Here is a 56428-nt window from a genome sequence, read left to right as displayed (position 1 = left end):
GTTTTTGAGTGGCCTTGCTTCACCACCCTCAGCAGCATGTGACAATGCTGAGCATTGCAATGGGCAGGGTGCGACCCCTATCATAGGGAAAACAAACAGAAAAGTTAGAAACTGGTCTATGGGCTGATTCCAGAGCAGCCCAGCTTCCTTTCCTTGACCTAGACAGGAAGTTTTACCATAGATGTTAGAGGACCCAATTCCATTGTCTGGTAGAAAAGAAAACTTCACATGCAGTGTTAGCTCCCCTGTGAGAAGTGAGATAAAGGCTAACTCCCAGTTTCAGAGGGCCTGGTCCAGCTCCCCACCTCCCCAAGCAAAAGTTTCTCACCCCAAGACCTCCACCCCTCAATTTTGGAAAGGCAAAGAATTAAAGCAGACATAGCACTGAGTTGGGAGTGGGGAATGCAAATTGCAGGTGGATCATTTTATGAGTAGAGTTTGATGCAGATTGGTCATTTTATGTTTGGAGATAGCCCTCATTTAGCTGATAAGGGGTGTGTGAGCTTGTGTGGTGGACATGATAGTGTGGGGTGGCTGGCCACACCTACCACTGCCATGCGGCCCCTAGACGGTTTTGGCCCCTGAGCCAATGAAAAAGTTAGTCATCCCTGGTCTACATGTTCAGTTAGTACAGTGGTAACTCGGGTTAAGTACTTAATTCGTTCCAGAGGTCCATTCTAAAACTGAAACTGTGCTTAACCTGAAGCACCACTTTAGCTAATGGGGCCTCCTGCTGCCGCCGTGCGATTTCTGTTCTCATCCTGAAGCAAAGTTCTTAACCCGAGGTACTATTTCTGGGTTAGCGTAGTCTGTAACCTGAAGCATATGTAACCTGAAGCGTATGTAACCCGAGGTACCACTGCATGTGGAGACAGGATTGTCGCCCCTGCCCTCACCTACAAGCTCCAAACATTCAAGTGGTGATGAGAAAGGGTTCTGCATGTGTACGATTGAATGCACACAAGCCCCCCTCGGGTGTTATGATTCAGAGTAAACCAAACACATGAGGTGGGCAGCAAGGAAAAGCACGCTACAGCTGCCCTTGCCCTAAACCTGTGGAGGGTAACTGGTCTGAAGTGGAGGGGTGGGGGGCGGGCCTTCAGCACTTGTGGAGGCTCCCTGAACATTGATTTTCCAGGTTTCTAAAGTGCATAAGGAGCCTCATGTATAGGCAATCACTGCAAATTGAGGGTAACCCAAATGACCAGGAAAGGGCAGAACTAGGCCTCTCAACGCTGCTGCCTGCCCCTTCATAACACATGAAGAGGGTTATTGCACCAGGTACATAAAGTGCCTATTTGTGCACAATAGCGCCTGTTGTTGCCTTCATCTGAACATGTGGAGGAGACCAGGGAGGCAGGCCAGCCAGCAGGGTCCTGCTCCTACTCTCAGAATACATAACAAAGGTGAAAACAGAGCTATTGTGAGGTGGAAGAATTATGATGTGGTGGCAGAGCTGAGTGTGCCATTTCATATTGCAGGCGGGGATGGCCCTTTAAAATGTTTCCTTAAAAAAAACACCACGCACACTTGCAAAAGTCTAGCACATCAGAGGAGGTCTAGCTCAGAGTGTTCCCAGCTGTACTCATTTGGGACTTGAAGGGGAGGAATTATTATTCTTTGACGCAAGGCAGCAATCCTGAAAGGCACCCACCACCACCTGCAGTCTGAAGTGGTACTGTCCATTATGCCACCTCAGATCTCTTGTTACTTCTGCCTCTGCAGACCCAAAGCCTAAACTGCTGCTCTTAGGGAACAACGTGGGAGTGGGGCAGTTTACCCCTGTCTTGGTGCCAGCAAAAATGTTTTCCTTTTTCTTTTTCAAGTGGATAGCATCCAAGGTACTGTATTCCATGATAAAGTCCCTGGAGCAGAGGTACAACACAAACACACCCACCCACCCACCCCGTGGTAAAAGGTAAAGGGATCCCTGACCGTTAGGTCCAGTCGCGGACGACTCTGGGGTTGCGGCGCTCATCTCGCTTTATTGGCCGAGGGAGCCTGTGTACAGCTTCCGGGTCATGTGGCCAGCAGGACTAAGCCGCTTCTGGCGAACCAGAGCAGTGCACGGAAACACTGTTTACCTTTCCACCGGAGCGGTACCTACCGTATTTATCTACTTGCACTTTGATGTGCTTTCCAACTGCTAGGTTGGCAGGAGGCAGGGACCGAGCAACGGGAGCTCACCTCGTTGTGGGGATTCGAACCACCGACCTTCCAATCGGCAAGCCCTAGGCTCAGTGGTTTAGACCACGGCGCCAAATTTAGGGGATAGTATGGCAGTTTTCATTTCATAGTGGTTAGAGTGTCTGATTATTAGCTGGGAGACCAGGATTCAAATCCACACTCGGCCGTGAAGCTCACCTTGGGCCAGTCACTGACTCTCAGCCTAACCTACCTCACAGGTTTGTTGTGGGGATTAAATCAGGGGTACAGCATGTATGCCACCTTGAGCTCCTTGGAGAAAAAGGTGTCATATATGAAGGAGAACTACCTGAAAATGATTTACAGATGGTATTTAACTCTGAATAGGCTTGCTAAGATATACAGTATAAGACTGAATCAGATAAGTGCGGGAGATGCAATGGGGTTGAGGGTACATTCATTCATATGTGGTGGGCCTGTAAAAGGGTAAAAGAGTATTGGGAAATAATTTATAATGAATTGAAAAAAATGTTTCAAAGCACTTCCAAAAAACAACAACAATCAAACAACCAGTCTTTTTGGGGGGGATAATTCAGACGGAAATTCACAGGTGTCAAAAAAGGTTATTTATGTATGCCACTACTGAGGCCCGTGTTTTGTTAGCCGAAAAATAGAAAATGAGCGAGGTCCCAACTAAAGAAGAATGGCAACTTCAACTGATGGAATATGTGCAGCTTACAGACAGTGCAGCTTATATAGAATAAGAGAACAAGAAGAATATATGTTTAAAGAAGATTGGAAAATGTTTATTGAATATATGGGAGGAAATTGTGTACACTTGAAATCATTGGCAGCATTAAGATAAATTCAACAGTGTAAATAAGTTTTGATGGATGTAATAATGCAATACTGAATAGTTTAGTAATTTATGTAAAATATGCAGGGATTTGTTATGCAAAATGAACCATGGAAAGAGAAGAAGGGAAGTCACTGATACATAAAGGTTGTTTAAATGAATAATCTAAATTGTAAAACAGTAAGTTTAATAAAAATTATATATATAAAAGAGAAAAAGGTGGCATATAAATGCAACTAAATTAGGAAGTTGTGATCAAGAACCCTGCTTCCCTTTTGCTTCAGATTTCTTGAGGACTACATACTTGCCTCAGACATCCTGGGATGGAGCCTGTGGCCAATGTACGTTCAAGTTGATAAGCGGGTTTCTAGTTAGGTAATCACAAGACAGGGGGACAAATTTTTAGGTTTTTAAGCTAATATAAGTAGATTTAAAATAATTATTTGGATATTTAAACTCTGACTCCTGCCCCATTTGTGGTACCTTCAAAACAAAGATTTAGTTGATCTATGTAGGCTTTCCCAAACTTGGGTCTCTAGCTGTTTTTGGACTACAACTCTCATCATCCCTAGCCAGCAGGACCAGTGGTCAGGGATAAGGGAGTTGTAGTCCAAAAAACAGCTGGAGACCCAAGTTTTGGAAAACCCTGATAGGATGGTGGAAGGAGGCAGGAAATCTGACCATTCGGTTAGTTGCCTTAAGCAACACATCAAAGGCCGGAGACCCTCTGGGACTCCAGTTCCCGTCATCTGTGACCACTGGGTCTAATGGGAGTCGAAGTCCACCAACAACTCGGATGAGTTGGGCATGTTTAGCCTGGGAGCTGGGCATGTTTAGCCTGGAGAAGAGGAGGTTAAGGGGTGATATGATAGCCATGTTCAAATATATAAAAGGATGTCACATAGAGGAGGGAGAAAGGTTGTTTTCTGCTGCTCCAGAGAAGCGGACACGGAGCAATGGATCCAAACTACAAGAAAGAAGATTCCACCTAAACATTAGGAAGAACTTCCTGACAGTAAGAGCTGTTCGACAGTGGAATTTGCTGCCAAAGGAGTGTGGTGGAGTCTCCTTCTTTGGAGGTCTTTAAGCAGAGGCTTGACAACCATATGTCAGGAGTGCTCTGATGGTGTTTCCTGCTTGGCAGGGGGTTGGACTCGATGGCCCTTGTGGTCTCTTCCAACTCTATGATTCTATGATCTCAGCTTCCTCACCCCTGCTATGCAGGGTGCATCTTAGTTATTTACTGCATAACATTTATACACCACTTGACTGCCAAAAAGTGGCTGGTGCAACCCAGCCAGATGGGCGGGTTACAAATATTGTCATCATCATCAAAACCCAACCGATCAAAGCGGTTTACAAAAAGATCGAGACACCCCAAAGACCATTTTTTTGGTGGCATGGCTTTCGCGGACTCTCCAAAGCTGATGCCGTGACATATTTTTTTAACCCTTTACGTGCCTCGAGACTTTTGGTTGAATCCCCCTCTTCCCGTTTCCCCTCCGGCCGGGCGCAACTGCAACTGGCTGCATTTACCCTCGGGTGAAAAAGCGTGCCGAGGATCGCGGCGCTGTAAGCGGGGCAAAAAAAGCCAACTCCAAAACCTGCATTTCCCTCCTTTCATGCCAGCCTTTATTGCTCGAGGCGCGCGGACACCCCACGGGCGAGTCTCCCTCTTTCTATAAATGGATAGCATTGCGTTCCCTTCCCCCCGGCGGCCTCCCCGCGCCTTCTCCGTCCGCCAGTGGGCGGGCTCGGCTCTCTCGCTCCTGCCCTTCTTCTCCCGCCCGGCGCCGAAGAAGGCGGTCCGCGGGGCGCCGGGCTCCTCCTCGCGGGCGGCGCGTCCTGGCGGGGCGGGCGGGCAGGATTAGCTCATCTCGGCCGCGGAGAGGCAGCACAGCGGCGGCAGCAGCAGCAGCAGCCAGAGCGGCGGCCCCTCGGTAGCCTCGTCCTCCTTCCCGCCCGCCTCGTTGCGCGCTGCTTCCCGGCGCCCTCTCCCTCGGGCGGCGGCTGTGCGCACACGGACCCGGGCGCGCAGCAGCTCGTCCCCCTCCAAGCCTCCGGCGTTTCCACCCCCGGCCGGCTCTATGGCTGTGTGCAATGGAGACGCCAAGGTCAGTGCCGCGGCGCCGGCGGCGGGAGGGACGGGGAGGCGAAGGGGGAAGAGCGAGCGAGGCAGGCGGGGAAGGGAGAGCGGCGCCGCGGCCCCTCCGCCTTCCGCCGGCCCTGCCGGGCGAGCTTCCTCCGGGGGGCTTTGTGTGTGGCGGCGGCGGCGGCGGCGCGTCGTGCCGGAGGCGGGAGCCATCTGGGGCGAAGGGCGAGCCCGGCTCCCCGCGCGGCTTCCACCTCCTTCTAGGGTGGCCCCCCACCCAGGCAAACACCCCCGCGGAGCTTCGCCTCTTCAGGAAACGACACCCCTCTCCCTCTCCATTTGCGCGGCGTCCCCCTTTTGCTTCGCGCCGGGCACATGGGGAGAAAAGGCGCGGGGGGAGGGGAGGAAGAGGAAGGGAGGGTGGCTGGCACCCGCTTCCCCCAGCGCGGGCACCCGGGAAGGAAGGAGCTCGCCGAGCGCCCGGCCCCCAAAGTCCGCGGTAGTCCCTCCCCTTCCCCTCCAGGCGCGTTCCCGCTGCCACTTGCCCCACATGGGCTGTTTTTGCTGCTGCTGCGGCTGCTGCCTCCTTGCCTGGCAGAACGAGCCCCCCCCTTTCTCTTTTTCTTTCTTTTCTTGCCCCCCACCCACAGACCCCTATTACTGGTCAAAGGAAGGCAATCAGCTCCTATGCCACTGGCAGAGCGGGCTGGATTATTATTATTATTTGGGGGGGGGGGGAGGAGAGATAAAGAACTTTTGCCCAAGTCTGATTCTTTTCGAAAGACCTCTTCCCCCTATAAGCCTAAGCAATGTCAGCTGTTTGTTATGGGGCAGTTACCCGCCCCCCCGCTACCCCCCCTTTTAGTAGATGGGGATTTGTGTGTGGGGATTTGTACCTGACCGAAACAGTGTTTAAGAAGTGTGGTGGGCTCGGCCAGGGTAAAATAACAATACTTTTTTTTACTGCATCCTCGTACTTTTGCAGTTGCCTGTAAGTTCTCGTAACACCCTTAAAACTCTGCTTATGGGGATGGTCAAAGGCTTTGCGCTCGCGCTCTCTCTCTCTCTCTCTCTCTCACACACACACACACACACACACTTACTTTTGAGTGCATGCTTGTCTGTAAAGTGTGTCTAACCCATCTGAGAAACTTTGAGAACAGGGACGTTTTGAAAGCATACTCATTTTGAAATTTTAATTCTGGTACGGTAAGAAGTCTTGGAGGAATTGCTCTTTCCTTCCTTGTTGAGCATGGGTCAGGGGTGGGGTGGAGACAACTCTCCGGGTTCACCTTTGGAAAGTTTCACTCGTATGCCCAAATTGCTTCTATGTTGTCTGATGGTTGTTCCCCAGGGCACCCCAGACTTAACTTGAAAGCAACACTTCCCCCCTTTTTGATACAGCAAATATGTTACAAGTCTGTGTCTCTCACACAACCCTAATTCCCAAATAAGAGTTTCCAGAACTTCGAAGCTCTGTATAGATGGGCAAAGCTAGATTTGGTTCAAAAGCAATAAAGTTTATATTCTACCAAGCAGACCGAGGAATGATGCGCTGCAATATTAGGCTATTTCAGAGGATGCTAATGATGTGTACATTTAATAAATAATAAGCAGGAATTGTAGTTTATAAACATAAGTGGATTGGAATGGCTTAGGTCTGTTGAGTCAGACCTCATGGCCTTTTTTTCCTGTTAGAGAAAACTCCATACATTTGATTTAGTAGCAGAGACGTTACTAGATTGGTAATATGCTACTAGATGGTGGGGGGAAATAGCCAAAATCCTATTTGTCTAGACTGAATCAAATGGGCACAATCTCTTTCCCTTGAAATTCCCTTTTCTGGCTCTTCAAATAATCTGGGGAAGGGGAGTGTAGCAAGTTTCCTTACACTGAATTAAACCATTGGTCCTGCTAGTTCAGTATTGCACACACCAGGTCTGCAGGATTTCAGACATGGGTCTCTCCCAGGCCTACCTGGGACTTTCTGCATGCAAAGCAGATGCTCTACCACTGAGCAAATGTTTCAGATTAAAGGCATTAATGGTATGGAAGAGACATCGTTTATTTCATAATTTATAAAGTGTCCAGAGAATGCCCAAGCAGTGTGCAGAAATAGAAATATAAAACCCATTGCTAAATGACCTGGTTCCAGCTCTACGGTCCTATGATTTTATGAAGACCAAGAAACATTAAAAGTAACAGAAATAAAATAGACTGGTTTGAGAAAGCACAGGAGAAAAGAAAACAGATTAAAAAAACAGCACAGTGTTGGAAGTTGCTTCACTTTTGAGGCAGTGTTGGAAACTCAATATGAATAAGACGTAGCTCAGTTGGTTAGTGCGTGGTGCTGACAACCTCCAAGGTTGCCGGTTTAATCCCATAAGGGAGAGCAGCATATTCCTGTATTGCAGGGGGTTGGACTAGATGATCCTTAGGTTCCCTTCCAACTCCATGATTCTATGATATACCCTGTTCTATGAGATAAGCTAGGTGCCAAATGGCTCCTGAAACCGGGGATACAGCTGGCAAAATGTCTAGTTGCTATTTTGGGGCAAGACAGTTCTAAAGTCTTAGATGGACAGACTGTGATTGATTCTCAGTTAAACATCTGGCTAGTTCAGATGGTAACCTTGAGCTAGGTTAAGAGCTTTGAGAACTTAAAGAAGAAAAGCAACTTGATCCAGGGACAGTCCACATAAATATTGGCCTATTCCGACCTCTCTTTCTTTTCCTGCTGCTCAGGCTGCACAGAAAAAGCATTTTGGTTCCAGAAATTCATTTTCTGACTGTGCAGATAAAATATAACAGATAGAATTCTACAGGATGGGGTGTTAATGTGTGAAATCAGTCCAGATCCAAGGATCCCCAGGCATGCATCTTCAGATGGTGGAGATATCAGGCACCATCCTGGTACCCAGGCATCTTCACTTGGTCGCAAGTGGTCGAAAGCCAGGTGCAAAATGCACCTGGCTAATTTTGAACACTGTTTTGAGACAAGAGAATTCCAGAGAACTGGTGCAAAAACTTAAAGGACTTACCTGAGTCCCAGCAAGCTTCACCACACTCTTAACAAAGGTGTTGCATGTTCTTGATAGATTACCCCAGTGAGCATTTGTTCCAGAGGCTGGCATTGCCTTCTTGTAAATGCCTTGCTTGCCTTTATAGACTTGCAGTATTCTGATCTGGTGGGTCATTTTGTATGGTAGAGAACAGTGGCTGCCTAGCTGATGTAACCCACCTAATTTTGCAATGTGGGGGTGAATGAGTGAAATAAGCATGTATGAATAAGAGTGAGAGTGATCAGAATACGCAGCGCACAACCAGCTAACACCAACTGTGTCAACCGTAGCATTTTTATTGGACATGTTCTTAGTAATTCTGCTCTGTTTTCTCATTTCTCCGCAGAAGATTCGGCTACTTTTTTCTTTGCACTTCCAGTTCTTAAGTGTATACAGGTCGCAACACAAAAAACCTTTGCAGCCTGAGCTGTGAAAGTGTTTAGTTTTCAGAAAGTTTTCCCAGACTATGAACCTGTTATATTAGTAGATTTCTCTCCAGTCTCTTCATAAGGAAGCTTTGAACTCCTTGGTGCACAAATCTTCTGACGATTTTTGCCTTTGTTTCAGCCTGATTCTGTGCAGGGTTTTGTGAACCCATTGAAGTCAATGGGGGTTGTGTAACTCACTTTGTACAGGAATGCAGCCTGCCCTCCCTTTTAAAAACATGCATGTGTATAACATTTTAGAAAGCTTGTTTGCTGTTACCTGCATATGCCTGGTAATACTGGAGTTTTCTAAATGCTTTCTGGCAGGAGGAACGATGAGCAAGGTGTTCTCTATGGCATCTTTTATAAGGCTGCTGTGTTCACTGACACTGACTAGGGTTATCTAGTTAGAATGCTAGGGGACTGTCCCCCTTCTTTCAAAACTTTTCTAGGGGGTATGTCTTTCTAGATGGTTTCAGGTAGCAGTTTAGCTTTCTCCATGATGCCTCCACAGTTTCTTCTTTGTGGCTATGGAAAGTGGGTACCCATGTGGTATATAATATAGCCGTTCCCTAGCCTGGTACCTAACAGATGCTGTCAGACTACAACTTCCAACATCTGGGACCCTTAGTGATTCTGGCTGTGACTGTGGAGCTGGAATCACAACAGTACCTGTGAGGGTCACAGTTCCTCATCCCTGTCATAACATCCAAATCACAAACTCAGTGGCAGTTCTGGTGCCAGTTTGACATGGCTACAAGCCCTAGCATCCTTGAGCACTGACCATGCTGCCTAAGGCTGACAGGAGCTGCAGTCCAAGAGATCTGGAGGGTACCAGATTGGGGAAGCCTTGTATAATGTGTGCAGATGAAGACAGACTGTTCTCTCCCCCTCCCTTGTGTTAGGGAAACTGAATTATCCTTGATCAGCTGTAGTTTCCTGGGAGTCTATGCTCATAGGTGGGTGAGTGGGTACTGCTGCTCTTTTTGGGGAACTTGAACGTTATGATTTGGTCAGACTGAGCCCCCACCCCCTTTCCACATTCATCTTTGAATCAATTTCCCAATTACTTCCTCTTGCCAGTTCCACGTTGGGGACGTTTGTTATGACCAAGCCTTGTCAGGTACGAGGTTTGACAACTAACAGTCATCGTGATAAGTTAAACACATAGCTGTCACTAGGGAAAGTATAAGAAATATTCTCCACACGATGTAACCAGTGGATTTGCCTTGTAAAAAGTGAATGTGGCAGATGGGCTGTGGGAAGATGCATTAGATACTGAGAACTGCTCCTGTATGGATGACCTTCCATGTCCACCGCTAAGTTTCTCAACTTAGAAACAAAAGGGCAGGGGGACATTGGCATCTGTGAACTCAGAACAGCTCTCTGAATTGAGATGAGTGAGCGTATGTGTCAAGCATGTCGAACGGACTTCATTTAATGCTGGGAATCTGTTTGCCTTAAATTGTTAATTATCCCTAAGTATGCTGATTCTGAGAATGTTGTGGTCGGAAGGTCCAAATCAATCTTTAGTTGATCTTCAGAGCCCTGTGGTTGATAGTATGTAGAAATTGCACTTTTTATTTGGGCTTTCGTGTCTGCCTCTGCCACAGCAAAAGCTTTTTTAACATCACCTGGTCAAATGGCATTTAAATTTACTTGTGATACTCATTTTTCAGTGCAAAATAATCTTGGATGGTGGTGAATATGATCATTCCCATCCATCCTTCTCTGTAAGTACCTAGGGTGGATTACAGAGATGTAAAAATGCAACATTAAAACCAGTTAAAACAATCTAGAATCAGAAGATGAAGCTGGGTCCTAATATATATATATATATCTTAGGTGTCAAAAAGCCAGAGTAAAGGAAGCCTATGATGAAAACTGTACAATGAAGGCACCAGATGTGCCTTTCTGGGGAGGAAATTCCATAGTATAGGGGCAAGGTAAGGCGTATAGATTTGATTTATATTTATTTGATGCCTTTATTTCCCTTCTTCCTTTCCCAGCTACTTACATAGCTAGTTAGCATGCACATGCCACACATTCCACCCACCCACCAGTAATGTGCTTTTGCTACACCAGTCCTGGTGTTTTGAGTGTTTTGACATTAGAGCAAAGAAGGGGTTCCTTTTGCAGGGTAGGCTAGTATAGGATTGGGCTTTCATCTTTGTTTCAATTTGGGGTGTTCATGATCTCTAGAATTTGCACAGGAAACTGCCAGTAAAGCAAATCATGAGATGGCTTAAAAAAAATTTCATCATGTAATTGGTTTGTTTGGTTGATCAGTCACAGATAACTGCAGACTTCTCATGAATGAGATGATTTATTTCAGCGCGGACACTTGTGATTTGAATTAATCTACACAATCTGATATCTTGAAAAGGGAAGAAAAGGGCCTATTGTAGTTTTATTCTGACCTCCCTTGTCTCCCGTCACAGCCTTCTTTCCTGAATGAAGTTTTTCAATTCAAATGTTCTTAGCTTGTTAATGATTTCCCTTTTATCTAATTTCGGTTGTATTCGAAACTATGTGCCATGTAGAATCCTACTATTGCAGCTACTGACCACAGTACTCTGCATTCACTTAGAGTGAATCCACATGATGGTATTATGACAGGGGTCAGCAAACTTTTTCCGCAGGGGGCCGGTCCACTGTCCCTCAGACCTTGTGGAGGGCCGGACTATCTTATCTACCTACCTACCTATCTATTCCTATGCACACTGCAAGAGGGACAAGTACTCCTCCTCCTCACCCACCCCAGCCACCTTCTTGGTTTGCCGCCTGCCTCATTCGCCGAAGGGCTGGCGGTGTTGGCGCGAAATGAGCATCCTCCCCGCCTAGAGAAAGAAGGCGCTGTGCTTACTTTCCCAGGGGCTGCCGCCACCATCACCACTGCTGCTGCTTCTCGTGAAGCGGGTAGGCAGAGCGAGCTTGTCCACTTCACTCTCTGGCCCACAGGAGCACCAGGGTGGTGGTGGCGGTGGAAGAGGCTGAGTGGCGGAGGCTCTGCCAATCAAACCAGTTGTGGCGTTTGATTGGCAGAGATGTCCCCACACCGCGCTGAGGTAAAGTAGGAGCGGTGTTTGATTGGCAGAGCTGCCGCCGCTTGGCCTCTTCCTCCCGTTGCTATTGCCAGGAGTCTTAGCTTCGCGACAGGTTCTGGCTTCGCGGCGTGGGCCAGATTTAGGACCTGGGTGGGCCTGATCCTGCCCAGGGGCCGTAGTTTGCCGACCCCTGTATTATGACATGATTTAACCATTCACCGTTCAATCAGCCTGAGCAATAAGCAACTTTCCTTAACTCCAGTGCATGGCAAATACAACCCATGGTATTGACATCCTGAAAGCAGTTTGCCTTTATGAGACTTAAAAGTTTTGTTCCTTTGTTCTCCCTCCATGGACAATGGGCCGTTTCTGCGGTGGCTCCCTGTTTGTGGAATGCTCTCCCCAGGAAGGCTCGCCTGGTGCCTTCATTACATATCCTTGGGCAAACACATTCCTCTTCAGCCAGACCTTCTATGGCCTTTTCAACTGTGTGTGTCCGGGGTGTGTGTATTATTTTGATTGTTGTTACATTATTATTTTTTGTGTTTTTATACTGTAAACCACCTTGCGATCCTTGGATGAAGTTTAATAAATAAACACTAAATAAATAATAAACCTTAATTGCAGGGGAGAACCTCTGGCTCACAGAGCTAATTAGGCCTGCCAGGCCTCGGAGATTGGCCCATCAGGCAGTTTTTGGTAAACTGTAGCCACCGTCCTGGGCCTGACATACAGTACAGTATATGACATCAAGCGCAGGAATGTTCAAGCTGTGACTTTAACCTTCAAGCCAGGGGTACAGAGGAAGGTGGAGAATTGGGAGAGCACTCAAGTGTGCTTCCATATTTTTTTTAAAAAATAATAGTTCCACAATTCTCATCTCCTTAATGGCTAGGTGAAAAGTGGCACTTAATGGCAGGACAGCAGGGATTTCCTTTCTCTAATACTTCAGCGGCAAAAAAATCTAGTTAAAGTTTGGTCATGTGCCTCCAGTTGATATAACACTGGTGTTCTGTCATGGCTCACTTTACATTTTGCCAGTCTCATAATCGTGGCAAAGAGATCAGGTATACTCCTTGGTCTCTCCTCTTCCTCCTCCTCCTCCTCCTCCTCTTGTGTGTGTGTTTACAGCAATTCTGTACAACCCATTAAAAAGTTCTCTGGGCAGTTCACAAATAAAAGTTGAAACAACAAAGTATAAAAATAGAGCCCTTGCTAAAATTGAACCCTAGCCATAGTTTGTTTTATCCAGAATCTGAATTCAGTGGCTTCAAACTTCAAAGTTCAGAACTACCTATGTTAGAGTTCAGTTTGCTTAAGTTGTGATGTTAACCATAGTTAGCACGCAAGAGGATGGTAAAAAGAAAAGGACCCCTGGATGGTTAAGTCCAGTCAAAGGCGACTATGGGGTGTGGCGCTCATCTCGCTTTCAGGCCGAGGGAGTTGGTGTTTGTCCACAGAGAGCTTTCCAGGTCATGTGGCCAGCAGGACTAAACTGCTTCTGGCACAGCAGAACATCATGATGGAAGCCAGAGCTCACGGAAACGCCGTTTACCTTCCTGCCACAGTGGTACCTATTTATCTACTTGCACTGGCATGTTTTTGAACTGCTAGGTGGGCAGGAGTAGGGACCGAGCAACGAGAGCTCACCACCGTCGTGTGGATTTGAACCGCCGACCTTCTGATTGGCAAGCGGTTTAGACCATAGTGCCACCCATGTCCCGTGCAAGAGGGAGACCACAAGTGGGGAAGGAGGAGAGTAGAAGGGAGAACGGAGAGGAAAGAAAAGTTTCTGGAATATTGTCAGCCACCGTTAGTGCTACTTTATTAGGGGAAAGGAATGTAAACGGAAGTAGAAAAACAAGCTTTGCCCAATGCACCCCCCTGAAATGTTCCATTTGTGCTTGTATGGCAGAAGAGCCTTTTGTATTTTGTTTTGAAAACAGATGTAGTACATAAACACTGCAAACCTCTAAACCCCGAGGATATTGCTATATTTAATCCTCTGTTACTTTTGCATTTGGCAGTTATAGTCACACACACACACACGTTACAAGATTGCCTTAACACCCAGTCGAAATCTGTAATCTTGTATCCAGTTGCACTCTTATAAAATCAATTTGATTAGAGTGAGATGCATGCGACACATGACTGACTGCAGTATTTTAATGTGGTACCCATTCTGTACCTCTTCCTTAAGAGCATGCATGGAATGATGCATAGCAGCCTCAATTTCTTAAATCAATAATGATTGCTTACAGGACCACCTCTGGTATGCCCTGCGGAAGACCTTAAGGTCCACAAATGACACTTTGGAGGTCCCGAGCCTCATAGAGGTTAGATGGGTTTCAACTAGGGCCAGGGCCTTTTCAGCACTGGCCCCAACGTGGTGGAACGCTCTGTCACAAGAGACTAGGGCCCTGCGGGACTTGACATCTTTCCACAGGACCTGCAAGACCTTTGGTTCTGCCTGGCCTTTGGTTTGGACTCAGTCTGACCCTTATGTTTCCCTCCCCTTATGGTCTTGATTTATCGGCTACTTTAAAACGAGGCTGCATTTTAAATTGCATATTAACCTGTATTTTAAATTGTCCCCCCCATTATGTTTTTACTGTGATTTTTTTATTGGTGTTAGCCGCCCTGAGCCCGGCTCTGGCCGGGGACGACGGGGTATAAATAAAATTTATTATTATTATTATTCACAAATGACATACAATTAATTTTGTACAGTATAAAGGAAGTGTTCTGTCTGTGAGTTTTCTTCTGATTGCGGTCAGACTCTTAACTTTAAAAAATTACTAAAGCGTGTGTCAGGGCTGCGCAAAATCTGGTTTTCAACACTGTGATATATCACCAGCTAAATATTGTGTTATACTGATATATCACAATGTCTGAAATACGGATGGAGCTGTGTAGAGGCATTGACTGGCTTCACAGTTTTCCCTGCATCCTGATTTTTGCCAGTCACTGCTTTTGTGATTTGCTGCCCACTGCATGGAGCAGGGGACAGCTGAGCCAGAAGAGTTAACAGGGGCTTCAGGAATTGAGAGAAGCATTGACTGGCTTCACGGTTTTCCCCTCATTGTGGTTTTTGCATAGCACACACACATGTCATGATTCGTGATATATTGCCAGGTCAGAAATGATGAAACTGATATCACAATATGGACTTCAAACCAGTTTTGAAGCCCTAATGCATAGGTCATTCCAGTTCATACTGTGAAGGAGAGTAATATGGTATGGGCAGACCTATTTGTATGGAAGTAGCTCCATTTATTCCCTTCATGAGTGCAATTCATTTATTTATATTTACCTTTATACTTACCTTTAAAGCCCTATGCGGCCTAGGACCCTCGTACCTACGGGACCGCCTCTCCTGGTATGTCCCACAGAGGAACTTACAATCTTCAAACAAAAACATCTTGGAGGTCCCAGGCCACAGAGAGGTTAGGCTGGCCTCAACCAGAGCCAGGGCTTTTTCAGCTGTGGCTCCGATTTGCTGGAACGCTCTGTCACAAGAGACTAGGGCCCTGCGGGACTTGACATCTTTCCGCAGGGCCTGCAAGACAGAGCTGTTCCACCAAGCCTTTGGCCAGGGCACAGCCTGACTCCCTCCTTTGGCAATCTTCATAGAACTCTAGCCCAATGGTTGCCATCAATTTGATTTGAATTAATTTTATAATGAAATGATTTTAGAATGTTGTATTATTTTATTGTTGTTAGCCGCCCTGAGCCCGTCTTCGGCTGGGGAGGGCGGGATATAAATAAAAATTTATTATTATTATTATTATATCCATCTATCAGTCGCTTCCCTTGAAATACCTCAAAGCAGTTTCACAATAAAAACAATTGCACAATTTCATACACACACACACACACACACACATATTTATAACAATTATAAACAATTTCACATCCTACACCACCTGAATCTCTAAGCTACGCTTCCAGATACATCCACAAAGGTTGCTAAAATACGCATGTTATTAGCCCATCTGTCTCTGCAGCTAGTGCTAGTAATTTATTGTGACACATCCTTAGCCTGATTAGGGATGCAGTCTCATCTCATTTCTAAAATCTTCCCATCCTGTTCACCTGAAAGTACGTTTTTGCCCAAGCTGAGTGCTGTTACAGGCCTCCTCTTGGGTGACCCTTTCCCATAAAAGTGTTGCCGATTGCTAGATGCTGCTTCTAGCAGAAGCAATGGCAAAAAAGGAAGGATGGATTAGAGCCCTAGGAAGAGGTGCAAAATGACCAACATTGCATCCATATTCATTAATAAATAGTATCTGTTAAACTTGACTAATGCAACGTGTTTCTCCTAAATTTTCTATTTATTGCATATAATGCTACAGTCTAGGGTTGTTGTTATTGTTTTTTTTTTTAAAAAAATCCCATGCATTCTTAATTATTCCAAGAGACTTCCCAAAGCAAGAGCTTGCAAGTATCTTAAATAATTAACTTAGCTACTTACTTCTCATTTAAAAAGTAGTTTAATTTTCTGTTCTTGCTCTGCGCTGATAATCCGAGTGATAAAAGTGTTTATGTAAATAATGTTCACAGTTGGAGAATGCTGGAGAAGATCTCAAGGATGGTCTCTGCCGCTACGATGGAGCTGTAGTGATACTTGATGCTGGGGCGCAATATGGGAAAGTCATAGATCGCCGAGTCAGAGAACTGTTTGTCCAGTCGGAGATATTCCCTTTGGAAACACCTGCCTTTGCCATCAAAGAACAGGGATTCCGGTAAGATTTGTTCTGTTTTGTGTTTTACCTTTTAAGTTCTGAACTTCTTCTGGGAAGCCAGAAGGAGGACTTGCACGGTGCTTTTCTTTAGAACGAGTAACTTGACTGTCAAATCAATTTTCTGATATCAGCTTTGGAACATCACTTTGGAACACCTAGTGAGGGATGTACTGAGGAAAATGTACATGGTTTCTTCTCCAAACTTGGACCTCCAGCTCTTTTGGGACTACAATTCTCATGATCCCTGACCACTGGTCCTGTTAGCTAGGGATGATGGGAGCTGTAGTCCCAAAACAGCTGGAGGGCTAAATTTGGCCATCACTGCATTAGAGGGTGGAGATGTAGGATTGAATGTTTGAATGCTCCCCTTGCCAGGCAGAAGACCAGTACAGGATAGAAGTCTACTCTAGAACCTTCACTATAACCTATGTTTCTCCTATGTTTAGGGAGTGTTCCATAGAGGGGGCATTTAGTCATTCAGTTGCCAGGAATATTGTGTGATGATACAGACCATACAATATACTGCCCCACTTTTTTTTTTTTAAAGCAAATGCAGATTGGATCAGACATTCGACATATCAGATGTTAAAACACATGCAAAATCTTTCTGAAAGCGTTCTAGACTTGAGAGGGAGGGGATTTGGATAGCCAACCCATCAAGGACCACCCTGGAATGTCAGCATCCTGGAAGCGCCAGCATGGTGTAGTGGTTAGGAGCGATGGACTCATAATCTGGTGAACCGGGTTTGCTTCCCCGCTCCTCCACATGCAGCTGCTGGGTGACCTTGGGCTAGTCACACTTCTCTGAAGTCTCTCAGCCTCACTCACCTCACAGAGTGTTAGTTGTGGGGCAGGAAGGGAAAGGAGATTGTTAGCTGCTTTGAGACTCCTTAAGGGGAGTGAAAGGCGGGATATCAAGTCCAAACTCCTCCTCTTCTTCTTCTTCTTCTTCACATATGGCAAACACTGGGTCAGATTCAAATTCAGTGGTGGGATTCCTGGCTTGACCCATTTCAGATCAGAAGACCTGTGAGCTTTCCCTCTACTGAGACACTGTGATTGTGGGAAGTAAGGGCTGAATGGAACAGAAAGATCAAGTTGGGTATTATCACTGTGCTGAGGACAAGCTCACTTGAAACCTTTCTGCTGTTTCTCCCCCAGTAGTATTAAGGTGGAATCCATCAGGATTCCTTAATAGAGAGATGAGGGGTAAAGACAACAAGCAATTTGCTTATTGCACCCTCTGGACCTTTCAGTTGAGGAGCAAGCAATTGCTTTTCAAGCAGCTATTTGAACAGTCACACACTTAGACCAGGGGCAGCTCACCTGTGGCCCTACAGACGCTGTTGGACTCCAACTCCCATCAGCCCCAGCCAGTGGCCAAGGATGGTGGAAGCAACCTTGACTTAGAACTTCCGGTGCCACAATTGTGGCCTAACAAGATTCATAGGAGAAATGGCACCCAGTCAATATCAAAGCAAGCATTGATGGTAAAAATCAGATGAGTGGTACAGCAGCCATAAGAAAATATTATTTTAGTGCCTAAGATAAAACTATTGGTGGCTAACTTTTGGTCCCCCGGGTGTTGCTGGTCTACAACTCTCATAATCTCTGACTATTGAATATGCTGGCTAGAGCTGATGAGGTTTGGGAGTCCAACAACAAATAAAGGCCTGCAGGTTATTCGCCTCTAGAATTTGCCAATGAGAATGAATTCAAACACACTTGTAGGATTGAATGCAGAAGGTAACAGCTTAAACCTCCTAGATTTCAAGTCCATTAACCCCCCATAAAAAGCTTTTCTTATCAGAATGTTAAAAATGCAGTAGCAGCAGAGACAACAGGTGCACACTTGTTTTCCTAAACCTACCAGTTCTGTGGCACAGTCTTTAAATGCTATTGTTGCAGCTGGTTGCTTGTTTTTTTGTTTAAAACCAGAGCTCTGTCTTCTGTTAAATGGAAGGAGGGAGCCTCTGTCAACAGAGTGAGTGGCAGGAGTTGAACGGGTAGATGATGTGCGGACATTTCATAGTTCAACAAGGCTGTCAACAGGAAAGTAATCCTCATAAATGTCTCCCAGAGAGGTCTGGAAATCCAGCCAGTTCCTTGAGGTCCTGAAGTGATCATGAAGTGGGTTAGGATGTTATAAACCAGGGGTAGTGGGATGTGGCAGGATAACAACCACATACTCCTTCCTCCCACTTCCTTTCCATTCTTGTTTGAAACACCCAGCCCCTATCTAGATAGTCTGTCTTCACAACAGGAGCAAAGGTTCGCAAGGAATCTGTTCCTGCATAAGATAATGGGCTTCCCATGACAACACTGTCTTCTCTAAATTTCCTGTTCAGATTATTCTTTGCCTGATGCATAGATTGCCTGCATCTTGCTCTAAAACATGCCTGTTTTCCTTTGGAAAGATTGTGACAACAGAAACATTCACAACTTAAGCTCAATCCACGGAAGAGAAGGCCCCCTCTGTATGCCGATTCTCCTCAGGGAATATTACTTTTCCATTTTTGTTGCAAAGTCAAATAAACAACTTGTGATTTCCTTGAGCTGAAGCTGTATAAAACACACACTCCGTTTCCGCATTCCAGTGAAAAAACTTGGGAGATTAGTCTCTCTCTCTCCCCCCGCTTCACTTCTGCTTATTTTTGTAGATGACAGTAGACATAATAATGGTCTGTCTGAACATTCATAGTTTGTATGAACGGCACAGGGACTTTGGTTCAGAAATCCAGCAAATGGCGCTCGCAGATTGATTACAAATTCCCACATTAAAAACAAACTGATTAGTTGGCTATCTGCTCAGCTTAGTTGTAGCCCATCCTTATCCCAAGAAACCTATTTTAAGTGTAAAACGTTGAGCTGAGCAGGAATCGTAGTGATGAGTCTCACGTGAATTACACCCCCTCCCCATCTGAATGGCTTCTGTCCCAGAAGAAATGTACCACAATTCTCCCGCTCCTTAAAACCTATATGTTTCTTTAACAGAGACTCTCAGGAGGTAGGAATAGGCTTAGAGCCTTCAAGAAGTGCCTTAAGTAATTAGGGCACCTCCTTAAGGCTCTAAGGGCCAATTTGTGCAATCAAAGGATCAAGTGGCTTAAAGTCCATCAGGTTGCATGCTTTGAAGTTGGCCCGTGAGGATGCTAAGTTAACTCTTTCCCTTGACAGGGTTTTTTTTAAAATAAAAAATCTGCATAGCAGAGAGAGATTTCCTTCCCCTGCTGCAACACAAGGGGGAGAATATTTGAATATGTAACATCCCCACCCTTCTGTGTTCACACATGCTGTAGTGGTGCTGTCCACAAAAAAACTTTGCTGTTTGTATTGTCGACCCCTAAGAAAAAGAAAAGAGCATTAAAAAAGAGCCTCAAGCCAAAAAGGCTTCAGCTGAAAAGTTTGCCCAAGCCTACAAATAAAGTGCCTATTGCAGCACGGAAGTTCGATATCAGAATGATAGTTCATCTCCTCACTTATTTCCAGGCGTTTAAAGTCAACTTGGTTAACAAAGTGTTCCGTAATTTCCAGAAATCTAAAAAAAAAAAAATCATTAATACAGTGGAAAGCGTTCTGTAAATTGGCTTCATATGTAAAACTTTTACAAAGAGCTGTTTTCCAAGTTTTTACTACATTTGTGAACTCTTTTTGGTAGCTTTTAGATATATAATATCCTTTCCTGTCTTTTAAGTATTTCTAGATAATATTTAGGATTCGGTTCTGGAGTTTTTCCAGAGACAGGAAGATTTGCTGTTCTAAAATAGCTGCTGAGAATGCCCCTTTATGCCATCAGTGTCCAAAATTAATGCTGAGCTAGTGTCATATAACAGTGTTACACATGGGAGACCAGAGTTCGAATCCCACTCAGCCATGTAACTCACTAGGTGACATTGGGCCTAACCTACCTCACAGGGACACACACACACACGTTTATGGTATGCTGTCCTGAGGGTCAACCCTGACACTGTTTTGTTGTTTGGCAAATACATTTTTGTTTCCCTGGGCTTTTAGGCAACACCTGTGTTCTTGTACAGCTACCGTATTTTTCCGTGTAGAAGACTAGGTTTTCCCCCTAAAAAATAATGTCCAAAATTTGGGGGTGTCTTCTACATGGATAGATTCCCCCCATTTTCTTAAATTGGAGTCCCCCAAAATAGATGGAAAAATGTGGTAAATCTAACTATGTTTGTGATTTTTATTGTATATTTTTTAAACTTTGGTTTTAAATTACATATATATATATATATATATATATATACACATATATATATGATATACCATATTTTTCAATGTATAACACACCCCGGGTATAAGACGCCCCCTCTTTTTTGGGACTAAAAATTGAGAAAATGGGGGGGGGGGGGAGATTGCCCAGAGTTGTTGAGCTTTTTTCCAGAGGGGATTGCCCAGACTTGGTTTTTTTTGGGGGGTGCCATAAATCGCTCACCCGCAGGGCCGCAACAGCCAAATGCACACACATCAACGAAACCACCAATCATCTGCACGAATAAAGGACTATACTGTTGTATAATACTGTGAAAATGCTAATAAACTATAGGGTGTTTTTTTAAAAAACGTTTTCACAACACTTATAAGAATTATTCTTTGTAAGAATTAACAAAGAAGCCTCAGATTCTTGAATCAAAAATACCCCTCAACCTTTAAACTAGGAGATGTGAGTCATTGGCATATAGCATAATTTTTGTTTTTGCTGAATGCTGAAATTTAGAAAGGCAGAAATCTAACGATAGGGTGGTTCTTATTTGCTTCTAATTTTTTAAAAGCTGCGCTAATGAAAATCTTTTTTAAAAAAGTCTTTTTAATGTCAGTCTTGAGAATTCACTGTTCCAGTAAAGCACGGCTTGCTCATTTTATAGATCAGGATGCCACAACTTTCTTTATAAAGGTTTTTTGTTTTTGAAAGTAGGTATTAAAATGGAATTTTTTTAAATGTGGTTTAGTTCCAAAAAATCAATCTTTACTTCTTTATTTTTAAAAAAAATACCTGTTTCTTTTGCAGGGCTATTATCATATCCGGAGGACCAAATTCAGTTTATGCAGAAGACGCTCCCTGGTTCGACCCAGCAATATTTACGATAGGCAAACCAGTTCTTGGAATCTGCTATGGCATGCAGGTGCAAATATCATTCTATGGCTGTATGTTTTTGTAGCTCAGTTAAGAGCAAATTTCTGGCTTTTGTGTGTGTTGTATAGCTGCACAATGCATGAAAATTATGTTTGAAGTTGATTTAAGCAGATGCAGATAAGGACCCTTTTGAAAAAAATTGAGAAATGGTTGTGTATTAATTCCTTGCATTTCACGCACTGTGCAGTCCCAGGTGCAATCTATGCATGGATACAAGGATTTTGCAAGCACATCTGTTGTTCAAAGTGTACAGAAGCCTGCTGTGTGGTGATTCATGAGCCTTTTGAGGCCATCACTATTGAGGGGAAAACATGCATAATTTTAAAAACGAGGATGGCTGTGGTCTGTCAGGTATATTAAATGGGCTTGTATTGGTATTTAAGTTTGCTTTGATATTTAGCATTTACGCACATTAATCTGGGGGCTCTCATTAAGGCACTGTGAGAACTTTACATGCACAGACCTTAGGTTTACTTATAAAAAATAAGCGCTTTAGATATACGAAGTCCTGAATGTGAATATTGGGAGCCTGCTCTGTGGGCTCCCCATCCAGATAACAATATGAGAGGTGGTTTGGAGGGAAATGTTGCAAAAAACAAAACAGCAGCAAAAAGTTAAGAGGGCAGAAAATAAGCCCTGATGATAGGAAGACAAATGCATCAAAGCAGGACATTATCAACAGAGAGAGAAAAAGTTTGTTTTAATAATTTATTAAATGAGAACAAAGAGCAAGGCTGCCAAATATTTCAAGAGAGAGATTTCCATGCCCGAAGGGGTCGTGAGAGAGAATACCCAAGACAAGGAATAGCACAACGGAGAGTGGAAGCTTAGTAAGAAGATTAGTATCTGATGAATGGTGAGGCCAAGAAAAAGAATAGAGAGAAAACAACTAAGATGATAACAGGCCAAGACCGTGAAGAGGCTTGGAAGTCAGTAGCAGTCTCGGTTCAATAGAGGAAACCAGTGGAGAGAACCCTTAAGAGAGGTGCAATGCGATTAAAGCATGAAGAGAATAAAATGAAGCACTTGGGGAAGTGTTGAGAATAGAGATAATAGGTTTAAGTGGAGGGGTAGGAAGAAACAGTAAGCAAATGATTGCAATAATCAACGTAAAATAGAAGAGGGAGTTTGTTAGAATAGGTAGCTAGAAAAGGATGACGTTTGGAAAGGCTAGACCTGACATACCTTAGCTGGAGCGAAAATTGGAGTGGCGTGAAGGAGTGACAAGGCCTAAGTTGTGACCAGCAGAATGAGTTGGCACGGAGGAAGAAGGTGTGAATACAAGAATCAAGAAGAGAGAAAGAGATCTTCTGGAATATAGGTCCTGAAATGGCAAGGAACAAGAGCACAGAAGAAGAGCAGCTGAGGAAAGAGGTAAATCTGAACTTAGAAAGGCCAGGAGGATGACCGAGAGCTAGGAGAATTGCATACATTAAAAGGAGCATGAACTTCTAAAGCAAATGTGTCAGGTGATGGTGTGGTTGCTCGAGAACAAACAGGCAAGACTCCAACCTGTCTCTTCCAGGCTTTATTATTAATACAAACTATTTACAGTGTAGAGCGTCGCAAGTCCATGTCTGCTCAGTCGCTAGCAGAATCTGGGCATGGCCGGTCCTTGTACCTCCCCCAGCATAACAGTCGTGTGACCCCCATCCTTCTCCTCCCCTCTCTGCGCCCAAACCTCCTGCGCAGAGTGGGCACTGGCAAAGGGGGAATTGCCTCCCCTTCGCTTTGCTCAGGCTCAGTGTTGAAGCTCTCCCTAGCATCTCCTGGTCCCTGCGCCCCCTCCCCACTGGAGGCGGGGCTTTCCTCCTCGCCAGAGGAGGAACTGCTTCGCAAGATCTTTGGAGGCTCCCTGTAACACAACTGCCCTTCCACCTCTCGCCTCTGAGCTGATGGCAGTTCCCTGACAAAATGGGAGGAGGGGAAAGAGCAATTGGAACTGGCAAGACCATGAGAACCCTTGTGGTTTACCCAACCACGTGTCCTGCAGGATGGGTCTAGTGGGAAAAGTTTAATGAATCGTGAAATAGAGAGCAGGGGCTGAGCCTAGGGGTGTCAGCGAGAGAAGTCCAGGTTTCTGTGAGAGCAGCATGAATGAGGCTGAGAGGTCCAATGTGGCTGTGTTTCTCTTTTTGAAAAGAAAGTATTTTATACAATTCATTTTTCTACATCAGAAGTAAGTGATATGGAACCTGTTTGGGTTAGGACTATACAGTGGTACCTCGGTTTACAAACATAATCCGTTCCTGAAGTCCGTTCCTAAACCAAATCCATTCTTAAACCGAGACGCACTTTCCCTAATGAGGCCTCCCGCCACCAGTTCCCTTCTAACATTCAGCTTCTGTTCGTAGACCAAGGTAAAGTTCGCAAACCAAAACACTACTTCTGGTTTTGCAGAGTTCGTAAACCGAATAGTTCATAAACAGGACTGTTCGTAAACAGAGGTACTACTGTATTGCACTCCATAGTCATCTGCTTTGCCACTGTGAGAACAGAGTATTGCTGAATTTGATAAGCCTTTGGTCTGAACGAGATGGGCAGGTCCTGCGTTCTATTTAAGGGTGAAGTCTAAACCCCAGAAATCATTGGAAAGCCCTGACTAAATTTGGGGAAGCAAAAGCTGGTTTCTGTCTCTACAAATTCCAAAGTGTGTGTTGTGCCGGGAAGTGGAACTATCTCGGTGTTGTACTGCAGCACATTATTGTGCAAATCCAGGAACAACAACACCAGCCCCATGACTGAGCCTGAGTGAGCTTGCAAAAGACTGTGTACGGGGTCTGCTCGTCTCTGTGAAATCAAATACCGCTGCTTAAAAGTTTGCAGCAACAATGTGGAAACAGTCAAGCACGATGAATGCCATGTCAAAACAGAACTCCCTCAAATAGCAAGGCTTTGTGAGAGATCAAATACAGTATAGTGAGAAATAATAATAAAGCAAGTTTTCAGATTGCTCGCTGCAATAGTCATGCTTATACGCACAAGGAGTAGTCTGTCTTTGGCGAAGGCTGTAATCCAAGATAGAAACATCGGCCCCACTGGTTGAGTGGAACGGATAATCTTCTGCTATGATGCGATGCTGAAGGAATAATGAATGGCTTTCCCCCTATCTGTATGAACACTGTAATAAAAAAGCAGATACTCTAGTGCTTTATTAATACATATCACTAAAGGAGCTGGAAACCAGGAATAGCAGTGCCTTGCATGTTTCCATATGTCCAATGTAGTCATAGAATTGTAGAGTTGGAAGAGACCCTGAGGATCATCTAGTACAAACCCCTGCAGTGCAGGAATATGCAGCTGTCCCAATACAGGGGATCAAACTTGCAAGCTTGGCATCATCAGCACCATGATCTAACCAACTGAGCTATCCTGAAGGGCCGTGCACCTAGATCACTTTTATGATGGTTTGGACACCCCCCCCTGCCTGAATGCACCCGTTAATGGTGCCTAGTTATCGCAAACAGTAGATTAGGCGGTGAAGGTCCTGTGTGAGTGTCTGGAGGCGGGTGGAGGATGGATGGTGGCTAACAGATTGAGGTTGAATCCTGACAAGACAGAAGTACTGTTTTTGGGGGACAGGAGGCGGGCGGGTATGGAGGACTCCCTGGTCCTAAATGGGGTAACTGTGCCCCTGAAGGACCAGGTGCGCAGCCTGGGAGTCATTCTGGACTCACAGCTGTCCATGGAGGTGCAGGTCAATTCTGTGTCCAGGGCAGCTGTTTATCAGCTCCATCTGGTACACAGGCTGAGACCCTACCTGCCCGCAGACTGTCTTGCCAGAGTGGTGCATGCTCTACTTATCTCTCGCTTGGACTACTGCAATGCGCTCTATGTGGGGCTACCTTTGAAGGTGACCCAGAAACTACAACTAATCCAGAATGTGGCAGCTAGATTGGTGACTGGGAGCGGCCGCTGAGACCATATAACACCAGTGAGACCATATAACTCCCAGTACGTTTCTGAGCACAATTCAAAGTGTTGGTGCTGACCTTTAAAGCCCTAAACGGCCTCGGTCCAGTATACCTGAAGGAGTTTCTCCACCCCCATTGTTCTGCCCGGACACTGAGGTCCAGTGCCGAGGGCCTTCTGGCGGTTCCCTCGCTGCGAGAAGCCAAATTACAGGGAACCAGGCAGAGGGCCTTCTCGGTAGTGGCACCTGCCCTGTGGAACGCCCTCCCACCAGATGTCAAAGAGAAAAATAACTACCAAACTTTTAGAAGACATTTGAAGGCAGCCCTGTTTAGGGAAGTTTTTAATGTTTAATAGGTTATTGTATTTTAGTGTTTTGTTGTAAGCCGCCCAGAGTGGCTGGGGAAACTCAGCCAGATGGGCGGGGTATATATAATAAATTATTATTATATTATTATTAGGTGATAAATCTGTTTTAAGGTTATAGCGCTCTGACTCCAGATAGGGACTTACATGATTTCCGTTCCATCCAGGAAAATCCAGACCAGGCTTCCTCAACCTCGGCCCTCCAGACGTTTTGAGACTACAATTCTGACCATCCCTGACCACTGGTCCTGCTAGCTAGGGATCATGGGAGTTGTAGGCAAAAAACATCTGGAGGGCTGAGGCTGAGGAAGCCTGATCCAGACCCTGAGCATAGAACAGTAGATGTTCTTCCATGCATAGGGAATCAGAAGAATAGAGGAGCAATGCGTTCTGAGCTTTAGCCTTGAGCAGTATAATCCGAGGACAGGTGAGCCAATTCAGCTGTCAGTGAGATTAAGGCCTAAGCATTTACAAGCAATTGAAACTGGGTTCAGTGGCTATCCAGTGACACGAGATGCGGTTATCCACTAGATGTTTTCTTGTGATTGTAGCTTGAAGCAATTTTCACACCTCCAACCTTCAAACTGCTTATTAGACTCTGCAGAGGATTCTTTTAGGTGTGTGAATAATCTTTTTTTTTTATTAGAAATGGTTTTGCAAACAATAAAACAACAAGAAATACTGAATATGTGCTTGCTCCTGCCCATCTAGCAGTTCGAAAGCATGCCAAAAAGTGCAAGTAGATAAATTGGTACCGCTCCGGCGGGAAGGTAAACAGCGTTTCTCTGCGCTGCTCTGGTTCGCCAGAAGCGGCTTAGTCATGCTGGCCACATGGCCCGGAAGCTGTCTGCGGACAAACGCCGGCTCCCTTGGCCTATAGAGCGAGATGAGCGCCACAACCCCAGAGTCGTTTGCGACTGGACCTAACGGTCAGGGGTACCTTTATAATCAATTACCACAAACCCTTTTCAGAATGTTTCAGAGCCAGTACCTCTGTTAATACATTGTATTATTGGATTCAACCCCCCCATGTATGCTGAGAAACAGGCAAATGCACCTTTCCTTTGTGAAGGTTAACATAAGCAAAAAAAAAAAAAAAAAGAAAAAGAAAAAAAAAGAAAGAAAGAAAAGAAAAGAAAAGAAAAGGGAGTGGGTAGTCACACTTCCCAAAATTTACCTTGCTGATTTTTACCTGAAGCAAACCTACACTTTGGTGTTATTTCTTCAAAAGCAGTTTAGGTGGTTGTTAGGTGTTCCTCGAGGGGAAATCCCTGGGAAACGTCCAAAACATTCCTCTGCGGTAGAATAGGGTCCTGTGTTCAAATTTGAGCTCTGTTGGGAACACCTTTATTTCAGCCTTTGTCCTGAAATTGGGAATGGAACAGATTAGGAAACAATCCGAATCTGCACAGCAGGGTTGTGTTTTCAAGGAGCGTATAAGCTTTGTGCTCCAGACCAGTTCAGAATGTGCATTGCTGTGTGGAATTGATATTAGTGTTATGTAATATTCAAATACATCCCCTCAGTGTTTTGGCTGCTGTGGGCTCTAGGGGTGGGGCCAAGGGCAAAAGAACTAAATAGGGCATAGGAAAAAATTAGGGATGCATTTATTTGTATTGCCAAGTGAGCAAAGATGATGCTAAACAGTGCTCCATAGCCTGCTGAAGAATAATGTAAATTATCTCCCTTTGCCTTGGGAGGCTAATTAAAGAGGAGACATATAACTCTATCTTATCCTTTAGCGGAAATACTCTCAAGATTATAAAGATGCTGTGAACAGGCCTTCTGGGATGTTTTGCAGCCCTATTGATTGCGGGCCTGACAGAAAATTGCACTGGGCTCTGTGAGGTTTTCTCCCAAATAAGTGTTCTTATTTTCTTCTCTAGTCACTGCAGTTGGAGGCGAAATATGATAGGCTACATAACTGGCTCAATTAGCCAATCTCTCCCAGTCAAGGAAATTTGTCTAAACTTTATTTGCGTTTGCTGGTCTCCTGGTAACCCATTCTTCTAGGAATGTACAATTTTGCCATAATACAAAACATAATACAGTAAAATAATAAATGTGATAAAATGCAACAATGGTACAGGGGAGAAATGCAAATATATAGAAAGGGGTATGGTGATCCCAATGGAAGAGGGAAATAATATGATTGAATGCTCTCAGGGCAGATTAAAGCCAAATAAATTTTTAAAATAAAATTTAATGTTAAAAGAGGTAAACAGTGTTAAAGTGCATGGATGAGAAAAGAAAGAAAGAAAGAAAGAAAGAAAGAAAGAAAGAAGGCTTCACCTGGTGCTGAAAATATGTCACTATGGGTACCAGGTGAGGATTCTGCAGTGCGGGGCAGCTACTGAAAAGGCCCTGTCTCACTCACACTCTCTTGTTGCCTCTCTGTATTTAGGGTACAGAGGGCACTTTGAGAAGGGCAGAGGTTTTTCAGGGCTCTTTAAGTCAGGGTTTCCCACACTTCTGAGTTCCTTGACCCCTTGTCGAGCCTATAAAGCTTTCATTGACCCCAACCCCAAACTCTTTGGAATGTAAATAAAGGCAAGTGATATCAGTGTATAATCAACTTTTACTAATCATCAATCACCATGCCAGGGAGAGGCACTCTATACATGCCTATACCTTTCATTTCTGTGGCTCATACTTCCAGTTTCAAAATTAGTGCCCTATGCCTTGCAAAAAACCCTTTTCCACCCAGGCCCCTTTTCCACCACTAGGTCTTTATTCATCCACTACACGCAGCCCATTGACCCCAGGGGATCACTATCAACCATTTTGGGAAACCCTGCAAAGCAACAATATCTTATTAAACCTGGCTTATTTTTCTCTCAGAATTGAGCACGTATGTTGTTGGTAACTCTTTAAATTTGTGCTTATAATGCAAGCTAGATACCCGAAGAAAGGCAGAAACAGCTAATAAACCTTCTCTTTCCCCATCATTCCGTAGTTAGTAGGAATCCTTTGGAATTAAAAATAAAACAGAAGGAGAACCAGTCTATTGCTGTATAGTGGTGTAGAGGGGAGCAGCGCAGGCAAACATAAGAGAGGCTGGATTACGAATCCCATGGAAATTACTTGCAGTGTTGAATTTTAATATCCAAATTAGCTGTGGTTTTGTCGCTGGCTATGGGTTTCCATCATGCTGAATGAGTTGCCTGACCCCTGGCTAATTTTGTGTGTGGTGATGCTGGTGCAAAGTGGGAGGGGAGCCCAGCGTTGTTGATGGTTCAGTGTTGTTGATGGTAGGACTGGATTATGGGAGCTCACTGACTTTTTCTGATTTTGTCAGATGATGAATAAGGTGTTTGGAGGCACGGTACACAAAAAAGATGTCAGAGAAGATGGAGTCTTCAGCATTACACTGGATAACACATGTTCACTGTTCAGGTATGCAGATACTGGAAGGGGAAGCTAATTTGTGGGACAGCCTTGAGGTTTATAAAGGGCAGTTTTTAATGGAAACATGTAGGTTGAATTCAGCGTTTCACCAGCAGGACAAAGACTTACCCCTCCTCTCCTCCTCCTGCAGCCCCCTGTCCTCCTCCCCAATTATCATACTTTTCCGTGTATAAGACTAGGTTTTTTCTTTAAAAATTATGCTAAAAAGTGAGGGTCGTCTTATACAGGGATAGTGCATAGGGTGGACATTTGATTGGTTGCTGCTGCAGCTGTCAGCGGCTGTTGGGCATGTTATTGGTTGCTGCGTCAAGGGCTGGTGTTGATTGGCTGACGCTGCGGCAATTGGGCAAGCAATTGGCAGCTTCTGCTGGCGAGGGGACAGACAAGGGGCGGAATTTCCACTGCATGTGGGTGAGCGATTTTCAGCAACCCCCCCTAAAAAAAGCTCAACAACTCTGAGCCATCTCCCCCTGTGTTTTTCAATTTGAGTCCCCAAGAACAGGGGGCGTCTTATACATGGGGGTGTCTTATACACAGAAAAATACGGTACTCTGCTCTGGACATAATCTGTTCCTTTTGAACCATTTTGAAGAAATATGGAAAAATGTTAAATGGTGCAATAAATAAATAGAACTATTGCATACTTAATTTTGCATTAAGGGCTTTAAACAACAACAACAATATGCATTGTTTTAGTGATCATGTTTTTTCCTGTTTTTACTTAGGGGACTTCAGAAGGACGAGATTGTGCTCCTCACTCATGGAGATAGTGTAGATAAAGTAGCAGATGGATTCAAGGTTGTTGCACAGTCTGGAAATGTTATAGCAGGTTTGTATTTTCCTCATTGTTAACCATTGATTGGCTCATAAAGAACCTGTTAAGCAAAATGTGGAACAAAAACAATGCAAAGCTAATGGGCGATATCCAACATTAGCCATACTGAGAATGAACCCATTGAAATCAACAGACTTAAGTCCACTGAGTTCAGTGAGTCTAGTGCAATTTAGGAATCTCCCATATCTGTACATTCAAATGGCAAGCATTTCGCATCTTGGATTCCTAGCAAAGCTTAAGAATTTAAAAATGTGTATTGGCAAGGTCCAATTGAAACAGAAAAGTGTGGCCGTCATCTTAGTTTTCAGTGATAAATTGCAAGGAGTTAATTTTTTTAATAGTATTTTAAATTAGAGAAGTTTGGATACCACAGTGTTGTGATCACCTTGCAAAGGAATTCATGTGGGAAACAGCTTTGACCCAGATCACATCATGGGCAATCACAGTTGATGGTTGGGCACATTCAGGATAATTTGGGTGGTTCTGAGCCTGCCTGCTATCATGCGTGGGGGGCAAGCCACGATTCCTGGCTCAGTGTTATGTCCAGACAGAGGTTTATTTCACTTGGATCGTGATCAGTAAGCCAAGAGCAATCCTTAGTACAAAAAGAAAGTCTTATTCTGGTATTTTGTTCAGCATATACTGTTTGTTTCCTTGCCTCAGATTAACCACATTTAAGCCTCGCATAGCTGAATTCTCTGCTATGTGTTTTAGTTTTTTCTCTTTTGTTTTTATACTGGTTTTAAGGTATGCGTTCTTTATTGTTGTAAGTTGCTTTGTGTTAACTTTGTCAAAAAAGTGACTAATAGGTTAATAATAATAATAATAATAATAATGTGCATCTACACACAGAGTAACAATAGTATATGCTTAGATTTCCCCAGGAAGGATGGTGGTAGATACAAAATTTAACCATACTTTAACAAATACTTCCCTCTGGTTAGTTTTATTGTTGATTTGCAATTCACCACCCAAATATAAATGGTCTCTTGTCCATATTGATGTGATTCTTAAGTGTTCCGACTTTTCTTTTCTTTTCACACCCCAAGCTATAGCAAATGAATCTAAAAAACTCTACGGAGCCCAGTTCCATCCTGAAGTTAGCCTAACAGTGAATGGAAAAGCAATGCTGAAAAATTTCCTTTACGATATCGCCGGCTGCAGCGGCACCTTCACCGTTCAAAACAGAGAACTGGAGTGCATTCGAGACATAAAAGAAAAAGTAGGCTCGTCAAAAGTCCTGGTAAGATTTTGAAAGTTTGATTTCAATGCTCATTCCTCTTCATAAGAATAGCAGTTGCTTATAATGGAACTTACTGCTTCCTGTTTACATGGTTCAGCCCAGCCTTTGCCAGCCTGGGGCCCTTGGGATGTTTTGGACTACAACTCCCATCAGCCCCCTGTGCTGGCTGGAGCTGATGGGAGTTGTAGTCCAAAACACCTGGAGGGCATCAGGTCAGCAAAGGCTGCTTTAGCTTATGTCATTTTTTACGAAAAGAGTGGGATGCCATCTTACCATGTTTGGTGTACTGTGGCTTTGATACTTCAGTAAACTATGGAAAGGTAGTAAAGCAAATGAAATTCAGTGTGTAGATGAAGGCATTTTTCTGTTTACTGAAATTCATTTTAATGATTCTCACCCTGCCTTGCAGGTTTTACTCAGTGGAGGCGTGGACTCAACAGTGTGTACAGCTTTACTGAACCGTGCTTTAAATCAAGACCAGGTGATAGCAGTGCACATAGATAATGGATTCATGCGCAAGAGGGAAAGCCAGTCTGTGGAAGAAGCACTCAAAAAGTTGGGAATTCAAGTCAAAGGTAGAACAGCACTCCCTTCTTCACGAATACAAAAAATGGAAAAAAGCCCCTGAAGTTCCGGTTTCTTTCCATAATGCTAGTTTCTGCATTTGTAAGTTAGTTAGTTAGTTAGTTAGTTTTAACATTAATTTGTTTCAGACCATTAACTGCTTTTCAGTGTCTGTAGCCCAGAAAATGCAGATTCTTCTACAGCTATAGCTAGCCAACGTGGTGCCTTCCAATGTTGTTGGATTCCATCCCATTCAGCATGGCCAATGGCCAGGAGTGATGGGACCTCTCATCCAACTACTCTGGGAGTGCACCCCAATTTAGGATTTTATTTTTCTTGGAAAACATCTGCTGGAACTTCAAACCAACAGGACAGTCTGCTGATTAGAAATAAAAGATCTCTCGGCACGATGTTAGAAGCTACCCCCTCTGTCGCATATCCTTCTCCTGTTTTCAGGCTCACCCACGCTCCCTTTCTGCCCCATAAACTTCCCCTAGAATGCCTGTGTGGCTCAAACTTTCCCTTGCCCCCCCCCCCCTTTTCACAGCCGCAGAGACCATGTAACACCAGTCCTGAAAGGCCTACATTGGCTCCCAGTACGTTTCCGAGCACAATTCAAAGTGTTGGTGCTGACCTTTAAGGCCCTAAATGGCCTCAGCCCAGGATACCCGAAGGAGCGTCTCCACCCCCATTGTCCAGCCCAAGCACTGAGGTCCAGCACCGAGGGCCTTCTGGTGGTTCCCTCACTGCGCGAAGTGAGGTTGCAGGGAATCAGGCAGAGGGCCTACTCGGCAGTGGCGCCCGCCCTGTGGAATGCCCTCCCATCAGATGTCAAGGAAATAAACAACTACCTGACATTTAGAAGACATCTGAAGTTTGATGTTTTATTGTGTTTTTAATATTCTGTTGGGAGCCGCCCAGAGTGGCTGGGGAAACCCAACCAGATAGGTGGGGTATAAATAATAAATTATTATTATTATTGCCATATTTTCCCATGAAATGTTTGGTTTAATGCATTCTCCAGTGGCTCCGAGTTAGGATAGTCGTTTGTTCTGGGAAAATGCCTCCTCTTGGTTAATGGCCAAGTCCGGAAGCAAGAACAACACAGACTTTGTGAGGTAGTCCCTCTGCTCCCAGACCAGATGTTGTCAATACTCCTTGCCTGTAATCTCCGATTCTCCCGTGTCTTTATTGTAAGGTTTGCAGAACAGGGATCTGTCTCCTGGTTCTGTTGCTTTTTAAAGTGTCGTGTCAATAGTAGCGATAATATAACAAGACGACTCTTGTCATCTTTTGGGATTACTTACACACTGTCATGGAAGAAAGGGTACTCTCATTTCTCTGTCTTGTGGGTAATGACTGGCTACAGTTTACAATTTTGCCTTTTATTATGCCAATAAACAAGAGTCTGTAAAAGCCAGCGTTCAGTATGTTTTTAGATTCTACAGTTTAGTTGCCAAATTGTTTTTTTCTTTAGTACCCTGTGTTTAAACTGATCTGTCCCCCCCCCCCCCAATTTGATAAAGCTATAGTACAGGCATAGGCAAACTCGGCCCTCCAGATGTTTTGGGACTACAACTCCCATCATCCCTATCTAACAGGACCAGTGGCCAGGGATGGTGGGAATTGTAGTCTCAAAACATCTGGAGGGCCGAGTTTGCCTATGCCTGCTATAGTATAACTTGGGGGGGGGGGGAAGCAAAGGAAATGTTTTTGTTGGGGGGGGGAAGATGTTTTAGTTGGACATGGGTAAGGGAGTATCTGAGCATGCGAGTTCTCATATCATTTCAGAGTTTTTCTTAACAGCAAACCTTGTCTGTTTCTTCAGTGGTAAATGCAGCTCATTCGTTCTACAATGGCACAACAACTCTGCCCATCTCTGAGGAAGACAGAACTCCACGAAAAAGGATTAGCAAAACACTGAATATGACAACAAGTCCCGAGGAAAAACGCAAAATTATTGGTGACACCTTTGTGAAGGTATCTGTTCTAGAATTTAGGGAGAAACTTCGAATGTACCCTTTCCCCCTGCCCTAGTTTTCAAGAGGAGGATGTTGAATTTTCACAGTTTTAAAGTTTTACATTTGCTAGTTCTGTGTGTGTGTGTGTGTGTGTGTGTGTGCGCGCGCCCATTAGCTGATTTGGGCATTTTGCTTCCAAATTGCAATCTCTAGACATGGAGCTGAAAAAGCCTCTTTTCTGTTAATTCACCAGTTCCCAACATTTTTGGGATGCATTCTTGTTCAGAGATGTGCTCATAGCATGACCGAGACATCATCACAATGATACTACACCCCAAAGGGTCAACCTCCATCTCATTATGAAGACCTTGGGTTACCTCCTTTAGGATATATTTCAAGGGTAATGGCTAGTTAGAATATACTGTTCTTATTTTAATACGTCCTTATTTCACTTTTTCCTTGGGACTAGAGGCCTCTGGTTAAATGAATTGGTGGTAGCTCCAGATGTTTCACCCAGATGTTTCTAGTCAGTTTGGGTCTGCGGTACAGATTTGTAAGGAGATCCGAATAGGAATAACAAGATTGAGCCTTACTGGCTTGAGAAGTGCTGTTTTCCTTTTTTTCAAGGAAGTTCCACAGCTCCGGAATAGCCAGGAAGATCACTGAAATGGTGGCAGTAGTTGATTATTCGAGGGCTGCAGCTGCCTCCTCAACAGAGTACCTATAACTGGAGTCCAGCTTTTAATATAGATGAAATGCAATGGGTTTTAAAGTCCAGTAGAGGTTACCCACTGTCCTTTGCATTTTGTGTATGCTCAGAATGACCATGTTGTAATTCTGCACTGGCCAGCCCTTAAAGCATTTGTCCTCTAACCCTGACACTTAATTCACAAATAGCTATAAAGGAAATGCTTGCATCATTAGAAAGAGGTTGCTGCAGCAGCTGGAACAGACTCTTAAGAGTTTATTTATTGCTAGCTTGGCTAAAAAATAACGAATGCATTTTTGCTAACAGCTTGCATGGTGAAAAAAACTGTGGTAGAAACACAGTGTGTAAAATGCCAAACATTAATCTCAAACACACACACACACACACACACACACAAAACACTTATTGTTGTGCCAACAGAAACAATACATTTAGTACGTTGTAATAGTGTAATATCTACAGTTGAAAAAAATGTGAAGAAGGCTACATTGTCATACAGTTCAATGTTTCATCCCAGTGTTACAGAGTTTGTAGCTTTGGTAAAATCAGTTGTTACATTAACAATAAAAGGGGATGGATAAACGTTGGTAAATTAAATTTATGCTTCCTACTAAGTGGAAGGCCCGGAGCGTGAATATCTCCTTATCATGCAGAGAGGGCTGCAGTTCTCAAGGAAAAATGGAGCCTTGTAATAAAATTTGAGGACTTGATTACAGGGAAGCATCTTCTCCGCTTCTCTCTCCTCTTCTCCCACCCCCAAACCCCGTAGATTGCTAATGAAGTTATTGGAGAAATGAACCTGAAACCGGAAGAAGTCTTCCTCGCTCAGGGAACGTTGAGGCCCGACCTCATTGAAAGTGCTTCTGTGGTTGCCAGTGGCAAAGCAGAAGTCATCAAGACTCATCACAACGACACAGAGCTCATCAGAAAGCTGAGGGAAGAGGTAAATAGAAAGTTACGTCTAATTGTTCAGATGGGCCGGTTGACTGTGGTAAGCAACACAAGACCTGTTGCATTTCCTTCATGGCTTTGTATGTAGCGTTGAGCATTTTAGGCAGTATTTTCAAGTAACGCTTTTAGAAATTGGTGGTGGTCCTATCATGTATAAAGGCCTTCTCCCACCCCCAATACTAACCCAACATCTCATGGGTATTTGTATACAGGACAACTTACAAAGAGATTTTTATACTGGATAAATAGAACAACCATTTCAGATCCAGTCTATGATATAAATCAGAATTTGTTCTGGTTTAGTCACCAGGAGACCAAAAACAGCTAGACTGCATTAATTTTACGGAATACGTTTATGCCTTATCGCAGCAGTTTCTCAGCCCTCCCTACTAAGTGCTTTGAATCACTTCCCTGTTGCTTTGGCTCCTGCGACGATTTCATTGGGGTGGGAGAAGCGAGGTTTAAATTATAGTCCCAGTTGTATAGCGGCATCGTTGTATTAGATTTGTTTTCTCATTAGTTCTGTATTACTCCAAAGAGAGGGCCCGAATGCGAAATGTGCTGTTTTCCATTGCAGGGGAAGGTAATAGAACCACTGAAAGATTTCCATAAGGACGAAGTGAGAGTGCTTGGGAGAGAACTGGGTCTGCCGGAAGAGCTGGTCTCAAGACACCCATTCCCAGGTACAGGTGGTTTCTGTTCCAGGTTTTGAGGGAACTTTGAGCAACACATCCTTCACAGGGGCCTCCTCTCTCAGTAACTCTATCTCCCAGGGGGCTCTTGATGGTGGACCCCCTGCTCAACCATGGTGATCCTTGATGCTGCCCAGGGCATCATCGCATTAGCAGAATTCACCAAGAAGTGGATCCACCGGTGCCCTTCTGCAAAAGGAAAGATTTTCTGTTCATGGAAGTGTGTATACTGTGGTTGGAGCCTAACTGACAGACTATAGACAGTGTCAAAACTTTGCAATAGAAACTCTATTGTAGTCAAAAGCCTGCACAGTTTTAAGTGGAATCTTTTTAAAAACTATAATTTTTACTGAATTTGTATGCAATTCCAACACGGCGTATTTGTATGCTGCCTTTCCATAATTCAGCGGTGCTCATCGGGTCTCACAACATCAAAAGGTTAACCCGAATCACTAACAGTTGCAAGGCGTCACAAAGTTTAAATGGTCATGAGCAATAAACTTAGGGAAACGCCTCCTCTTATTAAATGAGCAATGAAATTTAACAAGCCACTGATAATTAAACCATAAACAGAAAACCTAGTTAACAGCAAAAATAATAACACCTCCAAAGCTAAATCTTGACCCCAGCAGCAGCCCTTAGACCAGGCATAGGCAAACTCTGCTTTCCAGATGTTTTGGGACTACAACTCCCATCATCCCTAGCTAACAGGACCAGTGGTCAGGGATGATGGGAGTTGTAGTCCCGAAACACCTGGAGGGTTGAGTTTGCCTATGCCTGCCTTAGACAATGCCCTCCCCACACAATAAGCCAGGCAAGCAGGGAGCAGGTCTTGCAGGATTCACTACATGATCGTCTTTCCAAACAATGCAGAGTAAACTATTCCAAGCTTGCCTTTCAGCTGAAGAATGCGAAGGGGTTTGGGCTATTTGGTGGGGAGGAGAAACGGAAGCCAAATATAGGGCAAGGGAGATCAAGGAAGTAGCACATGGAGCTGGGAGCAGGAGTGAGGATACAGCCCTTTTCTTTTTTTCAAGTGAAGCCTCACAATAAGAGTAAATAGTGCTTCAGACCTCACTGCTGCTTTTGCATATGCAAGCCAAGCGTGTTGCAGATAAATGGCAGCGTGGCCTAAACACTCATAAGTGCAGTCATGTACGTAGCATTGCTGAAATACAACTTGCCACTTATATGTTGGTAACCGATTCCACGGTGCTGTTCCAATACTGTTTTTTCAGGTCCTGGCCTTGCAATTAGGGTAATATGTGCCGAAGAACCGTATGTTTGCAAAGACTTCCCTGAAACGAACAACATTTTGAAAATCATAGCAGACTTTTCTGCGAGTGTTAAAAAGGTAATTAATTGTGACTAGAATTGAAGGGTATAAATTCCTATGTGGATTATAATAAGCCACTGTGATAGATAAGCTTGGCTTAATTGTCCCTTTATTTCAATTTCTTTAAGCCACTTGCTGAAGAACCCTCAAGACATTATTCTTTCTAGTGCACTTTCTTCCCATCCCTCCTGCTCCATATCCTCACCTTCCCTTCCTGTGTTTCCCATCAGATTATGCTGGCTTTTCCTGTCAGTTCTACTTAAGCCATTGTTTGCAGAGTAGGCACTCTTTTCTTTCTTCAAGAAAGTTCTCAAGATGAATCCCCTCCGCTCCCCATTTTATGTTTTCTGTCTTGGTTTCTACCCTTATGTTCTGATCCTTCATAGCCTAGCAATTTACAACGGGTTCCCTTCCCCAACCTCTTTTGTATTAGTTATATCAGATGTAGCTAGCATGGTGCCCTCCCAGTGTTGCTGGGACTACAACTCCCAGCATTCCTTGCCATTGGCTATGCTGGCTTGGATTGGTTGGAGTCGGAATCCAACAGCATTTGAAGAGCACCGTGTTATCTTGCATTTAGCACAGGAGTAGCCAAGTGCTTCCAACTGGGAATGTCTCTGATTCAGGGGTCAGCAAACTTTTTAAGCAAGGTCCCTCAGACCTTGTGGGGGGCCGGAATATATTTTGAAAATAAAAATAAAAATAAAAATGAATTAATTCCTATGCCCCACAAATATTTTTTTTTTTTTTTTTTTAAATAATGTTTATTAAAATTTTCAAAAATACAGAAAGTAAAAAGTTAAAATACATTCAGAACCTTATTTTCATATATCCACTTTCTGGGACTCCCCCCTTCCCCCACCCCTATCATATTCCTGTTTCATATTGTTGGCTCCACAAGCTCTCAATTCTGATTAAAAACTTAATTTGTTTAGACCATTGTTCGAATTTAAAATTTCTACACTCCTCATCAATACCCTTAATAAAAAGCCAAAAGTTTCTTTCCCAGGGCCCACCCCATTTTTATTCCACAATTTCCCTTTTTTTTTAATAATAAAGACTCCCCACATAATAAAAATATCAGAAATAAGAAATAAAAGATAGAATAGATGAAACAAAACCAGTTCAAAGAAAGAAATTGACAAGCCTTTGGATTTTAGTTCTCCCCCTCTGTCCCCGGTTTAATTTCCCCCTGACCACCAAACCATGTTATCCGCCTGGAATTCTTACAATCCATAAATCACCTATTTTCCCCCAACTCCTTGCTGGTTTTTTTTTTTGTTTGTTTGTTTTTTCCCTTACATAATCTATTTTTTAAAGCACTTAGCTTCAGATCTTTAATAAAGCTCCCCCCATTGTTCTTTCCAAATTGTAGTCCAGTTTCCTCTTGTTCCGCTGCTGAAACGTTCTAATTCAGAAGCTTAGTAAGTCTGCAGGGATTATTGTTATTCAGGAACAAAAACTTGCGTTCAGTCCCTTCCTTTCTTCAATAGAAAATTCTATTGTCTCCTTTAGCTGTACACCCTGTAGACAAAATATTATTTCCGTTTTGCAGCTTTCCCAGAAGATAACCAGTTCTATAAAATTCCAATGGTATTTTTCCACTTACAACCATCTTTGTAATGTCCCGAAACTCCTCTAGGGGAATTATTGTAACTTTGTTTTCTCTAGTCCAAAAGTCCGATTGTTATCCATGTTTTCGCCATTTTGTATCCAAGTTTTAAAAAGTTGTAGCAAATTGTAACAAATTTAGCCAGCAAAGTTCTCATAATAAAATCCTCTCTGCTTTCCGACTTTGACAGCTACTTTGACAGCTGTCAAAATCTCCGACTCTTTTCACCAGGCTCTCTCTTCAATCACCCCGGTTCCCAGGGGGGGGGTTACGTTTCTTCTCCCTCAATTCGTCCTCCAGCACAGTTCTTATAATTTCCCATCGTGGAATTCTTAGGTTTTATCAGCAATACAAATCTTTTTGGACCTTGGTTTCCCCGTCCTTGTCTTAGAAGGTTTACAATAGGGGGGGGGGACTGACTTCCTTTTTGGATCCCCCCCCCCGCTCGTGTCCAAATCGAAAGGAAATTCTTTTTTTTCCCTCCTTTTAAACCCAGTTTCCAAATTACTCACGGGTTGTTGTTAAAAAGTCCGAATTTTCAATGGAAGAAGTCAGCGCTCTCCGCCGGATGGCATGCGGCTGCGCTCGGCAGGGATAGCAGAGGACTCAAAGCACCACGCTTCTCCCCGGCACCCGATCCGTAGCCTTTAAAAAGGCTCCTTCACGAGTCGGGAGGGCGCTGACGGTGCCAGCCGAGTCTCCATGTCCACGGCCCTCGTGGCCGTGGTTTTTAAGGGTCCCCGCATCGCCGGTGCGGTAGGACCCAGCCCCTGCCGAGCAGGCTCCCTCCGGAGCTCGGAGGGAGTCCGCCATTCGGCGATGGCGCCAACCCGGAAGTCCTCCTATGCCCCACAAATAACCCAGAGATGCATTTCAAATAAAAGCACACATTCTACTCATGTAAGAACACCAGGCAGGCCCCACAAATTACCCAGAAATGTATTTTAAATAAAAGGACACATTCTACTCATGTAAAAAGACGCTGATTCCAGGACCATCCGCAGGCCGGATTTAGAAGGCGATTGGGCCGGATCCGCACTGGTCTAGCCACACACCTGGCCTCTTTGTTGAAGAACCCCTTATTTTCCAACCTCTGCCTTTATGCAAAACACTAGCTTCCAGTGAGACGTAGCTGAGTAATAATCTCAGGTGTTTTGATTGGACTTTTTCCCTTTGCTGTCCAGCCTCACACTCTGTTGCAGAGGGTCAAAGCGTGTACAACTGAGGAAGACCAGGAGAAACTGATGCAAATCACAAGTCTACATTCGTTGAATGCCTTTCTGTTGCCAATCAAAACTGTAGGAGTACAGGTGAGTGCGTTGACGCTGTGGTAATCATACGTAAAACTTGCATGGCTAGATTGCAGGTAACAAATTTAGCGTTTTTGGAGCCAAAATAGAGTACGTCCAAAATGGATTGGGATTAAGCAATGGAAGAGCTATTTTTAAAAAATATATGTGACAGCCTCTAAATGTCTAAATGGTCACTTTGGTAAGGCTTGGAAATACTGAAGCATTCTTAAGATTAAATAGCACCACTCACACTGTATTCCATCAGGTTCAGGCTTCCGTTGGAGAAGCAGCAGCTGGAGGCTCATACGTATATTCCTACCAATTTGCTCGCTGCAGACAAAATTCTGCTTTTACCTGTTCTGCTTTTATAAGACTCGTTTTACTGTCCTCCTTATACTGTCCTATTACTATTATTTTTGTGCTATTTTTCTATGCCACTTAGAGATACTTGAAATATGTTGGGGCTGAGAAATGCTTTTCAGTAAATAAGTAAACAAACAAACCAGTTCTGCTTTCCTGGGGCAGTTCAGGCACCTGTCAGACACAAAGCCAATTAAAGGCTCAGAACTGCATGCATTGTAGCTTTATTGGCTCTGGGAGATAGGCCAGTTGTCTGTTCTGGACAGAGTCACAATCCCTCTGAAAGAAGGGGCTCGCGGTTCAGGGCTGTGCTTGGATTCATCTTAGTTGCTTAGAAGCTCAAGTGGCTAGGAGTGCCTTTCGCCAGCTACATCCTTGAAACGGTCTTGCCTCACCCTGGTGATTCCTAGATTGGCAATTTGATCATTGCAATGCACCATGTGTGGAACACTTGGGCTTGGCCTGGATGCTCTGGCTGATTTAAGATGCCACAAGCTAGAGTTGATGAGGATGGGCTTTCACAAGCCCAGAACTCTGGTGCTTAAAAGCTTGTACAGTTGTACCTCATGTTACTTGTGAGTGTTCTGGTTTGTGAACGTTCTTTGGAACCCAAACGTCCGTCGGGTTCCTGCAGCCAGTCGCAAGCCGCGCCTTGGTTCCCAATTGTTTTGGAAGTTGAACGGACTTCTGGAATGGATTTCGTTTGACTTCTGAGGTACGACTGTACTGGCTACCCATGTGCTACCAGTAGGCAGGGTGATATATCAATACATCGTCCAAAATTGGTTTGAAGTCTGCATCATGATAACAGTTTCATAATGTATGATTTGGCAATATAGCGAGAATCACAGTGTGTGTGTGTGCGCGCATGCGCATGCACTATGTAAAAAATTCCAATATGGGGGAAACTGCGAAGCCGGCCATCACTTCTCTCATGGCTCCTGCTTCCTGTTGCTTATTACTGTAAAACAACAACAGTTAAAGGTAAGTAAAAATGCATCAGTTTTAGACCCCTAAGTAGTAGCAGCTGCCAGTACTCCGTTTCCCTCTACATAGTTGCATCCTTCTTTCAGACATCGTGATACAGGGGTACCTCGGTTTACGAGCTTAATCTGTTCTGGAAGTCGGTTCTTAAACCAAAACCGTTCTTAAACCGAGGCGCACTTTCCCTAATGAGGCCTCCCGCCGCCGGTGCCCTTTCACTGTTCAGATTCCGTTCTTAAACCAAGGTAAAGTTTGCAAACCAGGACACTACTTCCGGTTTTGCGGAGTTCGTAAACTGAATCGTTCGTAAACAGGACTGTTCTTAAACCAAGGTACCACTGTATAGGTATATCACAATGTTTAAAACGGGATATCGCTCAGCTCTACCTTACTAGTCCTTGTTGCAAGGCCCTTAACTTGGGTCCAGGGTACAGACCACTTGATGCTTTAAATTCCTGTCTGATCCCGGAGGTTTTCAGGGGAGTCATGTTTAGTGGTCTCCCATGACCGAGATGCAAGGCTCATATCTGCCAGAATCTGTGCATATTCAGCATTCTGTGCCTGGTTCTGTGAAGCTGCCCCTTGGCTGACATCAGGTAGGACCCCCCCCCCCAATTGAATTTAAGGCATTTTGGGTAGGCATAATTTCATCAGGCATTTCAAGTAAGCTTTTCTGAATTAATTTTTGCTAATTTAATCCTTTGTACCTCTTTCCCCACATCTCCATACACAGCAGTGTGCAAACTGGAGTGTCGAACGGTATATAACTTGTTGCAAGGAAAGAACTCGATGAGGTTTCAGCTAATGCAAATGTTTCAGCTGTCGATTTTGTTTTGCTGCTTTGCAGGGTGATTGCCGCTCCTACAGCTATGTATGTGGGATCTCCAGCAAAGATGCTCCACACTGGGAGTCCCTTATGTTCCTATCGAGACTCATCCCCCGCATGTGTCACAACATAAACCGGTATATATCTGCAGCATTTAAAAAAATACAGCTGCTGCTGATTTTGTTGTTTGCTTACATTATTGCTTTGGTAAATTTTTAACTTACACACAAGAAGTAAAAATGAAACTACCGTATAGAAGAACATGCTACTGCCTTTCTTGAGTGCTTATTATAAATTGGAGATGTAAAGCTTTTGGAAATTTTGAAGCCAGCGGGGCGGGGATCTTGTTTTAGGATTGCTGGGAATCGAAGTACATATGCAATACCTTCTTATCAAACCTAAACTTATTTTATTGCTTTAACCACATTAAATGCACCAGTTGCAACATATTTATCAAATAAAATTGTACTTTGGCATAGTCATAACATTTATGACAGAATTGCCTTGACTCAGAAGTAAGCCCCACTATGTTTAGTGGTGCTTACTTCTGTGTAAGCACACGTAGGCTTGCATGAATGTCGTCAACTGCTACCCTGAGTGTGTCTCTTTGAATACATGCGTAGGATTGCACTGTTAGTGTCACAGTGAATTGATGGGAGAGATGAAAAGGTTGACCTTAAGAGAGAGAGGCCACGTCAAAAGCTTTTGGTATCTTGAAACTTGTAGGCCAGAGACCATCAAAGGGAGGCCAGCAGCAATTCACAAGCAATAAAGGCTCTGTAAGCTTATCTCATGAAGATGGCAGGCACCCTTCTAGGTGGATCTGAGTATTGTATGTGTCAGTTACAGGGCACAGGAGCTAAAATGCTCTTCATACTACAAACTCAGAGTAAAGCCTTGTTTTTTAAAGAAGCATTCCACTCGATTCAAAAAGAGAAAATAATTCGTTCGAAAACCAAGGTACCACTGTATACTGGAAAGCTCAGTGTCAAGTGCTGCAGGCATGAGTGCTCTTAACAGTGGGGGCTTTTAAAGCAAGGGAAGGAAGGAAACTTTTGCTTTAGTATTGGAATAAAAAGACTGCACATATTCTGAATGTTAACATTTTCCAAACAGGATACCTGGCTTTTTAAATAAATGATGTAACGACTGCCTGTGGGAATTAAAGGCACTGTGCACCCAAGTTTTACATGGTTGGACAAAGCCAGAATTTATAATACTGTCTGCTATTCTGGTAGTTTATAGATGTATTGCTTATCTTTCCCTAACCTGGCACAAGAAGTTGGGGACTGAAACTCCTTTTAGCCCTAGCCAGCGAAGTGCTTGCATTATTCAGTTTGCAATAAATCACACACTCCAATGCTTCATTTTCTTCCCTCCGTAGAGTTGTCTATGTGTTTGGCCCACCTGTCAAAGAACCTCCCACAGACGTTACTCCCACTTTCCTGACAACAGGAGTCCTCAGCACATTGCGGCAAGCTGATTTTGAGGCTCATAATATTCTCAGGGAGTCTGGTTAGTATGTGCATTTGTTCAGTGGAAGGTCATTGCTTAGTTATTTGCTAAGAGGTCTGCTGCCCTTGAATTGCCATTGGCAAAGACCACTTAACAGTTCAGAATTTGTCAAGCAACCCAGATTTTGGTGCAAGACAATAAAGTAAAAGTTTGCATAACAGATGTTTATTTTGTAGAACCCTGGCTTCAGAAAGTTGAATTTTCTGGGACACTGCAATTTCTTGATTTTGTAGCAGAAAAACTGAATCACACGGAAGTGAATCACATGAAAGTTTTAAAAGAAACTACAGTGGTACCTCGGGTTAAGTACTTAATTCGTTCCGGAGGTCCGTACTTAACCTGAAACTGTTCTTAACCTGAAGCACCACTTTAACTAATGGGGCCTCCTGCTGCTGCCGCGCCGCCGGAGCATGATTTCTGTTCTCATCCTGAAGCAAAGTTCTTAACCTGAAGCACTATTTATGGGTTAGCGGAGTCTGTAACCTGAAGCGTATGTAACCTGAAGCGTATGTAACCCGAGGTACCACTGTAATTTGATGCATGCAGCTCTTAACCAAGAGCAGTTTCTGAATTGTACCATGGAGTACAGTCTGTCTTTATGCTGCTCTTTGTTTTCGTTTGTATCCTGCCCTTCCTTAGAGGAGCTCAGGATGGCAAAATGAGCTCCCTCCCCCTATTTTATCCTGACAACAACCCTGTGACATAGATTAGGCCAAGCTAGTGATTGGCCCAAGACTACGCAGTGAGCTTCACGACTGAATTGGGAGTAGGAATTCTGGTCTCCCAAGTCCTAGTCCAGCAATGTAATTGAGGGATGGGGGACCTGCCAACCTCTGGGTGTTGTTCAACCACAACTTTAGTCATTCCTGACGATCTGCTCTAATCAGTACACTACGCCGGCTCTCTCGGTCCATATAACGGTTTGTTAATTGCAATATTCTTGCTTTCTTATGCCAAGGTTATGCCGGAAAAATCAGCCAGATGCCAGTCATCTTGACACCGTTGCATTTTGACCGAGATCCCCTTCAGAAGCAGCCTTCCTGTCAAAGATCTGTGGTCATTCGGACCTTCATCACTAGTGATTTCATGACGGGTATTGCAGCGACTCCCGGCAATGAGATACCAGAAGAGGTAAAACTTTCAGAATAATCATTCGGAACTGCCTTTTCTTTCTTTGCTAATATGGAAACTGTGCTTGTTCCTTTATTCAAAATAGTTTAAAAGTTCTTTTTTGTAGCACAGAAATAAATCTGTGCTCTGGCCCTCAAACCGCTCCTGGGCGATGTATCAGTACATCGCCCAGGCCTACGCTGGACAGTTGTACCTTGTATCCTGAATGCCTTGCAAGTCTAATGTTTTGGCTCCCACACACCGCAAACCCGGAAAGTGAGTGTTCTGGTTTGCAAACGTTCTTTGGAACCCAAACGTCCAACAGGGCTTCCGTGGCTTCCGATTGGCTGCAGAACCTTCCTGCAACCAACCAGAAGCCGCGCTTTGGTTTCCGAATGTTTTGGAAGTCGAACGGACTTCCAGAACAGATTCCGTTCTACTTCCAAGGTATGACTGTAGTAAGTGTATGAGCTTCCTCTCCAAAATGTTTGCCTGATTTTTTTTTTTGTTTTTTTGCAAACAAAATAATACCAGGCTATATTTTAAAACTTTGATGCATCATTCCTACTCCTTTCTAGACAGTTGTGTAAAGTAGTCTAATGAATACCCTGTGCCTTACATTACAGCCCCGATTTATCCCTCATTCAGACCAGGGAGCCTGTCTACTTAACTGCTCTTCTCACTTTGTTTTGTTCCTAAATAAACGCAGGTTGTGTTGAAGATGGTGGCAGAGATTAAGAAGATTCCTGGCATCTCCCGGGTGATGTATGACTTGACTTCAAAACCACCAGGAACAACTGAGTGGGAATAATTATTCCCGCCCCCTCCTTGTATGAAAGTACTGTATGCAGTTTTAAATTATATCAGAAACCATTCCCAGTGTTGACATGCAGTACTGTGAAACAGAGTCGCTGGAGCTGCTGCTACATCATATGTGATTCTCTCTTCCCCCCCTTTCCTGGAGCATAATCTGCAAATTAAGAATGATGTTGGGGGCGGGGGGGGGCGGGGAGCAAGGTAAGTGGGCTGAGGATACGTACGGGTAAATAATTAGGGCAGTGTTGCCTACGTGCAGATAGATTCATATTGCTTTGCCTTTTTTTGGGTCTTACTGACTGTTTCTACTGTTACGTCATTTCAATGTCTCTTTTTATTTTTTATTTTCATTTTCTTTTGTATACTGTGTAAAAAGAGACCGTTTATTTACATTTACCAAAACCAATGTCGGAGCCTATTAAAATAATGGGTTGGGGGGGCGGGGCGGGAAAGCGACCAACAACTGCTTTTGAAACAGATTTATTATAAATAAATATTTTGCCAAATGGAGTAGTAGGTATTGTTGAGTTGTGGAATCAATGTATAATTTGTTTTGCTGCGTACTGTATGAATTCCTGTTCCATATCGTTTGGAGTATTAAGCCCATGGCAATAAGTGTTGACTTTTAAGGCAACAATAACACCTGACACTCAAATAATGACTGTGTCTCCCCTCCCCCTTGTTCTCCTGTCCCTCTTCTATAATGCTTTTTAAAGCAAGTTTTGTTTAAAAATGTAAAAGCATACATTTCCCCCACCGTGCAGTGATATCTATATTTAATGTACATTAAATCAGTTACAAGGGAGCCAAACATGAATTATGTATACAGTTGGAAATGCATCTTGCGGTTCAGGCAAAATCAAAGGGAGGAACAATCCACCTTGCAGCCATCAAAATCTTATCTGCCCTTTCTCAGTTTTTGTCTTTGTCTTTATGCCAAATTATCATTCATACCATTGGGCTTATATTTTATATGAGGCTGCTTTGGAAAAGCAAGGGGGAATAATTGCTCTCTGTGTACTCCTTTCCAAGCCAGTGTGGTGTTGTGGTTAAGAGCGGTAGTCTCATAATCTGGTGAACTGGGTTCGCGTCTCCGCTCCTCCACATGCAGCTGCTGGGTGACCTTGGGCTAGTCACACTTCTCTGAAGTCTCTCAGCCTCACTCACCTCACAGAGCGTTTGCTGTGGGAAGGGAAAGGAGATTGTTAGCTGCTTTGAGACTCCTTAGGGTAGTGATAAAGCGGGATATCAAATCCAAACTCCTCCTCTTCTAAAATGTACTGATTCGTATGTGATTGGGTTTTGGAGGCAACTTGGCCAATCTAGATATAAATTAGTTTGTGCATTTCTTGAAAAATAAACCACCAATAAGTCAGAAAGGTACCATATTTTTCGCTCTAAAAAGTAAGGGGAAATGTGTGTTCGTCTTATGGAGTGAATGCGGGCTGCGCAGTTATCCCAGAAGCCAGAACAGCAAGAGGGATCGCTGTAAAGCGATCCCTCTTGCTGTTTTGACTTCACTTCGCTGGAGAGGCACTGCACAGAGAGGGAAAGCTATGCAGCGCCCCTTCAGCGAAGCAGCAGGAGAAACGGAGCCCCTTCCGTTTCTCCTCCCGCTTTGCTGGAGAGGTGCTGCGCAGAGAGGGAGAGATTATTTTTTTTTTGTTCTCCTCTAAAACTAGGTGCGTCTTATAGAGCAAAAAATACGGTAAATAGAGTTAACCTCTCGGCTCTGGTTTGGGTAAGGATCAGAAGCTGGGTGGTTTTCAATATGTGTGGGTATTGAGCCACATAGCTTCGTCTGAAGTGCAGCTGCTTCTGCAGCATCTTGTCAGGGTAGATGGACAGGAGAACAGCGTTAAGGTCACACCCACACCCTATATTTAAAGCACTCTTTAATCCACTGTCAATCATGGCTTCCCCCAAAGAATCCCGAAAACTCTTTACTTTGTTTAGGGTGCTGGGAATTGTCGTTCGACGCCTCACAGAGCTACAATTCCCAGCATCCTTAACAAACTATAGTTCCTGGGTTTCTCAGGGGGAGGCCATAGCTGTTAAGATGGTAGAAGAGGGCTTAAAATGCTAGAATAAAGAGTATAGGGCTGCAACGACTTCACTCACCCATTCTGTATACGGCCTTAGCGCACCCCAAATCACTGTAACCTTACACAAACTTTGATTTGTACCCGATAGTTCTCAAGTGCCCAAGTATTACTGCGTTGATTAGCAGGATACAGATGACCATTCTGCCATGCATTGATCGATCGGAAGGTCACCGCAGGACAAGTGAAAACTTGTGGAGGGGCAGTGAACTAGTTGCTTCTGTTGGCAAAAAAGGGGTCCTTCTGCTCAATATGATTTTCACTGTCCTTATGTGAATTAACCAAGACATGGCTGGTTAAGATGCAGGGGTCAGGGCTCGCTGGATGGACTTGCCAGATGTGTAGTAGAGCATCTGGCTGGAGTAAAGCAGAGGGACAGATAAAGGGGAAATAAGGGCAAAAGGTACTCGCTATAAAACCATTATTATGATGGAGCAAGTGTACCACCTGGCGTTTGGAGAGCTGGGATGAGCTGGTGGTTCTCTTGCTATACTAACTTGCCTCACCAATGCCACATGTTGTCTCCTGAAGACCTTTCCTGCGGAGGTCTTGGAACATGTACGTGAGCGAGTAAACTGGGTGGCATGGTCCAGTGTGTAGGAATGCAGTGGGCGAATCATAGAATTGTAGAGTTGGAAGGGACCCCCCCAGGGCCATCCAGTCTGACCCCTTGCAATGCAGGAATCTCAACTGTGAAGCATCCATGGCAGATGATTTGCAAATCTGTTTGCCCCGTTTCATCCAAACCGAGGATGTGCAACGGAAGTGCTTTCCTGTATAGTCCGTGTTTGGGAATGGGTGTGGTCAAGTTGAGCAGAAGTGCAATCCAGACCCAAGTGTTTTCTTAGCAAACTCTACTAGGAAGTCCTCTTTATGCCTGCTGGTGAGATTATGGCACCTGAGAGTATAATGTAATGATCACTTGCAAGCCTGGTGGCTCTTGCGTGGTGGGAACTCTTATTCAGATGCCTCCTAGACAGTTGGGTTCATAGCTGGGGGGTGTTCCTTGAGCTATTGCTGTGCTTTGACATTGAGGTTTACTTGCCCATTTTAAATGTCCTTTTTTTTTTAAAAAAAGCTGATGTTCAACATATAATATGTAACCCTATTATAGTTATGGTCCAGGCTAGAGAAATGAGGTATATATAATGCATGGTTCCATTCATAAGAGCCAGAAGTTTTAACTGAGTGGTGTGTCTACTGACGGTAACCTTTGCAGCTGGAGCTAAGAGTATTTTGTGTCCATGTTCACTATGTTAGATGCACAGATAGTCAAATTATAGGATTTCCATCTTAACAAATGTATACGTTTTAAGTCAGCTCTGGACTATAACTTTATAAGCTTGTTTTGTTTTAAAAAAAAAAAGATTCGTGAAGAAAATGGGAGTTTGGCAAACTTTATTAAGAAGATTAACATTGCAGCCAGAAGCAAACACATGTGTAAGAGGCATTGCATCATGAGTGATTTGTTAAATCTGAATCCAGATTCCAGTATTGTATGGAGCAGGGTATTTCTTATTTTTATTTTTTATTTTTTTTTAAAACCACACAGTTAGTTTGTGAGGGAAGTGGAATGTAGCTTCATTGCCATCCTTCCAGTCCTTGAATGTATTTCATCGTGTTCATTCATGTAATCTCAGCCGGATGGAGAAACACTGATTGTTGTCTTCTTGTGGTCCAGAAAGGAATGTAGCTTATGAATGCAGTTGCTCTTGTTCAGTTTGTTTACCCCTCTCTAGTCCTTCAGTGAGACATGTCAACGTATTCAAAGGAATTTGTATAGGGAAATAATTCCTAGCATTCTCATTTTTTTAAAGAAAGAAAACATTTTCTGCTTGTAAATGATAAGTACTGTGAGCCTTAATTTTTATCCACAAATAAAAGTTACCCATTTGGATACTTGTGTGATTATTATTATTATTATTATTATTTTAAAGACACTCCTTCCAATCCTTAACTCCCCACTTAATTCGTTCCCTAAATGATTAAGGCCTGCTGTGGATAACAGTTGGCTCTTCTGGGTGAGCAGAAGAGTATCACAGAAACAAACTATGGCAGGACAAGCAGTGGAGAGAAGCCATCAGGTGTCTGGAGCTTCAAAATGTGACCTGAGTATTTTGCAGCCTAGTCCAGAACCCCAGGCTCAAGCACCCTTCCTATGAGACATATCACTTAATACAGACTGGTCTGCTAGTGAGGTCAGACTGGAAATGCAAGGCGAATAGATTTTTAAAAAAAAAATGTTTTAGAGCAAGTGTTTCCCAAGCTTGGGTCTCCAGCTGTTCTCGAACTACATTTCCCATCATCCCTGAACACTGGTCTTGCTAGCTAGGGATGATGGGAGTTGTAGTCTACTTCTGTGTTAATTCTGTACGTCCTGGAATGGATTTAAGTACCCTTTTTCATATGAATGATGTAAGCGTAACCTTGTTCGCCACCCATCCAAAACCCATATTTTAGATGCGTCTTTTGCTCTGCAGGAGCTGATGTTCAGTTAACTGTATGGTTAACAATACAGATCAATGGTATGCATGTCTACTTCAACAACAGGTTTGTTGTTAATGAGGCTTACTCCCAGGTAAGTCGGTAATGATGGCAACCTAGGCCTTGCCATTGGGGAAAAATGGGGTTCTTGGGCCTTTTTATCTCCATAAGCAGAACCAGCAGGACATAGCTGACTCCCCATGGTAAATAGGAGGCCTAGGGGATGGGAAGGGGAAGCAACGATGTGCACATTCTTTCTAATGTTGTGTAACGCCTCACAAAATGGCAGCCATTTTGTGACTGGTGACCTCAGCACTCTCGCAAAATTCAAAATGTTCCCATTGGTCCAAGACTGTTAGCGACTTCAGAGTGCGAAATGAGGTTATCTGGAATATAGGACTGAATAACATGCGGCAAGTGATAGCCAATATTATTGTTATTCTCTTTTTACTATATGTGTTAGCAATGCACTTCCAGATGTAAGGTAGGATCCTAGGGAGTAGGTTAGTGAAAGGTTTGTCGGAACGCCGGCCAAGCCAATAAGGCCTCATCTTCCTCTGAGCTGAGCCTTTGAAATTGCCCCTGACGGGTTTAATTACCTGAGCCTTTGATAAGGCCTCAAGCACATTCTATCCAGCAGGGTTCCCAGCACAGGGAAGAGATGAGAGGTTTGGCTACATTGTAAAGAGTTTTATTTCTAAACTACGCAGAACAGAAAAGACAGCCTCTCTCTATGAAAGCAGAGAGCAACTGAACAAAGGAACAAAGGAAACAGGAAACCACTAACGTCACATCCCGTCTCCCTTTCCCGTGAGACTGTAAGGTCTCTGGAATGTAAACAGAGTCCTGTGACTCCCAGCAACTGCACAGTGAGAAACAGAAACTAACAAGGTTATATTCCTCTTCTTGGTGCTGTTTTAGATGCTGTCCAAAAAATTACAGGAATGTTGCAGGTTCCGCTTTTTATTTTTGACCACAGAATGCCTCCTTGAGGCTTAAAGGCTCAAGGTTGCGTTTCTAAACTTACTTAGTAGTAAAGACCATTAAAATCAATGGGACGTGCTTTCAAGTCGCCATGCTTGATGAGAATGTTAAAATGCTTGTGTCGCTAGATGATTGGGAGCTACAAGACTTGTATATAAAGCTTGCTTCAAGGATCCTTGTAGGATGCTGAACTCTTACTTAACTTTGCTTCCTCTTGAGTCATATTGAGGAGAAAGTCCGATAAACGCTCCTGTTGTCGCATGGATACCCATGCCCTTATAAGGGCTTATATTTTGCACAAAGCTTGGAAGTAAATTAATTCTAAGCCACAGCAAGAGATTTTCAGTGTTTCTTGCGATTCTTGTCATTTTCTCAGGAAGTAAGCTGGAAAATAATTAGTATTAGAAAATGGAATTGTTGCTTTAAATATAAATATCTGCATATGATATTTTGCAGTGGCTTGGTTTTTTTGTGTAAACATTTTCTTGTCTTTGTACGTGTTCAGAAAATGAACCGCGCCTTCAAAAAGTGCCATTCTGGGACTCCTACGAACTTGCACATTCTTAGTGGACCATTATCTTTTATATATTCCCCAACACACTCTCACTGCCTAACATGGTAACAAAACAGGCCTGGGAAAGCGGTTCAGGTGAGAGTTGGCTGGGTGCTTGGTGCTCCCTCACTTTGTGCTGCGGGAAAAATGGTTTCACCTGAAGTAGAGGAGAGGGAATAGGGAAATGACAAGCTTTTATTGCATGCCAGTTGTAATGGAGGCCGCTGTTTTTGTAACATAGAGGCCTCCTTATTTTCATCCTGGGCAAGCCTGCTGTGGAAGGAACAGTTGTGTGATTAAATGCAAAGTGCTAAAGTCACAAATCTTAAGTTTTGCGTGCCCTGCATGAAAAATTAAACCAAAAGCCCTTTCCATACCAATACCTGGCAATAAATGTGACTGGCGTAATTTAATATTTTTTTCCAAGTACATATTTATTAAATTTCCACTTTAAACAACAAACAATAAAATTCCACATTCATCTACACAACTCCTTTTCCACCGCTCTACCGAGCAATGACTTCCCTCCCTCCCGGCCACAGGCTTTCAATCTACATCTCACAGTTTCTTGTCCTTTCCAGAAATCCACGTCGTAAGATTTATTTCAGTCCTGTTAATGTCTTCAGACTTTTACAATAAAATTTACTCCAATCTCTTTGGAATTTTGATTCTTCCTGGTTTCGGATCTTGCAGGTCAGTTTTGCCAGTTCCGCATAATCCATCATCTTCGTCTGCCACTCCTCCAACACTGGTAACTCCTGTAATTTCCAATTTTGGGCTAATAAAGTTCTTGCCGCAGTTGTGACTTGTGTAATTTCAAAGGGACGAACAAAATTAAGAATACTTTTGCAGAGCTAGACAACTGTGTGTGTGAAAACATACATCTCCCTCTATGTCAAGTGTTTTACTGCCACCTAGTGTTTTAAAGAAAGAGTAGCATACTTGCTGACTTGAGTAGCTTTGGGTTAGTTTATATTATAACAACAGAAGATCAGTAAGTGCAGGAAGGCGTTGTTTCTGATGATATATTTAAGTACAGTGGTACCTCAGGTTACAAACTTAACTCATTCCGGAGGTCCATTCTTAACCCGAAACCGTTCTTAACCTGAGGCGCGCTTTTGCTAATGGGGCCTCCCGCTGCGCAGCCGGCGTGAGATTTCTGTTATCCTGGGGCAAAGTTCGCAACCCAGAGCAATTACTTCCAGGTTAGCGGAGTTTGTAACTCGAAGCGTTTGTAACCCGAGGTACCACTGTATTTGGGTATTCTGCTGATTGTGTGAAACAACTTCAGAATGCAAGGCTGGAAAAAAATGTGCAGCAAAGAACATTTCTAGACACACAGATTATGTCCACTCTCAATGGTTAGCTCCAAATAAAATAAAGGTGGATGAAGAACTTTAAAACCATAATGGTTCAGGTCACCATCATCAGCGAATGTTTAATGCAGAGTGTGAACGGTAAGTAAAGGCATGTCATTCTTTCCAGGCATGGTATTTCACTCCCCACCCCCTGCCCTCTCAGGGCCCCCCACCAGGGACTTTAAACACTCTGTTGGCCCTGTACATGCTTAGTCCTCATTGGGCTTTTGGGGAAGGTTGCCTCCCCCCGTTTTTTTTAAAGTGGCTTTTTTGTACTTTTGCAGATGTCAGAGTTCCTCTGAGCTCGCTACGTTAATACAACACTTTTGCTTTTCTGTGGTGCTGTTTCAGCTACAATCCTGTTGGTGCTCACTGCCAGTATTTGCAGTAGATGTAATTGTATGAAATCAGGCTGGAGGTCCAGGGAAGATGAAAATATGTAAAAAAAAGTAGAGAGAAGAAAATCCATCAAAGTTCTGCTGAGGTCTACTTAACAAAGTTTGAATCTCCCATTTGCACTCAGTCTTCAGCCAATTCACCTTGTCTCAGGAACCAGCTCAGATAAAAAGGTCACAGAGCACTTCAGAGACTCTGCAGTGCTGTGCTGTGTTGTCATAGCTCTATTGAGCAATGGAAGAAGTTGATGTTCCAGCTTTTTATCTGCTGCCTTTAAAACATGTATATCTAAACATTGCATCTTTTAATTTTTTAATAACCAACATATTATCAGCGTGAGATACAGTACTCTTGTTGACATTGTTGTTGACATTGGGCCTAATCTGCCTTGCAAGGTGTTTGTGCTGATTAAATGTCACAGGAAAGAGCACTAAATATGTTTCCTTGAGCTCCTACTAGGAAAGGCTGTACAGTACATGATTATGAAAATGTATAATATAGCTGACCTGCAATGCCCACTTTGCAACCCTGTTTTTTTAAAAATGTATTTTTATTAAAGATTTCTTGGTTGTTCAGGCTGCTTCTGAGGTAAATTTCCACCCACCCACTCCCTGGTTACACTATGGCAGCTCTGGGGTTTTTTGCAGCCTGCTAACTGAACAAATAGGTACATATTAAAAATAATTGTTTTACAGAAGAATGATGTTTTCGGGGGTTTTTTAAATAAAAAAAAATTGTAACCATCACTTCCGCCTCCAGCCTTTTGATTTCACAACTCTGCTTTTCTCTTTTTCCAAACATCCTAATTACATAATTACAAGATTTAAATAGGTAGAGGAAGGAAAAAGGAAAGAGGAGTAGGAAGGAGATACAATGGGGGCCTGTCAAATTCACCGCTAGACTCTCACATCTCCCTGAATATCAACCTTCCCCTTAGAATCATAACTGCAGAGGAAAAAAGAAAAAAAAGAAAACAAGACTTCTGCCTTCACTGGATCTGTTCCCCTGGTGCCCATTTTGGATTTCGTAACCTTCTGGGGTTCAGGTGTTTTCTGTTGCTACCAGGTAAAGACAAGTAGTGACAAGTCGTGAGGTGTTTATATTGGCTTTTAGCAAACATCGCCCCAGAGGATCTTAGGACGGCATACAGTTTTATACTATGTTCTCCTCACAACAACCTGGTTGTGTAGGTCAAACAAGAAGGAAGCGACTTATTCATTGCCAACCAGAAGCAACTCAAATGTAGGTTTCTCTGGTCATCATCCAGTGCCTAAGTACTCTTGAGACCAAATCCCACTCCTCACAGTATCTATTTATTTAATTCATTTATATTCCATCTTCCAAGGATCTCAAGGTGGTGTATTTGGTTCTCCTCATTTCATCCTCTCATTTCATCCTGTGAGGTAGGTTAGGCTAGGAGATAGTGACTGCCTCAAAGGCACTCAGGGAATTTCATGGCTGAGTGGGGATTCAAACTCTGGTCTCCCAGGTCGTAGTCCAACATTCTAACCATTTTGCCACACTGGCTTCCAGTAGTCATGGTATGATAGGTCATAAGAGGATAAGAAAAGTCCTGCTGAATCAGATGAAAGGCCCATCTGCTGTAGCATCTTGTTCCTAACCATGGCCATCGTCTAGGCAGAAGATGAGGGCAATAGCCTTCTCCCAGTGTTGGTGGATTTATATTCCATGAATTTATTTGCCTAACGCCCTTTTGAAGACTAAGTTGGGTAGCCATCACTACACCTTGTGGAAGTGAATCACACAGCACAAGGCTGTGCTGAGTAAAGAAGTCTTTCATCTTGCCTGTCCTGGATCTTCTATTCAGCTTCATCAGATAACCCTGGTTCCCTATAATAATGTAATAATAATTTATTATTTATACCCCGCCCATCTGACTGGGCTTCCCCAGCCACTCTGGGTGGCTTCCAACAAAATATTAAAATACAGTAATGCATTAAACATTAAAAGCTTCCCTAAACAGGGCTGCCTTCAGATGTCTTCTAAAAGTCAGATAGTTGTTCTCTTTGACATCTGGTAGGGGTGTGTTCCACAGGGCGGGCGCCACTACCAAGAAGGCCTCCTCCTGGTTCCCTGTAACTTGGCTTCTCGCAGTGAGGGAACCGCCAGAAGGCCCTCGGCGCTGGACCTCAGTGTCCGGGTAGAACGATGGAGGTGGAGACGCTCCTTCATATATACTGGACCGAGGCCATTTAGGGCTTTAAAGGTCAGCACCAACACTTTGAATTGTGCTTGGAAACGTACTGGGAGCCAATGTAGGTCTTTCAAGACCGGTGTTATGTGGTCTCGGCGGCCGCTCCCAGTCACCAGTCTAGCTGCCGCATTCTGGATTAGTTGTATTTTCTGGGTCACCTTCAAAGGTAGCCCCATGTAGAGCGCATTGCAGTAGTCCAAGCGGGAGATAACCAGAGCATGCACCACCCTAGAACTCTGGTTACGCAAGAGTGAGGTAAAACCACCTCTCCATTCATTTTCTCCACATGTAATTTTTAAAAACTCAATCATGTCTTCCTCCTC

The 56428-nt window shown here is 43.8% G+C and overlaps 1 protein-coding gene across 2 annotated transcripts; it reads left to right on the top strand.

Annotated features, from left to right (window-relative positions):
• Window positions 1-1696: 1696 nt before the first annotated feature.
• Window positions 1697-50012, top strand: GMPS (guanine monophosphate synthase). 2 transcript variants are annotated; one of them, XM_081007950.1, is made up of 16 exons: window positions 1697-1841; window positions 16191-16372; window positions 21396-21510; window positions 29098-29195; window positions 29933-30036; window positions 31092-31285; window positions 31695-31860; window positions 33678-33829; window positions 35289-35462; window positions 36048-36153; window positions 37401-37516; window positions 40295-40420; window positions 42594-42709; window positions 43957-44087; window positions 45046-45218; window positions 45907-50012. In XM_081007950.1, exons 1-16 carry the CDS (start codon window positions 1803-1805, stop codon window positions 46006-46008), a joined length of 2094 nt encoding a protein of 697 aa, XP_080864076.1. In that variant the 5' UTR covers window positions 1697-1802; the 3' UTR covers window positions 46009-50012. The 2 variants fall into 2 exon arrangements, with proteins under 2 accessions (XP_080864076.1, XP_080864077.1); XM_081007951.1 differs by lacking the exon at window positions 1697-1841 and adding an exon at window positions 4913-5115.
• Window positions 50013-56428: the final 6416 nt, after the last annotated feature.

This window comes from Podarcis pityusensis, assembly GCF_964106645.2.
Source record: "Podarcis pityusensis genome assembly, chromosome: 5".
NCBI lineage: Eukaryota > Metazoa > Chordata > Lepidosauria > Squamata > Lacertidae > Podarcis > Podarcis pityusensis.
The sequence above is the reverse complement of the archived record's forward strand: the minus strand, read 5'-3'. Positions and strand labels throughout refer to the sequence as shown.

Bases quoted from the DNA above. Each gene is read 5' to 3' on its own strand.
- GMPS (XM_081007950.1), top strand. From the start codon at position 1,803: ATGTTTTCCTTTTTCTTTTTCAAGTGGATAGCATCCAAG. The intron at 16,373-21,395 runs GTAAGATTTGTT...TTTCTTTTGCAG, and splicing joins ATCAAAGAACAGGGATTCCG to GGCTATTATCATATCCGGAG. The intron at 45,219-45,906 runs GTAAAACTTTCA...AAATAAACGCAG, and splicing joins GCAATGAGATACCAGAAGAG to GTTGTGTTGAAGATGGTGGC.